This window comes from Aotus nancymaae, unplaced genomic scaffold, assembly GCF_030222135.1.
Source record: "Aotus nancymaae isolate 86718 unplaced genomic scaffold, 86718_ANA_hifiasm-v0.15.2.pri h1tg000008l, whole genome shotgun sequence".
In the NCBI taxonomy this organism is placed as follows: domain Eukaryota; kingdom Metazoa; phylum Chordata; class Mammalia; order Primates; family Aotidae; genus Aotus; species Aotus nancymaae.
Window position 1 is genome coordinate 45,151,298 of NW_026988419.1, and position 72,089 is coordinate 45,223,386.

The window sequence follows — 72,089 nt, forward strand, 5'->3', positions numbered from 1 at the left end:
AACAGAATAACACTAAAATAATTCAGACTCTTTAGAACAATATCTAAGGAGAATTGTGAAGAAATAAAGATTTTTGTACAATTTCAATGGATAAAATTCAAAACCATTGTTAAGTTCAATGAAAACAACTCCATAGCTTAGTAGTTTGAAGAAATTTTTATCTATTGGGGAGGTACTACTCCAAATGATTCTTATGTATCAATTTTAACTATTTAAGTTATCCTGCCATATTTTAATGAATATTCTGTCATTAAATAATAAGTGGTTGGTGATATTGCCATTTGTAAAATTCAGTTGGTTTTATCTGTCTTCCAAGTACAGCTTTTATATTTTATTGGACTTAGCTATATTTTACAATATTTATTAGCTAAAATCCCAGCTAGTCGAAAAGCTCTGGAATTTGCATTCAAACAAACATACATTATGTCCTACATAATTTATTAAGCTAATTCAGTGATATAACTGTTGATTATTATAACACTTGTGAAACTGAAGTTTTCATATATTTGCCAACTCAGAATTAGTAGACAGGTTCTGTGTTTGCTTACAGAGATATAAAATAGCCCTATAGGTTTGCAATGGAATGATGATTATCTCCAGCTATATAAATACCAAATTTAGTATTTCTGTAGTGTAAATCCATTCACTATGGCCAATTCTAAGCTATCAATGAGTCATCACTGAACTCAGAATTGCGAAGGAATTTGATCAATGGAGATAGTCAGTGGTGTGCTGAAGCCACCACCATTCAGCTTTTGACAACTGATTGTTAATTTTTCAGGAATCTGGTGAGCCAGTACAAAGTTACACAGTATTTTTTTCTTACAACAATAACAAATCCAAGAACATAGATAAAAGTTAAATGTAGTAAAATAATTATGAAATGATGGTTTTTGAGTATGTACTTCAATTTTAGTATAATTTATTTAATTGTAAGATTATGTAATTTATTTTAAAAATAATAGTTGTGTTTAACTGGCTTACAAAATTTCTTAAAGTTTGACAGTCAGCACACCACTGGCTATTGCCATTGATCAGGAAGCTTCCTCATCCTTTCCTTCCCTTCCATAAACATACTGTGATTAGCTTGAAATTTGCCTGGAGTATCTCCTCAGATAATCAGCTGAACCAATAATGACCTCTTCATTTTGCTATTCCCAGTATTCATAATTGATTTTAATAATGTTTGAGTAACCAGGATGTGCTGATGTTGTACGAAACCAGCAGTCACACATATAACTAATTAGAGTTACTAGATGATTTAGACAGCTGCTTTTCCTGAATAATCAGCTCATTAGAGATTGATACTTTGCCAAAAGATGGTTTAAAAAGGTATGTCTTGGAGCTACCATTTTGGTTAATATATAACTCATTATGTACATTTAGGTCAATTGAATGACTTCATCTTGATCAGAGACAAACAAACAGAAACCCAATACTTTAGTTCATAGGTAAAAGTCAATCATCCATAGAGGGATAGAATCTGTCTTTATGCTGTAGTTTATTTATTTAATTTGATTTTTGGAATTCTCTAAATGATAAAATCTCTCAAAGCGGTTTGGCTAATAATCCGCTGTCTCAGCTAAATAACGTGTCAGAGTCTATGAGTTATAATGTAGCATTAAGGAGTGTAATGACAGTTATTCTCCAGAGGATGTTTCAAAATCACAATGAAGTAACAAGCAATTTGTAGAGGATCCTTCCCTGACAGTTGCCAAAGTATTAGCATTCCATCTGCCAGACAGTGGGATTAGCATATCCCTAGTGAAGTTGTTAAGGCAGCTTTACAAAGACTAAATCAGTACTTTGTAAAATCTTTAGGAAGCCATGTTGAAGACTGCATGAACATATTTCTTTAGATGTATGCTAGCCTTTCCCCCTCTTTGACTATTTGTTATCATTTGTTTGAGCTTCTGCTAAATGATAAATGACAGAGTTAGAAACTAGAACATTTTTCTCCACTTGAACAATTGAAAGCAATACTGTATTATATTTGTCCTTCTTAGAAATAGTCTGAGAATTGGTATTGTTATAAATAAGTTTTTTACAAAACTGAAAGCATTTTTAAAAAATAGGGGGATATGTTGTTCATGCCATTTCTGGGCTTGAATGTTTACAGTGCCTGATGCTTTCATCAATCTCCTTTGATTTACAGCTATGATCTTTGAAAGTTACTTGCAATTTGTGCTGAGAAATATACTTCCTATGTTTTGTTTGTTGTTTTATTTTTTCTGTAAATGTGTTTCTAAAATGCTTTCTAACATTTCAAACACACTTTAGGTTGAGGCAAGAAGGCCTTATCTCACTGTTAAGAAACTTTGTAAAAATTCAGGCTGATAAAATAGTCCAGGTCTACTTGTACATTGGGGAAATACTGCTCCGCCAGGTCTGCTTTGGAAATGTTAATTTGAGACAGGGAGAGAGTTCAAAGTGGTGGATTTATAAATTAATAGCCCCAGGGTAGAACTGGTAGGGTTTTGTATGTAAACAGTTTGAGATAGTTATAAGATAGGCTTATAGTTTTAATAAAGAATTACAAATACCTCATATCTTACAAAAGTTTTTTTTTATGTGCTGTGTTTTGTTTCTGTTCATCCTGTTACCTTATTAGCTCCTTCTTTTTTGTCCAAATTATTTTAGATGTTTTTGATATCCTAAAGTTATTCATATTTGTTAGCCTAAATCATGTTTCTTAAAAATAAAGAAGGTGCTGTTTTATATTTCTTTCAAGATAGATCCATCATGTATAGCCAATTGATTCAGCTTAATTCCTTTAAATAGAAGATATGCTCATTTATTTGAGTTTTGTGTTTTCAAGCAAACAGTAGCAAATTATGCTATTTAGTGTAATAGTAGCTTCAGTGACATACAAGTATATGCTGGCTTAAACAAAATAGTAGCTTATTTCTTACTTTCCCAAAGTTCTGATTCATGGATGGCTGTTTTCTAAGATAATAATTAAGAACACACACCTCTCCCATTGAACGGCTGTACTGTCATCAACATATGGCTTCTAAGATCATTTTGCCCCTCTACATCATGTCAGCTCAAAAGGAAAGTTCGTAAATGGTCCCGTGTAGGAGACATAAAAATGGTATACCTTTGCTTACATTCCTGTATTAGTCAGGGTTCTCTAGAGGAACAGAACTAGTAGAATATAGGTATCTCACGTACATATATGATACATATATCACATATATCTCACATATATATATCACATATATATATGAAGGGGAGTTTATTAAGTATTAACTTACACAATCACAAGGTCCCATATAGGATATTGCAAGCTGAGGAGAAAGGAGACCCAGTTCTTATCCCAAAAGTGAATTATCTGGAATATGATGTTAGAGGGCAGGAAGCATCCGACACGGAAAAAAATTGTAGGCTGCGAGGCTAGGCCTGGCTCTCCTTTTCATGTTTTTCTGCCTGCTTTATAATTGCTGGAAACTGAGTAGATTGTGCCCACCAGATTAAGGGTGGATCTGCCTTCTCCAGCCCACTGACTCAAATATTAATCTCTTTTGGCAACACCCACACAGACACACCCAGGATTAATACTTTGTATCCCTCAATCCAATCAAGTGGACACTCAATATTAACCATCATACATTCCATTGTCCAGATTGAGTTGTATGACCACATCTAATCAAAAAGAATGTTAGAAAAGTAGCTCAACTTTGTTCATAAATTAAAAAGGAAATGGATCTGGTGACCAGGCAGCCATCTCTACCATGATATATTATAGAATAGTATCAGGCCACTATGTCATAAAATGAAGAATTCTATCATTCTATGAAGTTTAAAACATTAATGTTGGCTACTATAGTGAAATAATGCTTCTTAATTTTGCTAGCTATAATTCTAAGAAAATGTATACATATATACTTACAATCTTTTCTTTTGTTCATATGAAAGTGAAAAACATTTTTTTACACTAACATTTATGCATTCATTTAATAATTCACTATATCGTAATATCCAGTTTCACATTTTTTCCTTTTACACCACTTCGTTTCTGATGATGAACTATGTCTTAGCTCTCTTGAGATCATTAAAGACATATATAAGGAAGTATTATAATTCTTCAGGCTTAAAATACAAAATGAATTTTCTTACTCAATGAAACCTATTTCTTTCTGTACACTGGTTTTCCCACTTTCCACTGTATCCTTAGAATACCTGGACAGGAAGGCAATGTTAATAGCAACTAATAAGTTATGTATAGTACCTTTACTAGAAAACTCTTTTCAAACATGTTGAATTGGTATATAATTTGCAGAAACTTTTTAAAAAAGATATCTTCTCATTAGATATTAATGCATCAGTACTTTAAATATAAATTGAATGCTGTTTTAAATCCTGAAGGGATTGAATATGATAATGTTACCATTTAAAATTGTTAGTCTTTTCAGTGTTTTACACTACTATGGAGTCTTTCTGCTCTTAGCACAATATACAATACTTTCAAGTAATATTAGAGAACATTTTGAAGGATAAATAAGATTATAAATGTAGTCAGAAAAATTGATTACTAAGGAGAATAGAAAGATGATATTGAGCATTTTATCTTTAGCTACTCATTTGAATGCTTATAGTGACTGAAATTTATTTCATAGATTGAGGAAAATAACTTCAAATTATCCACTCTGTTTCCATCTTCATACCATTTTCTTGAAGTAAATAAATTACAAAGGTAACTAAGGATGAAAGCTTAAAATAATCTGCCAGCCACAGGAAGAATTTTGTACATTTTTTCCTTTGATTAATTAAGCCTGTTTATAGAGGGTATGTTTTCCATGCTGAAGAGATGGTGACAGATGAATCAAATATTATGAACAAAAACCACAGTAAAGATGAGAAAAGAATGCCATCTGGCAACTTTGGTCATAACTGGTTGTGATAGGCTGAAAAATGCTCTCCAAATATATTCATGTCTTAATTTCAGGAAATGATGACCTTATATGGAAAAAAAATAAGACTTTGCAGGTGTGGTTAAATTAAGGCTCTTAAAATGGAAGTTACCCTGGATTATCTGTTACCCTGGATTATCTTAAAATGGAAGTTACCCTGGATTATCTGCCCTCAATACAATTATAATTGTCCTTATAGGAAGGAGGTGGAGTATTGACTACAGAAAAGTAGAAATAAATGTGCTTTCAGAAGGGGAGCAATTTGAAGATGCTATGCTGCTGGCTTTGAAGATAGAGGAAGGAGTCATAAGCCGATAAAAGCAGGTAGCCTAGCAAAGCAAGAAAATGGATGATTCCTTAGCGCCTCCAAGAGGACTCAGCCCTGTGACCCCTTGATTTTAGACCAGTAAAATAGATTTTGGACTTCTGACCACGAGAGTAAGAGTTAAATTTGTGGGTTTTATTTCACCACCAAGTTCGGGGTAATATGTTCCAGCAGTAATAGGAAATGAATACCCCAGTATGTGACCAAATCTATCCATGCTACACATAGGAGAGGTTGAATCAGGCTCCTTCTAACTGCAGTGGCTTATTTCCTTGCTATAGCTACTGCTTAGAGGCCCAAGAGGATGAGAAAGTAAAAGGTGAAACTATGCGTTTTGCTGTGTTTGAGAATTTAAGCAGTCAGTTGTTAGAGAATAATGGAGCTGGGGAGAAGCAGGGAATTAAAGAAGATAATCATGAATAACGAAAGATAAGACTAAATGATGTTTTCTTTCTGGGTAGGGTTTCCTACTTAGTCTCTGTTACACACAGAATCATTGTCTTTATAAAACATATAACAATTTGCCCCTAAATGTCTGTTTCTTATCTCTTTCTTACAGACACACACACATACCCAAATACACACATACCTCTGAAAAATCAGTTCTGATATCAGAACTGGGGCTTTCGTGTTTAATTTCATAAATATAAATAAGTAAATTCCCTTGATCATTCTTAGGACTCCACCCCATACCATAACAGACATGATAGTTGGGGACCATATGTGCCCACCAGTAGAATAAAATTTCAGAAATTCTGGAACTGTCAATATTAAACTCTTACACAGGATGGGCTCTCTTTATTATTTGCCAATCTGTGTTCTTACAAAAGTCAAAAACTCACAACTCCTAATGCTGTTGCTGGTCTCTAATCATTTGCAATGCCAAATATTTGAGAATTGTGTTTTGTCACTCATCATTAAAAAGCACAGCATTTGGTAGGCCTTTTTGGATTGTGAAAGTGACAGGTTGTACACATAGAAATACTGGATGACACAGAAAGCTACAAGCCTTGATTAGGCCTGGACTAGAAAAGAGGACTACAGCAGGTCAGGGCTGTCATTCAAGCAGTTCTGCTATTAGGGCCATAGGTCTGGCAGATCTGTGTTGTTGCCAGAAACCCCATATCATGAACCATAGTTACACAGAATTATTCTTCTCACTAGACTTTTGGCCGTAAGGGCATTCTTTTTAACCAGCTGAGGGAGGATGAAGAAACCCAAATTTGGTTTACATATAGGTTGGCTGGATATATGGCTGCAAACCAAAAATGGATGCAAGTTGCATTACTGTCACATTCTTGGATGGCCTTAGTAAACAGTGGAGAGAGTTACAGTATATCTGGTCATCTACTTAGTATGAAAGAAAAAGTGATCAGAGCCAAGAATAAATACAGATCACTGGGCAGTTGTCAATGGACTGGCTATTTTGGAAGAACCTGGAAGGAAAAAGAATAAAAATTAGAGACAATAAATTTTGGATAAAGACATATAAATAGATATTTAGTTGGGGACAGAGCAAGTAAAGATTTTTGTATCACACATTTACATCTATGAGAATGTATTCACTGCTGAAGGACCACTGAATAATCATCGGTCACCATGCAGCTGACATTGTGGGTCTATGAACAAACTGATGACATTGACAGAGTGATGCTACATGTGGACTAAACGGTATTGATTCCCACTGATCTACCTCCCGTTGACTCTAAAGTTGATCTAGCTCCTGATGCCTCTGAATATCCAGTCTTTCAACAACAACAACACAAATGAGCTCTAAATATGGTGTAATTCCTTGAGAAGACTAACTTCGCCACTTGGTTCATGTCAGTTACATTCATCTCTTGCCACCTTGTAAGGGCCAGGGCTTTACCCTAACAATAATAGGGTTGTTTGCTCAATGTGGATTTGCCTTTCTTGCTCACAGAGCCTCAGCCAGGACCATTATACATGGATTACAGAATGGCTCATACATAGTCCTGGGATCCCACATTACATACTATTTAACCAAACAACACATGTTACAAAAAAAGAATTGTAGAAATGAATCTGTGACCATGGGATCCCAGGGCCATTATATGTGGATTATAGAATGGCTCATACATAGTCTTGAGATTCCACATTACATACTATTTAACCAAACAACACATGTTACAAAAAAAGAATTGTAGAAATGAATCTGTGACCATGGGATCCCAGGGCCATTATATGTGGATTACAGAATGGCTCATACATAGTCCTGGGATCCCATATTACATACTATTTAACCAAACAACCCATGTCACACACACAAAAAAAGAATTATAGAAATGAGCCTGTGACCATGGGATTCACTGTTTGTATTGCACACTGCACCAGAAGCAGAATCACTGGAAAGGCCTAATGAAGAATGAGCAAAAGCACCAGTTCAGAGATAATATTCTGTAAGGATTTGAGAATTTTGCAGTGATTTGATAATCAAATTCTACTGCATAGCTTACTGTCTATATTAACATGACTATAGTATTGTGCTATCTTCATCAATTTAACTTTATAATTACTGAAAACGCTTACCCAGGATGAGAAAAATGATAAATTTCTTTTTCATTTATTCCACAAGTTTTCTCAAGGACTCATTAATTCTTCCACAGAAAAGCATCAAACAACAATTTATACTCCATGACTCTTCGGACTCTTTGCCTGATCATCCTCTCCTTGGTGTGTCTACTGCTTATAAACTATTATATCATGGTCATTACTCAATCCTAACCAAGTCCCCATGTTGAAAGAACTGTCTTAAAAGTGGCTTCACAATTTCAATGTCTAGACTCTGTGTTCTCCCCTCTGGGATGTTAATAAGATTTTGTCAAGGTAGTTCTCTTAAGTATGATAAGCAGTAAGCTCAGCTTAATATTTTCAATAGGTTGCTTTGTTGATGTTTTGAGAGCCAGAATTCAACAGATGTTTGGCTATGGAAACTCTAAATATACTTTATAATAAAATTGAGTTAAACACTACATATAAATTTTTTATACTTTCTCTAAATTTTTCTTCCTAGTCTGTGTGTTAGGTATGAAATATATATATATGAGAATGAATCTCAGGTCCCAGTGTTTGTGTAGATGTAGGTTCTGATTTTGCCAGCTTCCTTGGCAGACTCTATTTGCTCTAGGAGGTGCTACTGAGATAAAAAGCTTTGGTTATATGTTTACAATGGCACATCTAAAACAATCTGAACATATGCAGAAAATAAAAATAGACACAAATAACAGATGTCAGACACAGCTTTTCTAGGAATAGTGATAGAATGCCTGTATTAGTCACTCTCTAATGAATTTGCTGTTTAAAGATAAGTGGCTTCCTTTTGCAATGTACAACAACTTCTCAATTTGTATTTAATTTTAATAAAAATCGATGACACAGCATGGTATGAATTTGGCGCATTAACAATGAAAATTCTAGGGCAGCTTGCTCTCTTAATCTGAAATGAGGTCATTTCTGCTAGGCTTGTTCATTTATGTACTGCTGTGACTGCACTTTGTACCTCTGAGGAAGTCCTCAAAGATATGACATTTCATTCTATTGGCAGATTTTACTCAGTAGTGAGGAATGAAGAATTAATTAGTTAATGGTCCTAATCAATAGCCTTTATCTCAACATTCTTCTTTTTTTAACCTGGGCAGGGATATATTTTAATAATATTGAATAAACCAATTTTTTCATTTCATAAGGAAAGTAACCTCAATTATCATAGTTATCAAAATAGTGCATTTAAGTTCATTAAATCAGTAATTTATAAAAGGAAAAGCCAATGATTTATACATAATAAATTAGGCAAACTAAAATCAAAATAACACAAAGCAAATGTGTTTTATTTTTCTCCTTATGTTATACTACTGTATATTAAATTAAGAAAATAGAATGAAAGAAAAATTAAGGACAGAGGTATGATACTTTTTATGATAGGTTGTTATTATATTTGTCAGATTGTAGCCTAGGCCACCTCTTCTCCAGTATGGTTCCTGAATGACCAGGTTCAACATCACCTGGGAACTTGTTTGAGACAAATTCTCAGGTTCCACCCCAAATCTACTGAATTAGAAATTTTGAGGATGGGACCCAGCTAATTGATTTAACAAGCCCTCAAGATGATTCTGATATGTACTAGTCTAGGAAAACTTTAAAGTTTATGTTAAACAAGTGCTGATCAATCAATAACTATTTGGTAATGATTTCCCCAGACACTAAAAAAAAAATGTGTGTATATATTTGGAAATAAGAGAACAATGTATTAAAATATAAATGTCAATATTGCTACACTGAGTGCCCCCAGCTTCCTCATCTGAAACATATAAAATTAAATAATGTCCTAGATCTCTTCCATTTCTTAGAATCTGTAATTGCATGACTGAATAATCAAAATAAAATATTATTAGAAGCATAATTTATTTAAAAAGTCTATGTAGAATTTAACATGAAATGCTGAATTTTCATGTGGGAAGAGGTTGAACCAGGGATTTATAAAAGAGTATAATTTGAGTACATTTATTGAAAAGAGGCTCATTCTTGGTGGAAAACCCATTGCAGAAGCAAGGAGCAGATGACCGGTTTTCTTGCACAGAGTTCTGGGACACAGTGGAAGAGTAAGATGTGATTATCAGGTCCTGAAGGCTGATTGAGAAGTGTGCACTTGTTTCAGAACTCCATGGAGTTATCAAGCATACGAGTGGAAAGAAACAGTGTTTTCTTTTTCTTTTTTCCAACACTGGCTCTGATAGATATGGTGGATTGAAGAAGGAAAATGGTAAAAGTTTGCAAAACAAAGCAGGCTAGAGATAATAAAGCCCTAAGCACAGTTATTTTAATAAGAACTGAGAAGTGGAAAAGCAAAGACAGAAATAAAAGTGCTCAAGCTGTTTGATTATGAGTGTCTAGGAGACGGGAGACTTGGTCATGTCTGTGGTCCTCTTGGTTCCTACTAGTTGTTAGATTTATTTGTTATAATCTGGAAATCAAATGTACATGATTTAAAATGTTGATTGAAAGATGTAGCATATAAACCATATAAATTGTTGTTTGAATAATTTTTATGCTCATTGATTTTGAATAAAATGCATAGGCATAATTTCATGGAATATGTATTTTTATAACCATGAAAACATCTAAATGTGCCACCACTGGAGTCAGATTATAGGAATTTAACTCCTAGCTTGGTCACTAAGCAGCTATATAATCCTGGGAAAATTATTTCATCTTTCTTAGCCTCATTTAGATTTCCCAACTTTTTAACATAGTGATAATGTCTATATTATGGGGCTACGGTGAGGATTACATAAGAAAATCAATTTAAAAGTTAGCAAAGAGCCTGCTACATAATAAACATGCATAAAGTGTATGGTATTGATAAATAGACATCCAAATAAAAGGTAATTAACAGATTCTTAATAGGTTAATGAAAAAGAATCAAATATTTCAGATATAAAGCATTGCATGAAACATTACTGATATCTGTAATTTATTTAGGAACTTTAAAAGATATATTTTCATGAGTAATGTTCTGTAGATATATGAACATTTATGAAATATATTTTGCAAAAATTAACTTACTTTTAGGTAATAAATATTTTAAAATGTTTATAATCTTTTAGTTATAATTTTTCTTTTTCTGAGATGGCTTAACTTTTCTGAAAATATGTGCTAAGGCATCGATCGGGTTCAGGACTTGTTACTCCAAAACAATGGCGTCTTGACATATTTCAGAATGTTTTAAGCAGAAGGAATCTGAGAAAGTGGCAGAAGCAGGGAGGTCTCTGTGACCTTCTGCTACCCTTCTCCCCAGGCCAGTCGTCATCAAACCTAGGAAGGATTTTCTGGATCCTCTCCTGAAGCAAATCGTAAGACCCCCATCTGAGAGATGCCTTCTCTATACCCAGAAGAAACGAGCATCCTTATCTGAAGAGACACAGAGATGCCTAGAAGAATCTGAACATACTGCCTTTGCTAAGTTGCCCCAGTTTAATGCCATTAAATCACACTGTTTTTGCCCTATCATAGTTCTCCATGACTCTTTATTCTTCATCCAACCCACTATAAAAGCACTAGATTTAACTGTTTCTTTGGGTCTTTTCTTATGAAGGCTCCCATGTCAAGTAAAACTTATAGTAAATAAATTCAGATATTTTTCTCTTGTTAATCTGTCTTTTGTTATGTGTCCTCAGCGAGTAGCCTAAGATGGGAAGAAGACAGATATTTTTCCTCCCTTATAGCATCATATTTATTTATTTATTATTTATTATTTTTTTTTTGAGACGGAGTTTCGCTCTTGTTACCCAGGCTGGAGTGCAATGGCGCGATCTCGGCTCACCGCAACCTCCGCCTCCTGGGTTCAGGCAATTCTCCTGTCTCAGCCTCCTGAGTAGCTGGGATTACAGGCACGCGCCACCATGCCCAGATAATTTTTTGTATTTTTAGTAGAGACGGGGTTTCACCGTGTTGACCGAGATGGTCTCGATCCTTGACCTCATGATCCACCTGCCTCGGCCTCCCAAAGTGCTGGGATTACAGGCGTGAGCCACCGCGCCCAGCGCAGCATCATATATATTTAAATAATGACTTGTATCATTAAAAATCTTTAGTTGGATTTATTTCCATGTTCATACTAACACTGAGTTTTATTTACAATTAGTAAATGTTTATCTATGTAGATTTAAATATGTTTCAAATACGCTTGTGATATTTTAATATTTTATTCTTAAATATTAGGCATCAATTCATGAATTCACATCATTTATTTCAATAAATAGATTAATTCTTGATTTTCTTTCCATTAATACACTTTTTTTTAATGAAGAGGGAACAGAGGATAGCTGTTGTGGACTTCCTCAATGACAGTCGTGTCACTCTACTAACATAATCTTTATTTCTCCAGAAAAGAGATTGTTCTTCGTGTCTTGCTAGTACATTGTCTGCTGGTGATTTTTTCCGGTCTTATAGAATAAATCGGTCTGTACATGCTCACTTTTCTGAGCCTTCTGTCTGCTTTCTTAATGCTCTGCTTAAGCAGTTCTAACATAACTACCTCATTTACTTGGTGTTTCCAAGTTTCCAGGAATAATGATTGAAACATATTAGACCTATCTCCAGCATTCTTAAGGCATTATTAAATTCTAAATGATGAGTGAGTGGCCCTATGTCAACAATTTTCTATGGGCCTTTCCTTCATCTTCTCTGATCCCACATTGTCAAGATCCATTGCCTAGCATGCTCTACAGATTTCTGCCAGTACACATTAGCCAATACCTAGAAGTCTTTTAGGTATAATTTTCCTCCCATACCAGGAACTATGCTTTACCTGAGCTGCGCTGAGACTTGATTCTCTTTGTTGGGCTAGAAGCAGTGAGCAGCAGTGGAGACACCTTACAGGAGGCCAAGAATCATTTTGCGGGGCATTAACTTCAGGTGAGTCCTTTTCATAATATGTAAGTAGTGTGAGGCTGTGTTTCTCCAGCAAGGAGAATGAAATCTTCTCATCCTGCTTAGAGTGTTTAGGGATATTTAGGGGTTTAAACACCTCTCACATCTCTACCCAAGTATTCTGGCCTGAGGGTCTCATTTATTTGTTAACCCAGTTTTGGCTTTAACACAGGAGGAGCCCTGCTATGGTTGTAAAGTAAGCTTCCTTTGTGGTCTGCACTTGTTACAATTAGATTGTGGTTTTCAACACACTCCTGTCTCTAGCTACAGTTGATAAGGGTCTCCTAAAGTGCCACCAAGGACACTTTCTGAGCTTCACACTGTAAGTCATTTTGTTTGCTAATCCAAGTTTGTTAACTTCCCTTCTTTGGGGCTTCTATGGTGTTAACAGTCACCAAACAGCATAAAAATATGCATAATTAGCATTCTTTCAAGCACTAGAGCTATTACATAGACCAATGCTAGCTTCTACAAGTCTTCTAGATTTTCTAATCTGATCCATGTGAGTAATTGCATTGTACGGGATGCTATGGATAATTATTAACCCAGTTACTAACAGCAAGGAGGGCCTTGTTGACATTTGCACAGCAAGAGATCTAACTTCAGAATCTCATCCTTCACCAACTCTCTTTAGCTGAGTTCCCTAGGTGCATACTTCAAGAAAAAGGATTTGATTGCAAATTAACTGCAGGAAGAATCAGTAAAGAAGTGGGAAGTAAGACAGGAAACAAAATTGATAAAAGGTGCTTTAACTAGCCAGGTTATTTCCTTAAGACTGGGCACTAAGGCTCAGTCTTAAGGAAAACCCCTGGTACATGGCCAAGTTATCTGATCTAAACTTTGAAAAACCTGGGACATTTATCCTTCAATTCATTTCTATAAATTGAATGAGTGACAACCACTAAGGGTTTAATCGTGGTCATTTCTAGCCTTGCTCAGGGCGTGAGTTGAGAAAAAGCTCTCAGGCAGAGACATCTTTGACATCTATGGGAATGAAATTCCTTTCTATAGCTCAGGATGCTATATAAGCTTCAATCATCTGAGCTTTCTTTGAGTCTCATGTTTTGTGGGACACCAGTGCGAATGCATGTAATTAAAAGAGTTTTTCTCATGTTAATCTGTCTTATATCAATTTAATTCATAGGCCAGTCAAAGAACCTATGAGAGACATTTTCCCTCCCTTATACACACACAGAGAATATTGTTTGCATAGAATACGGAGTGATAATTCTATGAAGTTTTCTAAACATGTTTCATGTTTGGTTTGGTTTGGTTTCATCTACAAAGTAGGAATAAGATTACCTAACTCTTACTCTTGATGTTAAAATTTAATTATTTTTTCATATGTGAAGTAGTTAGAACAGCTCCCGGCACTATCAAGTGTTTATAAATATTAACAATTATTAGTATTATTATATTTCTACTATTATTTTTAGAAGATTAGAAGTATGATCAGCCACTTACTACAGAGTGAGAAGCAGAGGCATATGCCTCATCAGAACACCATACCCAGTGATAGTCAGGAAAACAATTAAACTAAAAACCTCCTGACCATTCTCTTTTTTGGGGGAACAGTGTGAGTGATAGGAAAAGGAGATCACTGTTATGTAAGTACACATATTATATAAATATATAATACTATATATAATTTATATAAATATATAATTTATACATATAAATTATATATAAAATTATGTAATATGTAAATATTTTTGTTTTAAATTTGATTTTATTCTTTTATCAGAATGAATGGTTTTACCTTTATCATCCAAAAATAAAAAAGATAACCTATTGGTACTGAAAATTACTGCTCTAAGAGGGTGATCATCAGTTTTTCTTGTGAGAGTTTTAAAAAAACTCTAAGAACCAGGTTACCTCTCCTGCAGATTCTGATTTATAAATTCTGGATTATGGCTTAGAGCATGTGGCTGAGACAATTAATAAAGGTAATGTCAACCTAATTGATAAGAGTAACAGTGTGATGCATAAAATTATTGCCAATGATTTGGGTCAAAGAAAAATTCTAAGCTTCCTTGCCCCCTAAAATTAGCTTGCATGTAAAATCAGAACTCTCCTATTTTCCATGAATCACAAATATAACCAACTACTTCATAGAAACTACCCAAAATTAAACAAATTCACAAACTTTTACAATTCATGCTCCTTGAGGAAAGGAGAACATTTCATATGTTACTGAAGCTCTTTTATTACTGAATAAAATAGCTTGAAGTATTAAACTGGTCACTTTAAAACTAGTAATGAATGATTTTACAATGCTCTGGCTCTCACAGCTTAATGTAAGAGAAATAAATTAGTTACAAATTTAACTAAATGCTGCTATTTGCATAGTATTTGCAAAGATTTGCCTTAGTAAATTAAGGAAAAAAACAGTGGTTTTTACCATTAGCGTATAGTAGTAAAAAGAACAACATGAGATGGTTCAAAAGTTCAGTCTGAATAAACAGTTAAGATGTTTGAATCTTAGTTGACTTTTAGCCAAACCACCCAAACCTTTCAAGTTTCCAAACTTTGACTGGAATTCTTATAAGAACAGTCTGTGTTAGGATACTCTTGGCAGTTTTTAATCTTGATTCTTTTGGACTAGGAAAAAGAGGAAAAATAAATAAATAGTAAAGGCACAGTTTTATTTTAGTTTCATAATTTTGATATGTTTTTTCTTACCAAGTAAAATTCAAAAAAAAAAGAAAAGAAAAGAATTGTAAATTAAAAGCGTACACCCACATGCAGTAGTCAGGAAATATTCTGGCTCTACGTACTCTAAGTTGTTTGTGACTTTTTACCCCACCAGCACATCTAGAAGCAGTGATCTCCTTTTCCCACCATTCACACACCCTCCAAAAGAAAAAAGAATCAGGAAGTTTTTAGTTTAATTATTTTCCTGAATATCACTGGGTATGGTGTTCTGATGAGGAGTGTGCCTCTGCTTCTGACTGTGAAGTAAGTCCCTGATCATACTTCCAATCTTCTAAAAAATAATATACATCATAATGACAATAATAATTGTCATTATTTATAAGTACTTGCTAGTACCAAGAGCTGTTATAAGTGCTTTATATATTAAAATTGGTTAAATTTTAACATCAACCTTAAGAGTTAGGTACTATTTTTATTCCTATTTTGTAGATGAAACTGAACTAAACCAAACATGAGATTCGTTGGAAAACCTCATCGAGTATCGCTCCACATTCTAGCCATTTCAAACTGTTTGCATGCCCCTGAAAGTATACATTTTTTGGTGTTTTGTCCATTAGCATTGCAAATGATATTCTCCTTGCCTATGTAGGAGAGGGAAAAATGTCTTCTGTCCGCTCTTTTAGGTTCTTTGACTGGCCTATGAATTAAAATGACATTAAGACAGATTAACAGGAGAAAAACTATTTTAATTACCTGCACATGCACTGGAATCCCACAAAATATGAGACTCAAAGAGAGATCAGACGATTGAAGCTTATATAGCATCCTGAGGTATAGAAAGGAATCGAGGCTCAAGGCTTCTAGGAGATGGTGCAAACAAGTTATGGGAAATTGAAGAGAGGAAACGTGAGGTGAATAAAGTGGTCTTGTTAGGCAGACACAAGACTCCCAGGAAAAAAAATATACAATTTCAGAGCTACCTCTCTGTCTGTAGCTTTTCAGAATAACCTGCTCAAATATGACTAAGTGCATGTGGAGATGGCATTCTGGTCTCCTATAGCCATGTTTTGGGTAGGTGTGTCCTGAGTCCCAACAGTTTCAGTGCCTTCTTATCGTCCCTGAGCACCTGACTAAATCCACGTCAGGCATCGTTTTGTTCATTTCATGTTCCTCCTCAGATTCATTCAGATGTTTATTCTTTGTTACCTGAGAGTTTTTTGGAGATGCTTCTATCTTAATATTTTTTTTTCTGATGGTCTGTGAGCTTTCACGGAAGAGATTTCAACCTGTATCTCTATATTCCTCTGCTCTAGAATAAGACTGTCCAACAGAATGTTTTACGATAAGGAAAATGTTCTATATCTGTGCTGCCCAGTAAACTAGTCCCTAGCCATATGGAGTTCCTGGGCTCTTCAAATGTAGCTAGTATATCTGCAGAACTGAATTTTTAGTTTTGGTTAGTTTGAGATTAATTTAAATAGCTATGTGTGGCTACTGTATTGGATGGTACAGATTTAGAATATAGCTGACACTCTTTACAGGTACACAAACAGTGATGAATGAATACGTGAATAAATAAGTTAATAAATTGAAATGAATATAAGTCATCTGGGTACATAAATATAGGGAAAACTAGAAGTAGGGAGGTAGTAAGAAAGCTACCTCAGGTTTCTGTCCATTTATACCACTCACACTCATTCCTAAACACCCATCTTGTGGTAGAAGTGATAATAAAAATAAATGCTAAGTTAATCTAGTGTTAGCAATAAAATTTTGGAACCACCATTCCCAGATTATTTGATTCTATTAAAAGTTATTTCAGGTCAGGAGAAAAAGGCTTCTTTTATTTTCAACATCAGTGTTCGTGTCTGCATGTTTTTATAAATAATTTACATTAGAATTTCAGATAATTGCTTCAGTTCCTTTTTCACAGCATACTTTCAATACATTTTGTATATATACAATATGATTCATTCTTTATTTTTAGAAATGATATCCTCAACATAAGCAACTCTAAAATGTTCTAGGTAATCAAGCTTTTAAAAAAGTAGAATCTTATATGGTATCCTTATTAACATAAAATTATTATTATTATAGTTACATTACTTTTAATCACCACTATCTGTTTACATGTTTACAGAAAAATAATGCATACAGAAACAAATCTTCAACATTACAATTTTCCAAACATACTCTATTCCTTGTTTTTAGTTGTGCTAATAATTGCTTCTTTTTTTAGGTAATAAGAATCATAATGGGAGTATTAAAAGGCCTACATTTGAACTGTATCAAAGATAAAATGTTAATATATAGAAATTTTAATTATACAAATTGAATACACTTATTTTCAGCTTTCATCACCCCATAGCCCTGTGTATACCAATTTTCCATGTTCTATTCAGTTTATAGTACTTACCTAGTTTATGTTGCACCTTTATTCATGTTATATTTGCTACAAATTATTAACCACAAGCTAATTTCAAGTCATCAAGTATAAAGCATGAAAAATAAGCCTTTAGAAATTGTGAAGTTGTTTCAAGACATAACACTGGTGTTTTGTGACGTTTTACGTAATGTATTTATACCTTTATTTCTGAGGGTTTCTTGCCATTTGACTAAATCACATTTCTAAATATCCCTGGAAGCCTCCTTCAACACCCTTGTTTGTAGTTTATGGATAACTTTATCGCCATTGACCTATAATTCTGTGCCTCTCCAGCAAATCACTCACACAGCCTCACAACTGGAATTCTCATTACTTGATACTGCTTTACTGCTGCTGACAATGTAAGCTCGGAATATATTGTGTGTCCACAATCTGCTGTCTTTTCAACCATCTTGGTTTTCCTAGTGCATTTTTACTTCATTGAGCCTCCAGTTTTGTGTTTCCTTTTATTTCCACAGCCCACTCCTGTTCTTTATTTTATTCTCTCATCTGTTCCTATTCCACTGACATACTTTATCTTTTTCAGTGTTTCAACTTATTTTTCTTTACAATTACCTGGGAATTGTCTTGCTTTCTGTGCTCATGCCCAGAGTAATACACGCATTGGAGAAAAATTCAGGAAACATGCACACTTATAAAAATACAAAATAATCTCCTCTAACTTTAATATCTTCTTCAATGTTTTCTTGATATCCTTTTCTATTTTCTTTTTTCTTTTCTTTTCTTTCTTTCATTTTTTTTTTTTTTTTTTGAGACAAAACCTCACTCTGCCACAAGGCTGGAGTGCAGTGGCATGATCTCGGCTCACTGGCTCACTGCAACCTCCGCCTCCTGGTTCAAGCGATTCTCCTGCCTCAGCCTCCCAAGTAGCTGGGGCTACAGGCATGCACAACCATGCCCAGTTAATTTTTGTATTTTTAGTAAAGACAGGGTTTCACCATGTTGGCCAGAATGGTCTCAATCTCTTGCCCTCGTATCCACCTGCCTTGGCCTCCCAAAGTGCTGGGATTACAGGTGTGAGTCACTGTGCCCAGCCTCCTTTTCTGTTTTCTTAGTCAGCTCTTTTCCCCATTCTCCTTAGTGAACATTTGAAACTTTCTTCATTCTCTTAAAACCTTTAACTCTCCTTCAGAGTGTTTAGTCAGTGGTTTCTACAACCAAGAAAAAATAGGACTTGCTCAATGTATTAGGCAGTTCTTGCATTGTTAGAAAGAAATACCAGAAACTGGGTAATTTACAAAGAAAAGAGGTTTAATTGGGTCATGGTTCTGCAAGTTCTATATAAAGCATGATGCTGGCGTCTCTTTGGCTTCTGGGGAGGCCTCGGGAAACTTATAATCATTGCAGATGATATGGGGGAACAGACATACCAAATGGTGAAAGCAAGAGTGAGAGAGAACTAGCAGGGGGAAACACTTCTAAACAGCTAGATCTTACAAGAACTTACCATCATGAGGACAGCGCCTAAAGGATGGTGCTAAGTCATTCATGAGAAATCCACCCCCACAATCCAATCACCTCACACCAGGCACTACCTTCAGTACTGAGGATTACAATTCAACATGAGATTTGGTCAGGGACATGTATCTAAACTATGGCACTCAACTTCCTGATATTACTTCACAAGTATCTCTATAATCATCCCTTTTTCCTTCCTTCTATTAAAATGGCAAAAGTATTCTTCACTTTGAAGTCTGGTACATCTTCTACTTATGATCTATATTCTATGTTGCCTAGCTTTCTCAAAAGAGAGTTTAAACTCTAAAAAGAGTTTATTCTCTCTTTTTCATCTTCAGTCTCTCTCTCTTTTCCCCACCCCTCCTTCTTTCATGAAAAACAAAAACAAAAACAAAAAAACCCTTCAATTCCTTAAGGTATGATATTGTTTGAGACCATCCTTCCTCTTTCAACTATCATTTACTTTCCCAAGTCAATAGATTTTAGGCCACACCTCTCCTGATTCGGTGTTATATATCTAAAAGTCAGTTAGCAACTCTATATCATATATTCCTCAAATTCAACACATTCAAGGATGAATTTAAGATATTTCTCATCTTAGGGGAAAACACCAGATGTTAGGTATTTGCTAAATTAGAAACCAGAGGCCCATCCTTGCAATCTCTTTTTCATTTATTTGCTCATTCAATCTATCATCTCGAACATGCCAATTCTAGCATTTAAATACCACTAGCACCTTTTTAGTTTAGTCTTTCATCAACTTTCTCTTGAGTTATTACAAGAATACTTTGTTTAGGCCTCCTCCAATCTAGTTAATGCATTTAAAACTCACCGCTTCTTTCTTTTTCAGCAAAACTTCAGTGATCCTCTTTCTTTAGGATGCAGCTTAAAAGCTTTAAATTATTCCCAATTTTGTATAGAATTTGGCCCAAGCTTTGTGTCACACCTTTCACCCACTGTCTTAACTCGTTCCTTTCAATAACTTGGATTTATCTGATACCACTATCCTGTCTTTGATCTTGCTTTGAACATGCTATTTTGGTTGCTTTTCCTAGCTAATACATACCTTTATTTTAAATTGTACCTTGGATGTCCCTTTTCCCAAGAAGTTTTCCTTGCCCATTTACCCTTGTAAGCTATGGTTGTGTTTCACATATCTGCTTCTACTATGCACTATACTAGCCCCATTAAAGCAGTCATAGCATTGTATAATTAGTGCCTTTTGAGAATTTTCTCCACTAATCTGTAAACTCTGCAAGAGCATGAACTATGTTTATCTCATTCACAATCATAGCTCCAGAGCCAGTACATGTTAGGCACAGAGTAATTATTTGTTAGAATTAAATAAAAATGACGGACGGAAGAAAAATGTGAGACTGAAGGCTACCCATATAAAAAAGGCATAAAGATATGAATAAAAATCTGTGTCCCACTCCCTTCCCCTCCAGAATAAAAAATAAATTGATTCGGTTATCTAGGAAGCTGATTAGGAAGTGTAAGGTTATGAAAAGTGTACATTTTCTTTAGAATATTGTTTATATTATCTACTAACCTTTGTTGACTGGCAAACATTGAAAGGTTTTTGTACCATTTTAAGATCAATAAGTGTTCAGATACTGTCAAAGCTTGGCAGAGTAGATTTATAAGTGTTTGGGTTACAAAGAGATAACACAATCAGTTTCCTTTGTCTCAAGCTTAAATTGTGGTCCAAGGATATTCTCAAAGTTCACCTCCGTGGAGAAAAACAAAAGACATTTCATTACAAGCAAGGTTATGTAATATTTTCATCCACCAGATGGGATAAATGTTTTCAATTCATCTTTCTTACCATACCCTAACATTACAAGGTATGAACACATGATTCACTTCCACCTTTGGTTGTTTTATTGATGGATGAAGAGGCATAGCGCTCAGCACGGAAGCAAACTTGGTTTGATGCATTTTTCAAACTTTTCTCTTTTATTTTATTAGCAAAACATTATCTTTCTTTCACATCGGTAAAGATTCAGACTACTTAATTGAAAACTACTGAGTCTAATATGATTAAGCCAAAGTGTATGGTAAAGCAAACATGCGCACACACACACCAACGTAAAACACAAAAACAGAAGTATGTATTTTTACTTTCATCTCCCTCTACTCTTATTTCTGAGAATACATATATCAGTCAATATTACATTCTGTTATTTCTCCTTTATTCCCTTCTTCCCCTTTATTTTTCTGTCTTCTGGATATTTTAAATCATTTTTAAGGTTATATATGCTATTTCATGACAGAGAGGTGATAGTAGGGATAGTATGCAATATCAGAGCCAGTCAGAAACATTGCCCACTGATTTTTTGGGGGGAATAGAAACAATCAGCCTCAGAGATGATGCCTGTTACCAAAGTGGTGGCAACATGGAACCAACCTTCTTTCCCCAAAGGTTACAGCCATCTCTTTTTTATTTTCTTTCTTTCCTCAAATGCCACTCATCAATGAGATCTTCTGTGTTCACTCTACATACAATATGGTCTATTGTAAAGATAAGAGCAACTTAATATATTAATGCACTAAATTAGGTATGAGATGCTAAATTAGATGGTAAATATAAAGTATATCAATTTTATATTTCCTGTAGGTGGTTATATGTTCCCCCTAAAATAATAATTGACTAATATTAATAATAATTATGATGATTATTGCTCTTGTTTCTACCAGTTACTGAGCACTCACCATGTACTAGTCATTGTGACAAACATGTTAAACACAACTTCTTATTTCACCCTCAACAAGCTTTAAGTGTTAAGTGTGATTATCATTATTTTTGTGTAGAAAGTGATCTTAAGAAACTGTAAAATTTGTAGCTGAACCAGAATTAGAACTCTAACACTATTTTTTTTTCTCTTTCTCAGACTAAGTAGAAGAAAAACTTAATGTTTAAAACATTACTGTAATTCATGTCTAATGCAAACAGTATTATAAACATTAATATTACAAAAATCTGACAACATTTTAGCAGTTAAATTTTTTCAAGATAAATCTAATCCAATCCTAGAAATTTTAGGACTGTAATGAGCTTATTACTGCTTTTTCCTTAGAGCTGTGTTTAACATTGTGTCATTGGTCAAAGCTGCCTTTATTAAGAAGTCAAAGAGAAATCATTTATAATTATTCTTATTTACTAACCTCAGAGAACTTTAAGATAAAATTGCATTCTTTGGAAGGGTAGAGACCATTTTCTTTTATTTTTATTTTTATTTTTAAATTTTTTTTCTGAGACAAAGTCTCACTTTGTCTCCCAGGCTGTAGTGTAATGGAGTGATCGCTGCTCATTGCAACCTCTGCCTCCCAGGCTCAAGCAATTCTCCTGCCTCCGCCTCCAGAGTAGCTGGGATTACAGGTGCCCACTACCATGCCCGGCTAATTTTTGTGTTTTTTTTTTTTTTTTTAAGTAGAGACAGGTTTCACTATGATAGCCAAGAGATCATTTGAACTCTTGACTTCAAACGATCCACCAGTCTCAGCCTCCCAAAATGCTGAGATTACAGGAGACAATTTCCAAGACTGCTTTTATTACAAAAAATTCATTATCTGCACTAAGTTTTGTAAAGTTACAAAAAGCTCTGAGCTTGGTCTTGGAAGAACTTACTTCATGTCTCCCTTATCTTATCAGGGAAATCTCTTAACTATTCTGAGCCTCAGTGTCCCCTCTATCAAAGAAGAAAAGTATAACCAAGACTATCTTCCAGAGTGGGTATGAAAAGTTCAAGTGAAGTGAGGTTTTTCAAAGCTCAAAATAAGGATAAGCTGTCATTATTTATATAATTAATGTGTTTTGCAGATCACAGTTTAATGTGAGATATACTTTAGTTTGTATAATCTTAAGCCACTTCATGGAGTTTTAATTGTGTTGTTACTTCCTGCTTTGCTGGTAACCTTGTTCCACACAACCTCTGAGAACTTGAAAGGCATAGAACTGGTTAGTTCTTGCAAAGTTACTCTGTACAGTTCCTTCAAGTACCACCATTGCTACCAAGTTTTGACCTGCCCTAGAAACAAAATTCCTCAAATCAGAAAATAAAAAAAGATTGGTAGAACCTAAATGCAAAGAAACAGTCAATATTAGGTGTCTGAGATTTACAAACATAGTTGTGATTCTATAGCAAAGGGATATTTTGAAAGATACTATTAAAAAACAAAAAGTCAAGTCTTTAAGTTCCTCTTAATGTCTCAACATTAAACCTTAACTCAAAAGATTAAGAGAACTCTGAGCATGATATAAGGAAAATCCCTTCAGCCTTAAGAGTTTGTAGAATTGGAATAACAGAGATAAGACATAGAGATAATATCCCAAGTTCCAATTTTCCCTTTTCTTGTAGTAGATTAGAAACATCGACATAGATGTGAGAAATCCTGAGAATGTAAAATGTATTGCTTTGACATAACTGGGGAGAAGATGCAGGCCTCTAGGAGAAGTCTAAGAACAATAACAGATAGTTTTCTATGTGTTCTTGTATGTTAACAACAACCCTATAAGGTAGAGGTAGCATTATTTTGCAAATAAAGAAACTGGTGAACAGTGACTTAGAATGGCTTCCCCATAATAACACATATAGTCATCCTAGAGTTGGGATTTGAAATTGGAGGCCACTCTCTAAACATAAAAATACACGGGCTTTCCAGAGGAAGTGTGATGAAGCCTCTCTTAGGTAGATAGCATGAGATTATCAAAATGGTAATGAATTTAGGTGACATTTCAGAACTGAAATAGATGTAAACCAGTTTACCAACTAAAAGGGTAGAAAAGGGTGGAGGAATTATTGTGATGCTGAGTTTCAATGTGATCTTGCTTCATCATGCTAAGGTTATTGCTCTAGTACCACAGTGTCTTTGCAGTTATACTCTAGATTCCACACATCTAAGTTGAAGAATGTATGCTGTAGGAGTTGATTACATGACCCCATTGCAATGAGTTGCTAAGAGTCATTAAAGAATGGCTTGCAAAACCTGGTGACAGTAGGACTAAAGGCAGAATGCCATATACATGACCCCTTCATAGATAAAACTCAACAAATCCTAAAGTGTTTTTTTTTCCCAGTTCTAACTGCAGATTATAAATGCTAGGACAGTTTTTAAAAAATATGTATGCCTAGCACCAAAAACAATCCATGAAAGAAAGAATTGTTAAGCTGGACTTCATTAAAATTAAAAATGTATAGTCTGCCAAAAGTACTGTCAAGAGAATGAAAAGACAAGCCACACAGGGAAAATATATTTGCAAAAGGCTTATCTGATAAAGGACTGTTATCCAAAATATACAGAGAACTCTGAAACTCAACAAGAAGAAAACAACTCATTTAAATGTGTGCCAAATCCTTAACAGATACCTCACCAAATAATGTATGCAAGTGACAAAAAGGCATATGAAAAGATGTTCCACATCATATGTCATCAAGAAAATTCAAATCAAAGCAACAACCAGATACAACTACACCTTTATTAGAATGGCCAAAATCCAAAACACAATGAAAATCCTGGGGAAGGATGTGGACCAACCAGAACTTTTATTCATTGCTGGTAGGAATGCAAAATAACACAGCTACTTAAGAAAGCAGTTTGGCAATTTCTTATGCAACTATACATATTTTTACCATATGATCCAGCAATTATACTCCTTGGTATTTACCCAAAGAAGTTGAAATCTCATGTCCATACAAAAACTTGCACATGAATGTTTATAGTAACTTATTTATAACTGCCAAAACTTGGAAGCAACCAAGATGTCCTTCAAAAGGTGAATCGACAAATAAAATGTGGAACATCAAAACAATGAAATTTATTCAGTATTAAAAAGGAAAGAGCTATCATGCCATGAAAAGACATAGAAGAAACCTAAATGCCTATTAGTAAGTGAAAGAAGTCAACCCAAAAAGACTTATACCACATGATTCCAAATGTATAACATCTTGGAAAAGGAGAAACATGAAGATGGTAAAATGATGAGTGGTTGCCAGGGTTTAGGAAGGAGGAAAGAATGAATAAGCAGTGAACAGAGGATTGTCAGGGCAGTGAAAATATACTGTAATGGTGGGTATATTTGTCCAAACCCATAAAATGTCAGAGCTAAACATGAGCCCTCCTTTGAAACATAGACTTTGGGTGACAATGATGTGTCAGTGCAAGTTCATCAATTCTAAGTGTATCACTCTGGTGGAGGCTGCTGATAATGAGTGAAGCTTTACATGTGTTGGGAGAGAGAGTATATGGGAAGTCTCCGTACATTCATCTCAACTTTGCCATGCACCCAAAACTTCTTTAAATAAAGTCCTTAAAAAAATATTCAGACCCCACCATGGACAAACTGATCAGAATAATGGATCCTAGCTGTAGGTATTTTTAGGTCTCTTCTGGTGACTCTAATGTAGGGTCAGGGTTGTATATTGGAAACAGGGTGGCACCTCTTTTGACGATTCCTACTTTGTTTTGAGAATGTCAGTTTGATTTTTCTCCATGGAGTATGAGGCTGGGTAGAGCAGCACAATTGTTTTTTTCAAATGTAACATGTCCTTATATGCTCTCCCACTAGCACCGCTGACAGTCTTCCCCTCACTCTCCTCATTCCCCTACAGGGGTGGTGTGTAGGACTGCATGATCTGCTCATTTGGCTGGATTCTAAAATCATAGCATCTGTTTGGACAGAAATTTTGTCAGCTCTGGGTAATAAAGTCTAACTTTGGAAGAAATGTGTATTTTATTTAACTATTGACCACAAATAAAAAATAAATTTTTGTTGGCAACTTCCTTAAATAACCTCTTTAAATAGAACAGCTTGACTGGCCACTGGCCAGTCTTATGTGATCTTTTAAAATTATTTTTTATAAACAGGAAAAAGACAGCAAGAGATTTTAGTAAATGAAACCAAAACTGTCACAACATGATAATTCAGTACCAACATTTTCAGGAAAAAATGCATTCTTTTTCCTAAAACTTTTACTCTTACACGTGATTTTCATAATATTTATATATTTTAAAACTTTTCCATCCTGAATTATAGGCGACGGGGGAGATGGAGACAGCAACCCACCACGGCATGTATGGACCTTTGCAACAATCCTGCAGAATGCAGGGTGTGCACAGGTACCCCCGAGCCCAAAGTACAATTAAAAAAGAAAAGAAAAGAAAAGAAAAAAACCTTTTCCATCCTGAATTATAAACACACTACATATTTCTACCCTGGGGTATTATTTAAGAAAGTCTCTTATTAATATTTAAAATCTACAAACTATAACATGCTACTACTGAAACAGTATGACCTGCAAGTGCATGATATTACATTTATGAAATGGTTAAATATCTTCATTTATAATAATACTACTTTTTTTTACTGTGGAGAATTTGACTTTTTTTCTATGATATAGTACCTACATATGTGACACCTTTAGAGATTGTGATGATATGTTGAATTTGACTACAGAATTGCTAAAGTGTATTTCAATTCTAAAACTGAGTAGCCCAGTAGAACACTGAAGTGGTGTGAGTATAACAACATTCAAGAAGGTAGATGGTTGGAGATTTTAAGTATTACTCAGCAGTGTAGCGATTCTATCTTTCTGGGTTTGGATTTATAAGTTCTTACATCAAAACCAAATTAGATGGGTATTTGAAAACGCAATTCTGATATTTTAATGTAGTTGTTTCAACATAATAAAAGCAAATTTAAAACTCTCCTTTTAAATATATACTGTTTTCAGTGCTATAGTTCATGATGCAAAAAGGATTTTTTATTTTGTAATAAGACTCAAAAATCCTTTAATTAATGAGCTTTCCTCATGTACCCAAGTGTTTATTTTTAGATAATTAATTGGTTGACAGAGATACTTGAGGAAACGTGAGATTTACATTTGAAATATTAGATACTGCCAATTGAATATTAATGCAAAACAGGCTTCATTAATTACAATAAAAAACACGTGGAAAACCAAATTTGATTTACAAGCATTAATTCCTCACAGCTTTGAAGAACATTGTCTTATGCAAAAAAGAGGCATACCTGTGTACCACTTTAAGATAAATGTTAAGTACCAATTTATTGAGAGACTACTCTGCTAGTATTATATTACATGTCATGGTGATTCGTAGAAAGACAGCCTCACTGCCCAGATGGTTACAGTTCAGTAAAAAGCCAAAAATAAAATAACCATGTTATATCTAGAATATTAAAACAAAACAAAGCAAAATTTTTTTAAAACACTATAAAGAATGTAGAAAATGCTATTAATTTATTATGGAAGCATTTTGTGACATACACATTTGAATGCTGGCCCAATAACAGTTCCTGGCTCCCCTCTGCTTCAACCCTCTGTCAGTCTTCCTTTTTGAATTGTATTATTTGACAGCTAGGGGAGCTGCCTATATAATGAAATTAAAACTAAATCATGGTCATTTTCTCTGCTTGTTAGTGTTTGCTTTAAGAACGATTATGTGACTTAATTCTGAGCAACGATGTTTGAGGGAGAGTGTACTAGTAGATCCTGAAGGATGTTCTTCGTTTAAGAAAAATTCACAAAAGAGGGATGCACCTTATTTTATTTTATCGTATTTTTTAATTTCTGTATTAAGTTTGGGGGATACATGTGCAAGTAACAACCTTAAAATAAAAGTTAAAAAAATGAAAATAGGTAAACCTGTGTCATGGGGGTTGTTGTACAGGTTATATCATCACCCAGCTATAAAGTCTAGTACCCATTAGTTATTTTTCCTGATCCTCTCCCTCCTCCCACCTTTCACCTTCCAAAAAGCCCAGTGTGTGTTGTTCCTCTCTGTGTCCATGTGTTCTCATCATTTAGCTCATACATATAAATGAGAACATGTGGTATTTAGTTTTCTATTCCTGTGTTAGTTTCCTAAGGACAATGGCCTCCAGCTCCATATACGTCCCTGCAAAGGAAATGACTGATTCTTTTTTGTGGCTGCATAGTATTCCACAGTGTATATGTGCCACATTTTCTTTATCTAGTCTACCATTGATGGGCATTTGGGTTGATTCCATGTCTTTGCTATTGTGAATACTGCTGCATGTGTTTTTAAAATAGAATGATTTCTATTCCTTTGGGTATATGCTCAGTAATAGGATTGCTGGGTTGAATGGTATTTCTGTCTTTAGGTTTTTGAGGAATCATCACACTGTCTTCCACAATGGCTGAACTAATTTACACTCCCACCAACAGCAGTGTATACATGTGCCTTTTTTTCCACAGCCTTGTCTGCATCTGTTATTTTTTGACGTGTAAGTAATATCCATTCTGACTGATGTGAGATATTATTTCATCGTGTTTTTTATTTGCATTTGTCTAATGATCAGCAATTATTGAGATTTTTTTTAACGTGATTTTCTCCTTCTCTCTTTTGGGCATTTAACTTGTGCAACTAAGATGCCTGGAAATTTGTCGGCATTATGTCACATGCGGTTACCAACTTGAGGATAAAAACAACATACTGAGGCGAACAGAGCAAAAAGATGAAGAAACTAGAGCTTTTCTGGAAATCATTGACCCAATCCTGTAACCGTGTTGCTTCTAGACTTCTTGTTACATGAGATAATAAAAATGGTAATAATGGTAATGATAATGACAATAATTTATCTTTCTGTTAAGCACTTGTCAATTGGAGATTTTGTGTTTCAATATTAGAATCATGTGTTCCAATGCTGGGGCAATGTGACAATATGCCCTCATATTCTCATTACTTTGAAATCCAGAAAGCCATTTGAACATATTGGGTAAGGAAAAGTCTGATAATCCCAGAAGGCTAACAACGTAATTTTGGTGAACACAAATTTGACCTACTTACAACTTTAGAGTGCTGGTTAGTTCTTTGAGGTTTTGCTATAACTCCTACCTCATAAGTGAATTCTCTTTATAATTGACCCCTAGGTGTTTTAGGTCAACAATTACTCTGCCTTCTGCATTTTAGCAGCTGAGAAACCTGCTTAGGTAGAGCTGCTATGATTTCCATTTTCACTGGCCATGTCACATAACAGGTTAATGCTATCAACTCTGCTGTTACGGCTGTCTTGTGGTGGGTCATTTCCATTAACAGGCTATTGCCTTGTCATTCACTCTGCAAACTCATTGCTTTCCCTCTCTTCCATTTCCTGGCAGGTCCATACTCTCACAGTGTATTTTGAAATGTTTGTGACATTCCTTTCCCCAGATATCTGGTTATGTTTCTCCTGGCTTTTTAAGTTTTATAGGACCTTAGGGATGAGATGGTTTCTGGGAAGGTAAAAGTTAATGTGTCTAAGAGGAATTGTCCTGCAAGCTGGCCTCCTGACGAAAGAGACTGGCCTCCTGTAAAACTCCATGGAAACCATTTATAGCTAAGAGCTTAAGGCAGTCAATTTTTATCAACAAAAAGGCTTATACAGAATCCCCATGATCACATCAGAGGATGGACTGGTGGACTCCATCCATCAATGCTGACTGGTAGAGTAGGGCTGTTGCTGAGTGTTTGCCATGTCTTACTGGTTTCAGATGCCAGCAACCCAGTTACCGATCCCAACAAGGAAATGGCTGGTGCTCATTAATTAGTCAGCTCAAGCTTAAGAATTAGGCTTTATTTTGATAGTCTGATGTCCAACTTGTTAGTTCCCTGTGTGCTCACCCAAAATGCAATGAACAACAGAAGACTTACATACTTAATACTGTTCCTTCTCTGTGAGTTTCTCCTAATCAATATTACTCCTCCAATCCTCTTTTGTGTGTTCTTGGTCACTTGCTTTTGATTTCTTGATGTGTCCCAAACTGCTCACTCATTTGTAGAATTGGCTCCAGAATAGACAGAGTTCAATTTGAAGGAAAATTATCTGATGATCCTTTTCAGAAACCCTGTAAATGTCTTTCCTCGTTAACAGTGGCCTACTTTGTCCTTTGGTTGTACTGATGTTAAAAGCCATCTGCATCAGAGTGCAATAAGCCCATCCCTCTTGGTGCTTATTATGTTCACAAGACAAGAGGAAGCAACTTGAGTAGAAGGAGTGGTGCAGGTTGACCTCGAATTGCTCCTGCTTCTGTATCTTTTGTGCTGGTTGGTATGTAGCCATCTCACCCTACCCTGGCAGCTCAGGATTTCCCTGATTCTTTTTCCCTGACCTGGCTTATTATATTCCTTTCTTTCCAAATCTCTTATACCAAAAGAGAGTTCTAATTATCCTCTCAAAATCCTATGTTCTGTTTATGACTAACTAGATTGGAAATTAGATTATAAATAGTCCAGGTGTCTGTTACCAAAGGTCTGATGGGTATCTCTAAGGTACAATGGCTCTTGGATTACAACACTGATTAATAAATAATCTGATCCCTCTGTTTTTCTCAGCATACCTGCGGTGTTGTCTGAGGGACACTCTGCAAAGCCACGGTCCAAAGGTGAAATTTGTTACTGCGGGCAACTTCAGCAGCAGAGTAATCTTGCTGCAGCAGGTAATAAGGTAGGGCAGAGGAAGGACCCTAACACAGGAAATGTATGGCTTTCTAGGTTGCCTAGGAATGGCCGTGACACCCATAGCAACTGAAGCTCCCAGGAGTCCTCATTAGTTGAAACACTTCAATGCTTAAAAAATGTAAAAGCTTGTGTGGTAAACATGTACTGAACTAGGAGCAGAATGCCATTAGCTGAGGTTGGGAGTATAAGCAGGGTCAAAGAACATTCGGTACCTGTAGATCAAGATGAAATATCCAAATTGTAACTAAAGTAAAGTCAAAGCCATTAGAAAAGTTTTGCTGTTTGGTTTCATTGGATTTGACTCATTTCCTACAGAGTGTCCAATTTTATTTGCTTAAAATTGGTGAACTAGAGGATTTTTTTTTTTTGAATGATGAACTAGTTAGGGAGGAATTGATAGTGCAAAATAGAGGGGGAGATCATTGTAATTGTAAAGGACCAAACCCTTAAACATGAGATGAATGAATTGCAAGTAGATGTAGAAGCATTTGCCTTTGGTAAGAGGAAGCATATCTTCCCCATAGAGACAGGAAGAAAAAAGAGTAGGTGGGTAAAGATAGAAGTTTATTTTTGGAATTAGCCATAAGAAGTTGAGGGATTTCCCACCTGATTACTTTAATTTTCCAAATGGTATGTGTAAGAAAGATAACAGAATTGAAGGACATCACTGAGTTTTGGGATTATAATTTCACAAAAATGCCAGTCTGCCTGGTTGTATTATTATTTTCTTAATCAATGCTCACCTGTGTGCAGAAATAGCGAAGGTGATATAAACACACATGCAGAGTTTGGTTTTTACAGACAAGTAATGAGAGAGATGAGCAAATAAATCAAATGGAAAATAGAAACAATGGAATATAACATGGAAAGGAAGGGAAATAGTTACAAGATGGATCTCCTGATTCGTAAAAAGTTAGTGAACTATATTGTCTGGAAGTTTCGGTGAAGTGAAAGAAACATTTCTTATGAGTATTTTTGAGTAGATAAGTTGGAATGATAGCAAATCATAGTTGAAAAGTTAGACAAAAAAAGTATGATTCTGGAAGTGGCAAGTATAACAAGTGATTAAATTTATTTCTGAGAAATTAAGTGAATTCACGAGGCAGAAATGACAGTTATTTAATGTAAAGTTTCCATCCTCTATGTTATCATTCACAAATCCTCTAAGGCAGGGTCCAGCCATATTATCTGTTGAGTTTCCTTTCTTCATTTCTGTTTCAAGATTTCCTGAGCCTGGTGTGGTGATTCATGCCTGTAATCCCAGCACCTTGGGAGACTGACTCAAGAGAACTAATTGAGCACATGAGTTTGAGACCAACTTGGCCAATGTGCGAGACATCATCTCTACAAAAATTAAGAAATATTAGCTGGGCATAGTGGCATTTGCCTGTAGTCCTAGCTACTTGGGAGGTTGAGATGAGAGGATCCCTTGAGCCCAGGGGTCTGAGTTTGCAGTAAGCTATGATCATGCCATTATACTCCAGCCTGGATGACAGCACAAGGCACTGTCTCAAAAAAGAAAAGAAAAGAAAAGAAAAGAAAAGAAAAGAAAGGTTTCCTGAAAAGCAGTCCTCACTTCTCCCCAAGAAAGTCTCTGAACTTCTTTGAAGAAAGAAGTTTCTTCAGAGAAACTGCTTTGTTGAAAATGTGCCTTGACAATAGCCAGCCATGATTCATTTTTTCATATCTGGCTTGAATGAAAGACACTTACTAAATTAAAATATTCATTGTGTAGACTATTTTCAATAGCATATTACATGTAACTTAGTGTTCCAGGTTACATTTCTAAAATGGAATTCCCCCAAGTTTTTAAAACCAAAAGTATATACATATAATGCCATTTTGCATGACTCAATTTATACACTTGAAGATATTTTGCTTATTAAAGTAAGAAATAAGTAAAATATCTTCAAGAAGATGTTTAAAACAAAAAATTATTGTTCTACCCAACAAGAATAAAAGCATAGGATACATTAAAATTTTAAAGTACATATTGAGAAAAAAAGTTATCTATAAACTTCTGATATTGTATGAAATATCACACATACAGATGCAACACACATAAACTTAAGTGTAAGTAGCAAAAATATAAAAATAGCTATGAAAGTGGTCCATTAAGATATGTGCTATAAATTCATAAATCTGTAAGTTTTTCAAAAACACCATTTGAGTAATTTCTTTATACAACTCTGGTTGTTTATTCCAACTGACCAGTTGATGTCTATGATATGTAGGATAAACTGCAACCTGATTGCAAATGCATTAATAAACAACTTAAACCCAGTTAATGGGTACACTTTTATGCATTTCTTTTTAATTTGTAGGCAGATATCTAGGCCTCTTTGAACCTAACAATGAATAAAATACATGAGGACTAGTTATTTGTCATGGATTGATACAAAGACAAAACTGTTCTACAAAACTATTTTGAAAAGTCAGTATCACGACTCCAGAGGCTAAATACTGTATTTCAATTGTAATTATTTTATCTTATTTTATTTGAGACAGAGTCTCACTCTGTCACCAGGCTGGAGTGCAGTGGCACGATCTTGGCTCACTGCAACCTCCACTTCCCGAGTTCAAGCAATACTCTGCCTCAGCCTCCCAAGTAGCTGGGAGTACAGGTGCGTACCACCACACCCAGCTCATTTTTGTATTTTTAGTAGAGACAGAGTTTCACCATGTTGACCAGGATGGTCTTGATCTGTTGACTTCATGATCCGCCTGCCTCAGCTTCCCAAAGTGCTCAGATTACAGTCATAAGCCACTGCACCTGGCCAATTATAATTATTTTTAAATGATGTGACATTCATTTAATAACTCTATAGTAATAGTCCATCTGAAAAACCCATGATATGTATCACAATTTATATGTTTATCCAACTTTAGTTATATGCAAAGGCTTCATATACATAAAAAAGCTATTCTCATAATACTGGAGGAATACCCTTTATTAGTTTCCAATTTCTACTCTCCCATACTACAACAAACTTTATGCCTTAAAACAACAAATATTTATTACCTTACAGTTGTGGGAGTTCAGAAGTCTGAGATGATTCTTACATAGCTAACATCAAGAAGTATGCAGAGCTGCATTACTTCCCAAGGCTCCAGGAGAGAATTAGTTTCCTTGTGTTTTCAGCTTTCAGAAGCTGTCTGTATTCCTTATATCATGGTCCCTTTCTCCATTCTCAATGTGCATCACCTCAACCTCTGCTTCCATAAGGACATCTTTTTCTACTATGCTCCCCTTGCCTCCTTTATTTAAGAACCCTTGTGGTTACATTGGACATACCTGGATAATCCTTGATAACCCCCACAATCTCAAAATTCTTAATTAAGTCACATCTTCAAAATCTTTTTTAGTATGTAAAGCAGCATATTCACAGGTTCTGAAGACTAAGGTGTGCTTATTTTGGAAGCCATTATTCAGTGCACCACACACCCGTGCAAGAGAGCATGGTGATATGCTTCAGAATTTAATATGCTTATAGAATGATTCATGATTAATGACTATCATTAGCCGCCTGGATTGTAATTAGTGAAAATTGTTAATTCTTCTCGTGGTGTTATAAACCTTATTTAACCTGACTGTAATCCATCTGCATTGCTAAAAAAAAATTCAACTCAGCTAACTCCATTTTGAATGTAAAATATTATGATTTTTCACATTAATGTTCTCAACATTTATTAAGTTGGATGACTACATTGTATGTTAGGCATTTGGTAAGGAATGTAGATACAAAGATGAATAAAAAGTGATCTCCATCAAAGATAAACAAGAAGAAACTGAGGGGCAGATAATGTAAATTATTACAATGTAAAGAAAAAATAGTTTGAAGGAACAGAAAAAGAAAGCAACTTGATATGAAATACTGGTAAAGACTTCACAGATAAATTAGTAACTGGTTTTGATTTTTTTAAATAGTAAGGATTTTCACTAGTGGTAATACAGAGGGGAGAGATAAAATGCATTCTACGAAATGAGAGCAATTTGCAGAAAGATGTAGGGCAGAGAGCATGTGGTTGAAACAATATTTGCAGCCAGACTAAAGTAAAGCCTTGAAGATGTAAATGGCTCGATCTATGGCTTAAAGGACAGGTTACGATCTCATTTTGAAAAATTTTGATTCCATGCCAAAGAATTGGAGCTCAGCTCCACCATAAAGTGAAGCCACTTAAGAATTCTAAAATAGGGTGTGAGTTCTTAAACATGTGATTTGTTTTGAGCGTCTACTGTATTTCAGGCACTGTTCTAGGTGCTAGGGATATAGCATAGACTCTATACTCTAAGGGCCAGTTAGCAGTCCATTCATATGCTCTAGTCTTCTAACTTGATCACTACTTGGTTTTGATGTCTTAATACTCCCAATATAAAAATATTACATATATAATGAATATATACGGACCTATATATACACACATACATATTTATTCTACTGAGTAAGATGAGGGCGCTTTTCATTTTTATGTGTATCTGAGATGAAGATTTTTTAATTTCCCAGTGGAATTTTCCTTTTCCTTCATCCAGAAGGCAGCAGCACAGCCCCCGTGTAAGAAGGTATACTGGCTTTTTCCCAGAATGTCTTCATAAGGCAGTTTTTTAAAAGTGAAAGCCGGGATTGTATCACATTTCTAGTCAGCTTAGAAAAAAATTCTTAGTAAAAGTTGCCCACTTAGAAATACATGAATTCCTTCAGATCAGGGACTGTCTGGTCTTACAGTAATTCATGCTCATTTCTTTGTCTGGGTGGTGCCTGATGGAAAATTAAATTCCCCTCCCTTCCAGACTCCATGACAACTTTCTTGTGGCTCAGTGCTCCACATGGACTTCCTGAGACACTTAGCCTATTGATATATATTTTTCCTTTTTTGCTCCAGTTCACCTTCACTTGTATTAAACCACCATACAAAGCCATTTGGATATAAATGTATCATAAAATTCATCAGGCTTTTCTCCTTTCTTGGCTTGATTGATGTAAAATCATGGATCAGGGCACGACTTTTCCTATCAGTTCTCATCATGCTCGCATTCTTCACAAGCTTATAAATAAGACTGAAGAGATTCTCGATGACAATACTGAAAGTCTTCATTTGCTTTCATGTAAGTCAACAACTAAACCACTTATAAACATAGATGCCTTTAAACTTCGCTTTCAGAGTTCCTCCTGGCTTCCCTTTGCACACTGTACCTCAATTATTTAGGCCATTCAAACTCCTGTCCAATGTGTCATTGAAATGTTTCTACCTTTTCCTGTCTCACATAGAGCTCAGTAGTAGTAGCCTCCAGTGTCTATTGTTGACATCTTTATGTCCACAAGTACCCCTTGTTTAACTCCCACTTATAAATAAGAACATGCGGTATTTGGTGTTCTGTTCTTGTGTTAATTTTCTTAGGATAATGGCCTCCAGCTGCATACATGTCTCTGCAGAGGACATGATTTCATTTTCTATGGCTGCATAGTATTCCATGTTGTATTGTACATGACTTCATTCTTTTTTATGGCTGCATGGAATTCCATGACGTATATAAACCACACTTTCTTTATCCAATCCACTGTTCATAGGCACCTAGGCTGATTCTATGTCCTTGCTATTGTGCATATTGCTGCAATGATACATGCAATGAAGCATGTATCTTTTTGGTGGAACAATTTATTTTCTTTTGGATGTAAATCCAGTAATGAAATTGCTGGGTCAAATGATAGTTCTATTTTAAGTTCTTTGAGAAATCTCCAAACTGCTTTCCACAGTGGCCAAACTAATTTACATTCCCATCAACAATAAATAAGCATTCTCTTTTTTCCACAGACTCACCAGCCTCGGTTGTTTTTTGACTTTTTAATAATTAGCATTCTGACTCATGTGAGATGGTATCTCACTGTAAGTTTGATTTTATTTCTCTGATCATGAGTGATGTGGAGCATTTTTTTCTATGGCTGTCTTCTTCTGAGAAGTATTAGTTCATCTCTTTTACCCATTTTTAAATAGGGCTATTTGTTTTTTGCTTTTTCAATTATTTGTTTATTATATGTAAACTTTCATGTTTTACTGTCTTTGTTGGTCACATTTTGTTTCCTCTTATAGCCATATTTTTCTAAAGGAAGTTTATTATGCAAGGAAAAATTTCTAAATATATTAGAAACATTTTAAGGTGCTTATTAATTAATGAAAATGATAATTTAGAATAATTAAATTTAGAAATAATGTTTATAATATTTATTAATATCCTAAATGTAAAAGACCCACATTTCTACATATATTTATATATCTTACATAAATGTATGGCATGTGCTTTCTATTTAGAGTTAGAAAGACACTTTGCTAGGATTCACTAGACCATTTTAAAGTCAGCCAAAACATTATTATAGTTGTCAAATGTAAGCATTTCTTGTGAAATGCAGAATAGATTTAATGCTTATTCATTAATTAGCTAAAATTATTGTTCTATTTTCTTATTATGCAAATGTACTCCAGGTAAAAATATATCATAATTCTGCAGACAAGTGTATCTAAATTATGTACAATACTTAATTTTTCCATACAATGTACAAGCAGTGGATTAAGAAAAAGAACAAAATAAGCTTTTTAATATGTTTTATTCAGTGACTATATCAAAATTATGTCCCATTTTTTCCCACACTTGCTTAAGCTGTTAACAAAAGCATAAAATTACAGTTGCCAAATCTGTCCAGTCTGTAAATTAAATTAATTATTTTCTCTATCATTTCAGATCTTTGTTTCAATTTTAATAAGTTAGAATAGTTTGTCTGGCCAAAAAATTTCCAGTGAAGTTCGCTTTATTTTGTTAATATGACAGATTGTATTAACCAATTTTTAAATGGTACAATCAGCCTTGCATTCCTAGAATTAATCATACTTAATCATCCTATATTTATTATGGACTTAACTTGCAATATTTCGTTTAGGATTTTTATGTCTATTTTCAAGGGAGATCCTGGGCTCTTTTTTATTTTACTTTATTGTCTTCTGTGTGTGTGTGTGTGTGTGTGTGTGTGTGTGTGTGCGTGCGCGTGCATGTGAGCATGTGTGTGTACGCTGACTTTAGTGCTGATATTGGGTAATGCTAGCCTTGTATAATAAATTCAGAGTTTTGCTACCTTCTCTGTTTTTTAAAAAAGACTGTGTAAACTGGGGTTAATTCTTTAAATGATGGGTAGATTTGTCCAGTGAAATTACCTACATTTGAAGTTTTCTTTATTGCGTAAACTTTTTAATTATCAAGTCAATATCCTTAATAGTTATGAGACTATTCTGACTATTTCATTATGGGTGAGTTTTGGGAGTCTGCAATTTTTGAGAAATTGGTTCATGTCTCTTAAGTTGTCAAATTCATTTGTATAGAACTGTTTGTAGTAATCCCTTACTATCCTTTTAATATCTGTGAGGTCCATAGTAGTAATCTCTCTTTTTATCCTAGACATTGGCAATGTGTGTTGTTCTCTTGCTTCTTTGTCTTGCTAGAATGCTATTGTTTTCAAATAACCAGTATTTTATTTCAGTTATTTCTTCTATTGTTTTTCTGTTTTTATTGATTTTAGTTGTTATTGGTATTATTTATTTTCTTGTGTTGCTTTAGTTTGATTTCTTTTGATCTTTTCTTTTCTTTTTAGAAGTCAAAACACAAAAGCTTTGAAATCATATTGGAATCTGAGAAAAAAAGGAAAAGAAATCAGTAATATTGATCTTGTCTTTAATTAAAATGTAGATCTTGCTTACACCATAGAGTTTGGGATTTTTCTCAATCGTTTCAGATCTTTGACTGTTTCAATTTTAGTAAGTTAGAATAGTTTATCTGGGCAAAGAATTTCCAATGAAGTTTGCTTTATTTTGTTAACATGACAGATTATGTTGACGAATATTTGAATGGTAAAATCAGCCTTGCATTCCTGGAATTAATCTTAATCATGCTATATTTTAAATTAATTTTGATTTTTAAATGTTACATTAACAGTATTATTTATGTTAATTATTCAGTTTTTAGTGATCTTTAGACTTTGTCCTGAGTTATATGCTTCACTAACATAGTCCTGGTACTGTTCCTGCTTAAATCTGTTCCCTTTTACTAAGAAATATATAGGACTCTGTGTCTGTAACACTTTTAAAGACTCCATAATGATGGCATATTAGGGAACTATGTTGTAATTATTCCATGAGACCATGGTCTTAAATTGAATTCCCTAGTAAGCAGCCTCTGAGGAGTGGCTTTATGGGGAACTGATTTATTTAAAAATTATTCTCATAAAGATATACAATATTTGCTTGTCAATAAATAAATACATAGTTTAAAACTTTTTTCCCAAGGGCTTTTAGTAAAAGCAGGTAGGAAGAGGAAGGGGGAGAAGAAGCAGCCAAGAAAGATTTCAATTTCAGATAAAATGTCAGGAGGTTGGCTTCAATCAGACCCTGCAGGGGAGCCTAGGAGTGTAAATTAGTTCTCAAATATATCCCTATTTGAAGGAAAGAAGCTGACTTTCCAAGTTGGATGTGGGGGATTGGAGATAAAATTCCCAGCCACAGTCACTCTCTCTCCCTTGGAGGGCAAAACAGCTCCATCAGCTTGTGGCTAGTGTTGAGAAAAAGCGTCAAGATGCTGACCTAGCCATAGGAGGCAAAAGAGCCACACAGCAGCAGAAGTGACATTAAATAAGTGGTAAAAATCAACAAATTTGACAGTGTTGGCTATACCTATGATGTAAGTATATCAATTACAAGCACAAAAGGACTTTCAGGTATCTAGATACTTACTAAAACACAGACTAAAATGACTATTTGAATATTTCTTATTGGCTGTATTTACACACACAGAGACAAACACACACACCCTCTTTCTCTCTCCAGTAGATACATACACACATCTGTGTATGCACATTCTCTCTCTTCATCACCAAGGCATACATGTGTATATGCACATTCTCTCTGTATCACCAAGGATTGGCTGTTAGGTACCAAAAATTTCATAGCTTTGGAAGGAATGATAAGCTATGAATAATGTAGATAAAGAAGATACTAGAAAGGTAGCTAGATAAGATATTAGGAAGAGTGTCTGTATTTGCCTTGACACATTTTTAAATGTATAGGTCAAAATTCTCTTTGTGTTATATTTGAACTTTTCAACTCCTGTAACACTTAAAATAATTTTGATTTATTTTTAACTCAAATACTTGTAGGTAGATGTCTATATTTTATCACCACAAATTAAAAACAATTTTATAGTGCATTTAAGTGAATCCACTTATTTCATATGTATACATATGCACTATAATAGAAAGTTACATATTAATTTGTGTTTGCATAAATATACATTACATAAGATATCTAAAATCTATACTCACAAACTTTTGAATTTATATGTAAATTTAATCATTGTTGTAGCTCTATATGTCCATTTATAACTGTGTCTTGACATTCATCAACATCTACATAAAATATGTAAAAAAGCTCCTGAACAGTTAAAAATGTTACTTTGCATTTTTCTTTGAATTAATATTTCCACTCTTCATGCCAATATAAATTTATACTAATAAATATTTTAGTATACTTGTATTTTTAAAATTATTTCTGCAGACCATTTTTGAAAGAAACATAGTATATAAAGCAATTGAGTATCTTCAAATTGAATATCTTAAAATTTATTCTCTTTAATTTATTTATGTCCTTTTACTATCAGGGATATGCTTACTAGTTTGAAGATCTAATGTTATAATATTCTTTTAAAATATAATTCCATAATTAAATTTAAATTGATTATATTGATATATCAGTAATATTTATAATGTATTGGCATTATAAATATAAATTTACTATAAGGACTTAAATATGAAGCTTATATATTAAAAATTCTCTTGGTTGTGTTATAAAATTGTGTTTGCTTTGTCTCTTTACATTTCTAGAAAACTCTATCTTCATAATTAGTGAAAATATTTAACTATTTGATTCTGAATCCTTTATTTAAAAATAAAATCTTAAAAATGTATGACAACATAAAATAAAATATAAATTACTCATAATTAATAAATTTAAACAAGAAAATAATGTGCATGTCTACTCCTCCTTTTCGGCAAACCAGCCTTTCACCATCCCAGAGATATAGATTGTATCATTTAAAAGAAAAGGGGAGAAATGGGTATACCTATATACCTTATACCTATAACACAGATGATACATTTACTTTTTAAAAAATCCCCTGCTAAAATACATTATTGTTATTTTCTTTGCAAACTAGATGTCTTCTTAAAATGTTGTCTTCATCTCTTAAGTCAGTTGAATAATTTGTAATTGTTGCATGTTCTAATAGTTTTCCCCTAAAATATAAATATTTTCAACAATAATGATAATTAAGATTTTCAGTGTATAAAAAGTTACCAAATTTTCAAATAATTGTGTTGACTGTGGTTCTAAATTAAATTTATATTGAAGAATACACTCAAAATTCAACTCTATTAGGAAAAATCCTAAATATTTTCCAAATGCTTAATATTGCACTTAGCAAAATAGTTAATATGCTAAGATATAGGACATATATGAAGGCTGCTCTTTCTTTAATAGGTTTGATGCTTTGTTAATGAGATGAATGAACAATTTAATAAATTTAAGCGATGATTTAAAAAAATAAATATATGTATAGGGATTATCTCATTTAATCAAAACATAATTTATTTTTATTATTTCTGGGAAAGTATTCTAGTGCTTAGAATTCACAAAGTTTAACAATAGAAAAAATTGTAATATGCTTATCTTATCATATTTTTACCTCTAAGCATTTCACAAACAAAACAAAAAATTTCTCAGATCAAATGAGTCACATTAGCAAAATGTACCAAGAAGAATGCAATGAAGTAAATTAACACAAACAATTAACTTTCAAGTGTTGAGACATTATTAGAATGCTATTAACTTCCCTGGATATAATTTAGGTGTCAAAGAAAAACACATCTTAAACTGATAGATACTAAAATAGTTTAGTCAATTTTGCTTCAAGAGAAAGCACAAATGGCTTTTCCTTTGGAAAAACAAAACAGATGTCATTATATTGGTTTCTTCAAGAACTTATAAAATTATACAAAGTCAATTTTTAGGATTTTATTTAGAAACAAACACCATAGTGGTCTAAATAATTTAAAAAGAGGGGATAGTATTTGGAGGTAACAAATTTTTGTTTCATTTGATAGTAATTTTCTGAAAAAGTTACTGTCATACTTCTCTTAATTAGAAGGTATTTTTATGTAGATTATTAAATCAGACAGCCTATGAACTCTTGTGAGATGCTACAATGAATTATGAGGGGAACGACAGATATGCAGAGTGGATAGCAGAGGAAAATTTCAGAAAAAAATATTGAGGGAGAAAGATGCTATTGCCTTAGTCATTCTGTTGGAATTAATAGAACTAAAGGGTATGTATTGTCAAAACAAATGAACGGAATTACAGGATGAAACAAGATCGCATTGGCAATACTTGATGACATTCAGCATGTACCTATTCCATGGAAAACTTTTTCTAGATACATACTAGAGAAATTCATACAAAGAAACTTAAAGTAAGTATATGCCTAAGGATATTCATAGTAGCATTATTTATGTGAATGAGAAGTTGAGTATAACCGGAGATTCATATATACAAGGAAGAAAGTAAAATATTGTACAGGTGTATGTGGCATGTTATGCACCAGTTAGAAACTATAAATTTATGTAGAAGAGAGGCAATTTAAAAATAAAAATACATATGTACAACATAAGTGCTTTAGCAACTTATTTATTCAAATTAAACACACATACACACCATTACCACCACCACCAGCAGCAACCACACTATGTGTGTTTTTCACAGATTTGTGGCTACTCAAAGACAAATACCAGATGCTTTACAGTGGATGCACACTGGAGAAGGGAAATGGGAGAGAGTTTTATGATGGCATAAGGAAAAAGGCTATGTATCTATAAACATACTATAAATATGGATAATTCTGAGGTAGGAGGCAGGCAGGCCACAACTCTGGACCAGATTGAAGACTGGCCAAAGACTAGAAGAGTCACCAAAGTCACCTCTCCATGAGACATGCCCAACAGTGCCATGACAGCTTACCATTGCCTTGGCAAAAGCAAGAAGTTACCAGTCCTTGCCAAGGCAACACCCAGAAGTTACTGCTCATTTTCTAGTTTGCCCTTTAATTAGGATATCATTAAAAGTGAGTATAAATGTGACTACAGAACTGCTCCTGAGTCCCTTTTCTCCACATACTGCTTATGGGATAGCCCTGCTCCAGAGGAGCAGTCACAGAGCTGCAGGCTGCCGCCACCTCAATAAGGCTGTCTTCTTCCACCAGCAACTCACTCTTGAATTCATTCCTAGGTGAAGCCAAGAACCTGCCCTGTATCAAGTCTATGTGTATATGAGTGTACATAAGCATATATAAGTGGCCCTTCTGCCTGAGACTCTCACAGAAGAGTGGCCCCTGTGTTGTGTATGTACCCTGGTATTAAGGGAATTAAGCCACTTCTATGCCTTGTGGACTCCCATCTATACTGCAGAGGATTGCAGAATCCTGTCCATAACCCGTAATCAGACTCCATAAACAATATTTGATACTTAAGCAAACAAGGTGATAACTATTCCATTCCTTTATAAAACACTCATCTTTAATTTTTCCTCACTATTATTCTTAGTACATCAAATTGAGGTTAATAAAATAATTTAAACTTGCTCATGGAGGGTGTAAATGCACAATTACTCTGTATGTAAACACCTGCAGTACTGTTTTAATGTGCTGACAGTGTCTAATGAAAGTAGCATGTATCTGCTAATGTTTTAAAAATCACTCTAAATTGAGGCTTAATTTTTAATTTTTAAAAACATTGATTAGAGGCTTAAGGACTTCTTAAAACCAAAAGAGACACAAATACTCTTCATTTCACAGAAGAGGCTTCTGAGGTTAGCGAAACTTCATTGTTTTGACAATTATTAGATAGCAAATTAGGGGCAGTATGAGATTAAAGCCAAATTATTCTATTGCTTTCTTCATGGATATTTCTACTATAGTATGTTTTATGTTCAGATGTATAGCATATATTTTGCATGTTAATGTTCAAATTATCTTTATACCAGTTGTTACAATTCAGACATGGAGGGAATTACAATTCAGACATATAAGGTCATGTAAATGAATGAACAGAAGCAATGAAAATGTGCAGGTGTGTATTCTGTTAACAGACATGCAAACTGGAAAGCAATTCTTCTGCCTAGAGAGACATCCTCTACTCAGCCCAGCTGGCTTCTGCCATTGGTAGTGCATGCCCAAAGTGACCAGATTTGCTGCTGTTGTTATTTGAATGTGTATTTTTAAAGTTTTCTTTGAAATCACAATTGAACAAGATGAAGGCCAGACAAAACCCACATGGAAGATGGATTTGGTCTGCAGGCTGCCAATTTTTAATTGCAACTTAATCTATTGTTCAATCATAGGGAATAATATCAACATCAGTTATTGAATTTCACAACAACAATATACTCACCATCACAGTCTTCAGTGCAAGAATCTATGGAAATAAAATAAAATAAAATGCACTAATAAAAGAGTCAAGATAAATAGATGATTATAAAAATTGACTTACCACAAATAAAGCACATTCATTTAAGGTCTCCAAACACTACTGTATGTGAAATGTTTAATGCAAACAAAAGTGGAGATAATTAATCTTATGACAAATAACCTGAAAAAATAAACTTGAATGATCAATGCAACCATATTAACTCTGATAATCCATTAATCATACACATGTAATGTAGATAAATTTCCTAGCTCTTGATATAATTAAGTACCTCTTCAATTTCTTCTTTAATAATTCGGTGTTGATTGACTGGTAATTTCTATCAGAATTAGCTATTGATTATCATGATGCAATGATGTCTCTGACAAATAATTATTTTTTAGATGTGGTTGCTCTATTGTATAAAAGTTAATATTCAGTTGAAATGACAAACATAAAATCACTTCTTATTTTTTATCTAGTCAATTCATCTGCCAATGAAATCTAGTTTTCTTGGGTTTTTAATTATACTTAGAAAGTAATTTTAGAATTATTATATTAGCTTTATATATCAACATAAGTTTTGTACTTAAAAAATGGCTTTACACTACTGCCTTCTCCCAAAAGAAAATCATAATTGGTGATATGTATTATATAAAAATGGAATCTGTTTTCAAATAATTTTGGGACATGTTACATTCTAAAGGTTTATTTTGCAACCTAGTGTGCCAAAGACTCTGAAGTTTTCTAGCAATGAATTTTTATCCTTATCTTATTTAACATACTATTTCTCCAGTTTATATAAGTGGATCATTTTTCCCTTGATTTTAAGGAAAACAATTTAAAGAATGCTAACTTGGAAGGAAAGAAGTTGCTAGGGGAGGGATAGCATTAGGAGAAATACCTAATATAGATGAAGGGGTGATGGATGCAGCAAATCACCATGGCATGAGTATGCCTATGAAACAAACCTGCATGTTCTGCACATGTACCCCAGAACTTAAAGCATAATAATAAATAAATAAATGAGAAGTTGCCCATGGTCATACAATTGCCTTAAATTAAATTTAAAAATACCTGTCAGATTTTCTGATTCCTACAATGTGGCAGCAGAGATGTTAGCCCAAATTATATAAATTTCCTCAGATGAATATTAAAATATTTAGAAGTTATTGAACTTTTATTATAGATTAAAGGGTGCTTGTGCAGGCTTGTTGCATGAGCTAATTGCATGACACTGAGGCTTGGGGTCCCAGTTACCCTGTCACCGAGGCTGTAAGCATAGCACCCAATAGGTGGTTCTTCAGCCCACACCCACTCCCTCCCTTCTTTATTTAGAAGTCCCCACTGTCTGTTGTTCACATCTTAATGTTCATGTGTATTCAATGTTTAGCTCCCATTTATAAGTGAGAACATGTGGTATTTGGTTTTCTGTGCATTAGATTGCTTAGGGTAATTATCTCCAGCTGCATCCATGTTGCTGTGAAGGACACAATTTCATTTTTTAATGGCTGCATAGTATTCTAAGGTGCACATGTACCATATTTTCTTTATCCAATCCACTGTTGATGAGTACATAGGCTGATTTCACGTCTTTGCCATTGTGAGTAGTATGGCAATGAGCATGCGAGTGCATGTGTCTTTTTAATAGAGTGAGTTATTTTCCCTTGGGCATATTCCCAGTAGTGGAATTGCTAGGTTGAATAGTAATTCTATTACAGTTCTTTGAGAAATCTCCAAACTCCTTCCCACAGTGGTTGAAGTAGTTTGCATTCCACCAACAATGTATAAGTATTTCCTTTTCTCTGCAGCATCACCAGCATCTGTTATTTGCTTTGTTATTAATCAACATTCTGACTTTTGTGAGATGGTATCTCATTGTGGTTTTGATTTGCATTAAAAGAAAATATCTTAATTATGCTAAATCTTCTTTATTAAAAGCCAGCAAATTTGTAATATTCACCAATTTACCTATTTTAATTCATCAAAAAATTCGCAAGTGCTAAAGATGAAATTTTTATAAAGTTAACATTATCAAGGGAAATGAATTGTGAATCAGTGAGACATGAAAGTTGACCTGTAAATTTTCAAACATAATTAGATTGGTTTATTAGTACAGATAATGGTAAAATTAAATAGTGAAAATGTCTGTTCATGTCATCCTACTAGATGGCTAGAGAACCATCTAGCCCTTTAAAAGGGGCACTAATCTAACTGATGAGGACTTTGCCCCTATGTTCTAATCACCTTCCAAAATTTCTACCTTCAAATTATTGTATTGGGGATTATGTTTCAACATGTCAATTTTGGGGGGAATACGAACATCCAGATCATAGCAAGCACATTATCAAGTAGCTACTGTTTCCTCCATCCTGTTGAGAAATTCTGGGAGATATAATAGGGAGATGGAGGAGAATATCTCAGACTTAACCGCAACTGAGGGAAAAGGTGACTGGTATTGTCATTGGTTTATATTTATTTCAGTCATTCTGATTGGTGTATGTTTGCATGTCATTGTCCTTTCCTTATTCTCTATATTTTTTGTCCTTCTCATTTTGATTTTTTATATGTATTTGGAGTTCTGTAGATATTTGGATCTCTCTTTCTCTTCCTGTTTAGATATGTGTGTAGCCAGTATTTCTCCTAGTCTATGTATTGACTTTTCACACTTAATGTCTTCTAATTCATGGAAGTGTTACATTGTTAATATAGTTGAATTTGTCAATATTTTCCTTTATGTTTAGTACTTTTTTGGTCCTGTTTAAAAACTCTTTGTCTAATCAAGACCATTTGTGAAAAAGACAATTCTTTTCCTTTTAGGTTCTTCCACTTAGTAATATGCATTTAAGATTTCTCCATATTTTTTCAGGGCATGATAGCTCATTTTCTATTAGTGCTGAAAAATATTTCATTGTCTAGTTGTACTGCAGTTTATTTGTCCATTCACCTACTGGAGGACATCTTGGTTGCTGCCAAGTTTTGGCAATTATGAATGAAGCTGCTATAAACATTTGTGCGCAATGTTTTGTGTGGAAATAAGATTTCAAACATTTTCTATAAATACAAAGGAGCACAACTGATGGATCACACAGTAAGAATAAGTTTAGTTTTGTAAAATTGTCTTCCAAAGTTGCTGCAGCATTTTTTATTTTTACCAGCAAAGTTGCTGCTGTTTCACATTTTCCTCAGGTTATATAATGCATGACTCCAACTATATGGCATTCAGGTAAAGGCAGAATTTGAAGAGTAAAAAGAGCAGAGGTTTCAAGGGATTGTGGAGAGCAAGGGATGAATAGGTGACGCATAGAGAATTGTTAGGGTGGTGAAAATACCCTGTATTGGTAGATATATATTACTATGAATTTGTCTAAACACATAGAATGTACAACACCAAGTGTGAACTTTAACAATGTGCCAATGTAGGTTCACTAATTGTAAGTGTAGGGGCATGAAGTATATGGGAACTCTCTGTACCTTCCATTCAATTTTGTGGTGAACCTACAACTGTTCTAAAACACATTAATACATAAATGTATATTTTATACATATATAAATATGTATACAATATAATTGTAATTTGTATATTTGTATATAATTTGTATATTTGTATATAAGTTGTATAATTTGTATATTTGTATATAATTATCTGTATAATTTGTATATAATCTATTTGTATTTAAATATAATTATAATTTGTACATTTCTATGTAATTTGTATATTTATATATAATTATAATTTGTCTAATCAGTATAATTTGTATATAATAATTATGTATATATATTTTAAATATAGATATAATTTGTTTATTTGAATAATAATAATCTACATATTGTACACAAATATACAAATATAATTATAATTTGTATATTTGTATAATAATCTATTCAGTGAGCAAATAATGGGATATATATGTATGCAATTAAAACATAATTATATTTGTATATTTGTATAATAATATACAATTATATTTGTATAATAATATATATTATATATTATATATATTGTATTATGTTATAATATAATATAAATTGTATATAATATATAATATATTAATATATATTATATATATACATATATGTATATATATACACAATTATATCTATATAATTGTATATGTATTAAATATATAATATGTATTAAATATATAATTATATATATAATTATATATGTACAATTACATAATTGTAACACATTATAATTATATTTGTATATTTATATGAAATATTTATAATATTTCATTGTCTAGTTGTACTACAGTGTATTTGCCTATTTGTATAATATGCAAATATAATTATAATGGGTTATAATTACATACATATGTATCCCATTATTTGCTCACTGAATAGTAGCAATTTGTCACAAATCATGTGATCATATTGTGGGTGCACTCTTAAATCTTTTATTTTATTTTGTATCATTGAATCAATAGCACACTGTTTAATTACCATATAATTATAATAAGTCTCAATAACTAGTGATGTGTTTTTCTTCTATTACATGATGGCTGGAGGTAATTTGGAGACACTATTGGTCAGATTATTGATCAGATTCTTCTCATTTTCTGAGAGTTTTTTTTTCTTTGAGATGGAGTCTCACTTTGTTGCCCAGGCTGGAGTGCAGTGGCACAATCTCAGCTCACTGCAACCTCCACCTCCAGGGTTCAAGCAATTCTCTGCGTCAGCCTCCCAAGTAGCTGGATTTACAGTCACCCACCACTACGCCTGGCTTGTTTTTGTATTTTTAATAGAGATGGGGTTTCACCATCTTGGCCAGGCTGGTCTTGAACTTCTGACCTCATGATCCACCTGCTTCAGCCTCCCAAAGTGCTGGGATTCCAGGTGTGAGTCACCACATCTGGCTTTTTGTTTAGTTTCATTTTTGTTCTTTTTTTCCCCTTTAGTAAATATTTATTGAATTTTTCCAAATGCTTGTATTACATATATTGAGATGGTTGAATAATATTTTTCTGTTAATATTGTGAATAATGTTGATTGATTTCAGAAATTGAATCCTTCTCTGCATTGCTGGATTAAAATTACACTGGAATGGTATTTCTATTCTTCTACATCTCTTTTAAATTTTATTTTCTGTTATTTCTTTACCTCCTTGAGGTTAGTGCTTAAATAATTGTATTTTCATATATCACTGGATTCAATTTTCTACTCTTTTGCTTAGGATTTTTGCATCTATATTCATGAGAAGGATTACTCTGCTTTAATATTTATTGTTACATCCTTGTCAGATTTCGGCATCAGTTTATATCTTTATTAGTAGTTCAAGAAATTTAATCTATTTTATTATTTTAAAGAGCCAAAGCCTGACTTTTAAATTTTCTTCATTGTGCATTTTTAAAATAATTTATATCTTTAGCTTTTTTCCTTTTACAGCCCATAAATTTTAATTTGCTAGTCCTTTTCTAGCTTCTTGAGTTAGAAAATTATATATATATATTTTCTAATTTATACATTTAAAGCTACAAACTTGTTCTGAACCATATGTTAGCTGCAACATACAAGTTTGATATATCTTGTCTTCATTAAAATTAAAATGGCTTTTAATTGATACATGAGAGTTATACATAGTATATATTTATAAGGTACATGTTATATTTTGATACATGCATACAATGTACAAAAATCATATTAGGGTAATTGGGTTATACGTTATCTCAAACATTTATCATTTCTTTTTGTTGGAAACATTCAAATCCTTTCCTCATAACCATTTTAAAATATGCTGTAAATTGTTGTTAACTGTAGTTGCCCTATTGGGCTACTCAACACTATCACTTATTTCTTCTATCTAAGTGTATTTTTAGCCAATCTTCATTTGAATTTTTATTGTGATATTTTCTTTTGTCTGTGAATAAGCATGTTGCATAATTTTTTGATAGATGGGATACATTTTTGTTATTTTATTATTACTTTTAACTTAATTCTACTCTGGTAAGAGAACATAATCTAAATAACTTCAATGTTTTAAAGTTTTTTGAGGTTTCTGCATGTCTCAACATCTGGCCACTTTTGGTAAATTACCCCTTAGCATTTGAAAATAAGGTAAGTTCTGAGGTTGTTGGGGATAGTATTTTACATAGGAAATTTGATGATTATGTTTTTTAGATCTTCTAACCTTCTATAGGATAGAAGATTGTTTATTTAGTTCTTATCTACCAATCGTAACAGTCATATAGAGGTTTGTTAATGCCTTCCAGTTTTATTGTTAATTGCCTATCCCTTCTAATTCTGATGATTTTTGTTTTAAGTGTTTTGAAGTTTCTTTGTTTAATATAAGCAGATTTAGACTGGTATAGTCTTTTTCTATTAACTTCTTTATCACAATATAATTTTTTAATTTACAGCAATTCTTTACATGAAGCACACTTTTTTTTCCAATATTAGTAAAGCTACCCACACATTTATTGTCTTCGCCTCAATTTTGCCAGTATATCTTTTATTTCTTCATTTTCAACCTTTCTGTGACCTTATCTTTAACATATGTCTCTTCTAGGTGGAAGTAGGTAGCACAGAAGGTTTTATTTGTTTGTTTGTTTGTTTTCACCATCCTGCCCCCTGTAGCTATGTAAAGCTCCATTGGGATTTCTCAGTCTCTGTAGCACTCTTCCTCAGTCAATCCTAAAATTCAAGACTCTTGGCAAGATCCAGGATTAATAAGTTTACCCAGAAATATCAGAAGAGACTCAGATCAACTTCTGAAAGACTAAAATTTTACTTCTGATAATGACTTCTTTAGATCTCTATCTGTATACACAGTAAATAATTTGACTTTTCAGGTGGTTTGCAGCAGAATTGTTATCCTGTGAAGTGCTCAATCTACCTAAAAACAGAATTCAGGATGATTTTTAAAAGATATTTCTAAATGTTGTATAAAATGATATCAATAAAGCAGTTTAAACTTAGGAACTTTATATTAGGCTAGCAGAATAATTTTTGATGAAAAAGACTTATATGCAATGGTAAGTTAATGATTACCAGTCACTGGATTTCAAAGAAAATAAGAAATAATTGAATTATAAGTGATCTATGTTTCTATAGTCACATAATATCTGTTACCTTTTAATGAAAATACTATAATTGTTGTTGACATATTCATAAAAAAAATTTTCATGTTTATTTCAGTTGTTAATACAATATTTTGTTTCTGAATAAAATCCTTGAAAAAGCCAAGCAGAAATTACATGGCATGTTTCTTTATACTCTGTAAAATTAAAATGAAAAAAATCTATTTGATCTTTTTCAGTAGCATGAACCAGAAAGCCTGATCTTCATTATTGGCTGATGCTTCTCATACTCTGCTGTTTCCATAGGTGAAGTATTGCTCCATGAGTTGCTCCATGAACAATGGACAGCCCTCAGATATCACTAAAGCAAAATGCAAGCCTTCAATTCCACAGTCATCAATAGCTGGTATGGACATGTTGAAACATCTTCACACCCTTATAAGTCTAAAAAGTTATTTTGTTCAGACAATGTTTATTCATTTTTAGTTAAATTTAGAGTTTTATTTTGTGGAGCTTATGGTCTTTAGGAACAAGTGATTTTCTCTGCATCTAGGCAAAATGCCTTCAATTGACCCAAGCCCTCTCTTCACTCCAGGCAAAACTGCATATTCTGCTTTCATTTTCTTTTATTATTTTTCAAATTGACAGACAAAATTCTATGTATTCACCATGTACAACCTGATGTTTTGAAGCATATATAAGAATGATTAAATTTAGGTAATTAACATATACATTGCCTCACAGGAGTATTTCTATGGTGAGAACACTTTATGTCCACTCTCTTAGCATGTTTCAAGGATACAATACATTTTAAATATAGTCACCATGTTGTATATAGATCTCTTAGAAATTCCTCACAGCTAACTGAAATTTTGTATTCTTTGACTAAAATCTCTAGTAAACTTAGGAAGTTTTGATTTATTTGAAAATTGTGATTATTCATGTTAAACTTGTTATTCTTTGGGTTTTTGGGTTTTTTTTGAGAGAGAGTCTGCCTCTGTTACCCAGGCTGGAGTGCAGTGATACAATTTCAGCTCACTGCAACCTCCGTCTTTCTGGGTTCAAGCGATTGTCCCTGCCTCAGCCTCCTGAGTAGCTGGGATTACAGGTACACACCACCACACCTGGCTAATTTTTGTATTTTTAATAGAGACAAGGTTTCATCATGTTAGTCAGGCTGGTCTTGAACTTCTGACCTCAAGGGATCTGCCCACCTCAGCTCCCAACATGCTGGGATTACAGGTGTGAGACACTTAACCTGGCCTTGTTTGGGTATTTTTTTCAGATGTTTACTCTCATTCTCATATTTTATTTTGTAACCAAAACTGGAAAAATGTATGATTTTGTTTTAAATATGTTATTATTATCATTAGTAAGGATATACAACTATTATAGATTTTTTAAAAAGAGCATCAATCAAAGTGAATAGATCTTTCATGTAATGAGTTGCATTCACAGCTGTGTTTGCTTGAGAGGTAAAGAAAGACAAAACTAATGCGTGTGAAAATCAAGGATCTAGCTCAGACATGGTTTGTTAAGCCTGGGTTGTAACATATTCTAAAACTTATGGTTATCTGATAGCAGCAGAAGACAGACAAATTCCTAGGCAGACAGGGCAGGTTCCCAGTGAAACCTGATCTTCAAACCAAAGACAATTGAAAGTGTGAAAACCGAGCTATCAATTCTGGGTAGAATCCATGATTGGAGTGGGAACTTCCTCATGCCTTTTAGCCCATCAAATGGTGATTTTTCCAGGCCTGCCTGTGGACAAATCAATACAAACTCCCCCATTCCAAGCTCATAAAACTCTGGAGCCAGCCACACTTTGGGTTACCCACTTTTGGCCCCCCTCTCACAGAGAGGGCTACCCACATTAAGTCCCTTCGTGTTGTCAAAATCTTTTCTTTCACTCAGTAAAATTCTTCTCCACCTTGCTCACTCTCCAGTGTCTGCATAACTTCATTCTTCTTGATCGTGAAACAAAAACCCAGAGCCCACCAAATGTCAGGTGTGAAAGGAGCTGTAACACTGTAACCCTCCCTCCCACTCACCAAGCAATGGGGAGAGAAAGCTGCTGGGTACCCCATGCCACCCCTTCATTTGCCATGCTGTGGGCGGAGGGATTGAATGTGAGCTGTAACACACAACCCTGTTTGCTGTGCTGTGGGTGATGGGAAAAAATAAGAGCTGTAACAGCCTTTCGGGGCTCAGATCTCAAGACTCACTGGGTGAGAGCTTTATCACCCCTTGGATCTCTGCAATTGCTGGCATCTCTGAATTTTTGGGCACCACCATGTTCCCCTCATCCAGACACCAGTGCCTGAGGCTGAAGCAGGTCACGGCATACCTGGCCCAGCTACAGACTGAACCCAGAACCATGATGGGTGTCGAATCCAGGCTGGTAGCACAAGCTGAGTGCAGCCTGCTAGACCAAGTGAATGGAAAGAGCCCAGTGGCAAGCCCAGAGCTGAGCAAAGCCCAGGCAGAGGCGCTACTGGCTGCAGAGTTTTCTGGCTGGTGAAGCAGCACTGAAAGAATCCTGTGTCATTTTGACACAGATGTAGAACTAATAAAACTAAGAAGGAAGAGTATTTCTTTCCATTCACACAAAAATGTATTTCTCTTTTTCTTGTTGTATTCAACATCTAATGGTTTTTAAACACATTTCATTTATAATAGAGCTCTCATAACATTTATTATATGTTCTGATAAATAATATGACCAAAATGGCGTTAAATGATGATCACATTTCCTGTTTAAGTCAAATCATTTTCAAATATTAGACTAAACTTGAAACTTTTTTTTTTGTTGTTATTTTTAGTAGGGACTGGGTCTCTCCATGCTACCTGGCCTGGTCACAAACTCCTGAGCTCAAGCAATCCACCTGCTTTGGCCTCCCAAAGTGCTGGGATTACAGGCATGAGCCACAATGCCTTGCCAGAAACATTTAAAAATAATTTAAAATATATATGTAGCAAAATAATGCATGCAATTGTTTATCGAATCTAAGTAATTAGTGTCATAGTTTATTTCTAATAATATGAGATAAAGTCATTTACAAAATGATATTTAAAGACTTTTTAATAGAAATTACTGTCTATATATATCATATAATCAGTATGATATTTATGAGAGGAATATTTATCAGACTGGATTCTTTTTTGAAAAACTGAAATAAGAAATCCAGTTTGGTCAGTGGAAATACAAGACCACTCATTGCACTATTGATAATAATAATAAACCACAAGAAAAACCACCAAATATCTGCCAATAGCTGAATGACCAAATTATACTGTATGCCTTACCCTATAACTGTAAAATGAAAAAATGTGCATATATATACATGTATGTGTATGTATCAGGATGTATATATATATATGTATGTGTGTATATATGTGTGTGTATATATACATCCTGAAGAACAAGACCCATGGGCTTTGGTCGAGGGTACAGTGAGGAAGTCTGCCCATGACACATGACACAGACTTCCTCAATGTGCTCATTCCATGTCAGTATTACATATATGTTACACATATATGTAAAAAACCCATTTTTACATATATATATGTGTAAAATACTGACATGGAGTGAGCGAAAATCCAGATTTTTAAGATAGATAAATAGGCAGTTACAGAAAGTTTGGAAGATATGCATCATTTTATTTTTTAGCCAGTGATTATTGCCAGGAACAGTAGGATAGGAGACAGGTTTAGTAAAATTTTGTTTTAACTCTACATACCTGTACTGTTTAAATCACTTTTTTTTATTTTTAGCAAATAATAAAATAATAACTGCATATAAAAACCATTAAAAATTAAGAATAGCATGTCAAGCATAGACAGCAATAAACACACTCGTAGATGTTCAAAACTGAAATGTCTGTGTCAGGAAATACAAAAGCCTTGCTTTCTATAACTTTTTTATTTTTTATTTTTGTACTTTGGGCTCTGGGGCACACGTGCGCATCCTGCATCCTGCAGTATTGTTGAATAGGTATATACATGCCACGGTGGTTTGCTGTCTCCATTCTCTCCCCACCCCACGTCACCTACATCAGGCATTTCTCTGGGTGTTATCCCTCCCTATCCTCCCCCGCCCCTGCCCCGTCCCTCCCCTCCCCTCCCCTCCCCTTCACCTTCCCACCTATCCCAGTGAGTGTTGTTCTCTTCCCTGTGTCCAAGTGTTCTCATTGTTAATCACTCGCCTATGAGTGAAAATATGTGGTGTTTGGTTTTCTGTTTTTATGTCAGTTTGATGAGAATGATGATTTCTTTAAAGTATACATTTCAAAATGAAGTCCTTTTTTTTCTTGGTTTTTTGTTTTGTTTTGTTTTTGTTTTTGTTTTTTTGAGATGGAGTTTTGCTCTTGTTGCCCAGGCTGGAGTGCTGTGGCACGATCTTAGCTCACTACAACCTCGTGCCTCGGCCTCCCAGAGTGCTGGGATTACAGGTGTGAGCCACCTCGCCCAGCCTCAAAATGAAGTCCTGATAGGAGATCGCACTAAATGGAAACCTTGACTTACAGATTCTTGCTGAGTCACTTAGTCTTCATTTGTAGATGCAAAAGATCAATTTTTTTAAATCTTAAGCAAAGGGGCAGAAAGTGACACAAACAAGTTTACTCTTTCAAATTAACCAAATCAGATCATTACTAGCAGCTGTTAGAGGAGCTAATGAACTTGGGGGTAGGGGAGGATAGGAGATTAAGAAGAGAGACAAGAAGGTTACTGAAATAGTGCAGGTGAGAAATGATTAAAACCTGAAAATTGAGAATAGGTACAGGTGATGAGTACAGTGTTTGAATTTTTGTTGTTCTTGTTTGGTTTTGTTTTTCGATGACTGTGGATAGTAAATGTTCATATATTGAGCAGATTTTTGGATATGTGTACGAACTGCAAGTGAAGTTCAAGACTGAAAAAGAAATATTTAAGCACTTTCCAGACCATACATAGAAACTAAAGCCATTTATACAATGAGTGATGTCAGCCTGGGAGCACATTAATGAGAGAAGAAAAGTGAAACCAGAAAAAAACATTTGGAAATACAAATTAACTTTGCTAGCCTGAGGCAATAATGCTCCATGAAATGGAACAGTGAGAGTAAAAACAGGAAGGGTATTAGGGAATGGAAGTATCACAAGAGCTAAGAATGAGTCAGTAGTACACAAAACAACATTCCAGAAATAATTAAAAATTAATAGGGATATAAAACAATTTTATTAGAGTATTAGTCACATTGTATATCATGATTTTATATTTTTATGACTTTGATTTAAATGAAAGAATATAATTACTAATTAAAACCTTGACATTTACCTCAGTAAATTTTCACCAGAAATCTACATTTTAACAAAATAGATGGCAAGAGGTATCATCAATTGCTAGATGATTGTACACATACCATTGGAATACCTACATGTGCTATGCTTTCTAAGTGTGTTAGGGTAAGTGGGCACTTAGATTTTCTACTAGTTTAACCAAAAGGTAAAATTTCCCAGAGGATAGTGTTTAGAATTAACGAGACCAACTAATTAAATTTAATTAGGTCAACCCACATGAGATAATTAGCATAATTAATTTTGATTTTAAACTGTCCCAAGAGGAGGCAGTATTTGCACACTTGAGAAAAGAACTTCAATGAGGGAAAGAAGGAAGGAAATAGAAGAAATAGACTTTAAATGTAGAAAAGTGACATGAAGTAATTTGACATTTTATATATCAATTAATATATAATTATACACCTTATATGTTAATAATATATATTGTGTACAGTAATATATATTACTACCATATGTACTATATATAATTTATAAAAAATAATTATATATAAATTATTTTTATATATTGACATTTTAGATATAAGGACTTGTTTTATTAGAATATATAACTATCTATCTAAGTATAATCAGAGAAACTTTCCCTCAAGTTCCATCTTAGGAGGACTGTTGCATTTACTTTCTGTTTAAAAATGACCTGAGCATTTTACTTTGTTAAATGAATTGGGATAACAACTAAAAATGTAAATTGGAATATATTTGTTAGAGTAAAGATCTTTAGTTCAGAGTATTTGAATTAATTTTGAAAAAACATTCAACTCATCTTGACTCAGAAGCTAATATAAAATAACTACACTCTATTGAGACAGTATTGTATGCCTGTGATTAAGAGAAAGTCCTACATGTTTTTACATGTTAATAATCTTGATGTTAGGATGTGTTTTATAACTGGTGGATTTTTTTTTTTCTTCTGGTATAAAATACTGGTGACAGAAAAATGATAGTGCCATAGATTAGATAAAATATGGTAGTTAGTAAGGCAACTCCCACACTAAGATTATACTTCAAGGGTATAAACTAATTGTATCATAATTTCTTATAATATTTTTCATTTAAAATGTACATAAATATCCCAGCACTTTGGGAGGCCGAGGCGGGTGGATCACGAGGTCAAGAGATCAAGACCATCCTGGTCAACATGGTGAAACCCCGTCTCTACTAAAAATACGAAAAATTAGCTGGGCATGGTGGTGCATGCCTGTAATCCCAACTACTCAGGAGGCTGAGGCAGGAGAATTACCTGAACCCAGGAGGTGGAGGTTGCGGTGAGCCGAGATCGCACCATTGCACTCCAGCCTGGGTAACAAGAGCGAAACTCCGTCTCAAAAAAAAAAAAAAAAAAAAAAAAGTACATAAATATAATAAATACAAATCACTAAACAACTTAAAGTATACAACCATGTAACAATGATCCAAGTCAAAGAAACTTTTAGCGATCCCTTCCATTTCTTCTAAGTGTAACACTTATTTTGACTTCTATGACACCCTCTTTTTTTTTTTTTTATTATTTTATCACCATATATGTTTTCTAGAAAATGTAACCTAGTTTCACCTGTTTATAAAGTTTAAAAAATGAAATTCTAGGGCTGGCCGCTGTGGCTCACGCCTGTAATCCCAGCACTTTGGGAGGCCGAGGTGGGTGGATCACGAGGTCAAGAGATTGAGACCATCCTGGTCAACATGGTGAAACCTCGTCTCTACTAAAAATACAAAAAATTGGCAGGGCATAGTGGCGCGTGCCTGTAATCCCAGCTACTCAGGAGGCTGAGGCAAGAGAATTGCCTGAATCCAGGAGGCGGAGGTTGCGGTGAGCCGAGATCGCTCCATTGTACTCCAGTCTGGGTAACAAGAGCAAAACTCCCTCTCAAAAAAAAAAAAAAAAAAAAAAAAAAAAAAATGAAATTCTACTAAATGTATTGTTTTTACTTGCTTCTTGTTTGCATTCTTGCTTCTTCTTCTTTATTTATTTTTTATTCATTAAAAAAATTTATTTTCGTATTTCCTTTCATATCTTTACGGGGAACAGGTGGTGTTTAATTACATGAGTAACTTCTTTAGTGGTGATTTGTGAGATCTCGGTGCACCCATCACCCAAGCAGTATACACTGCACACAATTTGTAGTGTTTTATCCCTCCCTTTCCCACCCATTCCCTCTAAGTCTCCAAAGTTCATTGTGTCATTCTTATGTCTTTGCATCCTCGTAGCTTAGCTCCCACTTATAAGTAAAATCATACAATGCTTGGTTTTTTATTCTTAAGTTACTTCATTTAGAATAATAGTCTCCAACCTTATCCAGGTCATGGCAAATGTCATTAAATCATTCCTTTTTATGGCTGGGTAGTGTTCTATCATATTGACAGTTTCTTTATCCACTCTGTGATTGATGGGCATTTGGGTTAGTTCTACATTTTTGTAATTGCGAATTGTGATGCTATAAACATGTGTATGCAAGATTCTTTTTCATGTAATGACTTCTTTTCCTTTGGGTAGATACCCAGTAGCAAGGTTGCTGGATCAAATGGTAGTTCTCCTTTTTGTTATTTAAGGAATCTCCACATTGTTTTCCATAGTGGTTGTATTAATTTATATTCCCACCAGCATTGTAGAAATGTTCCCTGTTCACTGCATCCATGCCAACATCTAACATTTTATTTTATTTTTATTATGGCCATTATTGCAGGAGTAAGATGGTATCACTTTGTGGTTTTGATTTGCATTTCCCCGATAATTAGTGACGTTGAACGTTTTTTTATATGTTTGTTGGCCATTTGTATATCTTCTTTTGAGAATTGTCTGTTCATGCCCTTATCCCAATTTTTGATGGAATTGTTTGTTTTTTTCTTGCTAATTTGTCTGAGTTCATTGCAGATTCTGGATATTAGTCCTTTGTCAGATGTATAGACTGTGAAGATTTTCTCTCATTCTGTAGGTTGTTGGTTTACACTGCCGATAGCTTCTTTTGCCATACAAATCTCTTCAGTTTAATTCAGTCCCAACTATTTATCTTTGTTTTTATTGTATTAGCTTTTGGGTTCTTGGTCATGAAATCCTTACCTAAGCCAATGCCTAGAAGGGTTTTCTTGATGCTACCTTCTAGAACTGTTATAGTTCAGTTCTTAGATTTAGGTCCTTGATCCACCTTGAGTTGATTTTTGTATGAGGTGAGAGATGAGGATCCAGTTTCATTCTCCTACATGTGGCTGCCAATTATCCCAGCACCATTTGTTGAATAGGGTGTCCTTTCCTCAAGTTATGTTTTTGTTTGCTTTGTCAAAGATCAGTTGACTCTAAGTATTTGGGTTTATTTCTGGGTTCTCTAGTCTGTTCTGCACCTATTTTGATACAAATACCATGCTGTTTTGGTGATTATGGATGTATGATATAGTTTGAAATCAGTTAATATGATGCCTCCAGTTTTGTTCCTTTTGACTAGTCTTACTTTGGCTCTGTGGGCTCTTTTTTGGTTCTTAATACAATGTTGTGTTTGTGAGATTGAATGGTCTTTGAGTGTACAATACAAATAACTTTTTAGAGAATAAGTGATCACTCTGATGGCTTATCACTCCCAAAATCTCTACCGTGTGTTTCTATAAGAAGGACATCATTCAATGTGACCATAAAACACCCATCCCAATGAGAAATACAGCATTTATCCATCACTGACTTCTAATCCTCAGAGGCTTTTAAATTTTTGCCAATTGTTTGCAAATGTCTTTTATAACAAAATAACCCAGTTAAGGTTGTTTTAGTTGTCAGGTATTCAGCCTTCTGTAGTTTGGAAAGATTACCTAATGTTTCCTTATGGTTAGATTCAGGTTATACACCTTGGCAGAAATAACACAGAAGAGATGTTATGATCTCATTGCATCTATTGGAAAAAGAACCATTTTTATTTGTTTCATTTCTCTTTTTGTTTTAAGTGAGAGCAAGTTTATTATGAAAGTAAAGGAATAAAGAAAGTCTACTCCATAGGCAGAGCATCAAATTTGTTTCATTTATGATTATATTTGATCACTTGAATAAGTTGGTGTCTAACAGTTTTCTCTTTCTTTCTCCCTTATAAATTAATAAATATTTTGTGGGTAGGTACTTTTAAACTATGTACTTACACTGTTTCAATATCTTCATGAATATGTTTATGTTAGTATGGTCTCCTGGATTCCTTTTTTATCCAATGTGTTATAATTCATCATTATTATTACAAATTTTGATGCTCAAATTGTACTAATTTTTTAAGTGGGACCCTGTTCAAGCTGACTTCTGTGTCTTTTTTTCATGTTTCCAACTTTCTTTGAGAACCTCCTTTAATTCTGACACAACAATGCATTGTAGCCTTTTTTTATAATCTTCCTGCCCCAGACCCAGAATCAACCAATTTCCCAAGGATCCAATATCTAGGTGCCAGATGTGTGCATGCTCCTAGGTCCTCACAGTAGACAGAACTAGGGAATACATGTATGTTTACACACACAAGCACATATACAAAGAGCTTCCTAGATAGATTGAAGGAGAGAGAAGCTCTTCAAAGTTCTTTTGAGTTTTTTTCCTTTCCGTATGTGTAACTTCCTTTTTGGCAGTAAGAAACTACTTCCCATAACCTTATTATTTACTTTTTTAAAATAATCATCCCTCCCTTTTCTATCACCTCACTGTGCTTAGCACCCAACACCAGATCACATCAGTAGGGAAGCCTTCCTGACCCAGCTCAGGCTCTTATTCCCCCCACCAGCTGTTCCTTCTTGCCAAGGTAGTACAGAGAGTTCTCACTTACCCCACATAGTTTTCTTTATTATTAATGTCGAATAGTATATTTGTTACAATGAATGCACCAATATTAATACATTGTTAGATAATGAATTCCATACTTCATTTAGACTTCCTTAGTTTCTACCTAATGTCCCTTTCTTTACCTAACATTCCAGGATCCAATCTAGAACATGACATTGTGTGTGTGTGTGTTTGTGTGTGTGTGTATTACACTTTAAGTTCTAGGGTACATGTGCAGATTGTGCAGGTTTGTTACATAGGTATACACATGCCATAGTGATTGCTGTACCCCATCAACCTGTCATCTACATTAGGTATTTCTCCTAATGCTATCCCTTCTCTAGCCCCCTAACCCCTGACAGGCCCTGATGCATGATGTTCCCTTCCCTGTGTCCATGTGTTCTCATTGTTCAACTCCCACTTATGAGTGAGAACATGTGGTGTTTGTTTCCTGTTCTTGTGTTACTTTGCTGAGAATGATGGTTTCCAGCTTCATCCATCTCCCTGCAAACAACATGAACTTATCCATTTTTATGGCTGTATAGTATTCCACAGTGTATATGTGCCACATTTTCTTTATCCAGTCTATCATTGATGGGCATTTGAGTTGGTTCCAAGCCTTTGCTATTGTGAACAGTGCTGCAACGAGCATTCGTATGCATGTGTCTTTATAGTAGAATGATTTATAATCCTTTGGGTATATACCCAGTAACAGGATTGCTGGGTCAAATGGTATTTCTCATTCTAGATCCTTGAGAAATCGCCACACTGTCTTCCACAATGGTTAAACTAATTCGCACTCCCACCAACAGTGTAAAAGCATTCCCATTTCTCCACATCCTCTCTAGCATCTGTTGTTTCCTGACTTTTTAATTGTCACCATTCTAAATGATATGAGATGGCATCTCATTGTGGTTTTGATTTGCATTTCTCTAATGACCAGTGATGATGAGCTTTTTTTATATATGATTGTTGACTGCATAAATGTCTTCTTTTGAGAAGTGTCTGTTCATATCCTTTGCCCACTTTTTGATGGGGTTATTTTTCTCTTATAAATTTGTTTAAGTTCTTTGTAGAGTCTGGATATTAGCCCTTTGTCATATAAACAGATTGCAAAAATTTCTCCCATTCTGTAGGTTGCCTCCTCACTCTGATGATAGTTTCTTTTGTGGTGCAGAAACTCTATAGTTTAATTATATCTCATTTGTCAATTTTGGCTTTTGTTGCCGTTGCTTTTAGTGTTTCAGTCATGTAGTTCTTGCCCATGCCTATGTCTTGAATGGTATTACCTAGGTTTTCTTCTGGGGTTTTTATAGTTGCACGTCTTATGTTTAAGTCTTTAATCCATCCTGAGTTAACATTTGTATAAGGTGTAAGGAAGGGATCCAGTTTCAGCTTTCTGCATATGGCTAGCCAGTCTTCCCAACATCATTTATTAAAAAGGGAATCCATCATTCTTGGCAAACTGACACAAGAACAGAAAACCAAACACCGTATGATATCACTCATAGATGGCTGTTGAACAATTAGAACACGTGGACACAGAGAGAGGAGCATCACACACTGTGGTCAGTAGTGGGAGCTAGGGGAGGGACAGCGGGGGTGGGGAGGGATAATGAGGGGAGAAATACCAGATATAGGTGATAGGGGGATGAAGGCAGCAAACCACCTTGCCATGTATGTACATATGCAAAAGTCCTGCATGATCTGCACATGTACCCCAGAACCTAAATTACAATTAAAAAAAAAAAAGGGAATCCTTTCCCCGTTGCTTGTTTTTGTCAGGTTTGCCAAAGATAAGATGATTGTAGATATGCGGCATTATTTCTGAGGGCTCTATCCTGTTTCATTGGTTTATATATCTGTTTTGGTACCAGAATCATGCTGCTTTTGTTACTGTAGACTTGTAGTATAATTTGAGGTCAGGTCATGACATTACATTTAGTATCCATGTCTCCTTAGGATCCTATTGGCTGTGAAAGTCTTTTTTTTTTTTTTTTTAGGATTTCCTTACTTTTGATGTCTTACATGGTTTTTAGGTGTACTGGTCAGATATTTTGTAAATTATCCCTAAAATGTAATTTTAATGATTTTTTTTCATAATTAGATTGAGGTTGTACATGGTGAGGTGAAAGATCACAGAAAAGCAAACACTGCATGTTCTCACTCACAAATGGGAGTTGAACAATGAGAACACATGGACACTGGGAGGGGAACATCATGCACCAGGGCCTGTCAGTGGGTGGGGGAACTAAGGGAGGGTCAGCAGGGGGTGGGGGTATTGGGGAGGGATAACATTAGGAGAAATACCTAACATAGATGATACGGGGATGGATGCAGCAAACCACTGTGGCACGTGTATACCTATGTAACAAACCTGCATGTTCCGCACATGTACCCCAGAACTTAAAGCATTAAAAAACAAAATACTCTACCTTCTGATATATATATTGGCAATTTTAATAAAGTATATAGAAGCATGAAGAAGTGTAGTCATTTTTTTTTTCAAATTCACTAGGAATTCTTATTTTAATCTTCATCTACAAGGATAAATTGGAGTTTGGTCATGTAAATAAGAGAATTGAGTCATAGAATTCTACCTTAACGTCTCTCATACTTTTTAAAATCTACCTTTTCTCTCTTAGTCCAAGTGTTCATCATTTAGAATACCGCTATACTATTATAAATCTTAACCCATGACTTGGCTTTGTGAATTTCCACTTTAATATCTGTTCTGCTGGAAGGTTTACAACGTGCAGTTATCAGAGAGAGGTAATTGTTATAACAGGTTACATCTCTTATGGGACCATCAGTCCCCTACATTTTCACCTATGTTGTAGTTTGTTCTAAACTATTTTTCAGTAGTAAAACAACTAATTATGATTCTTGTTTGTGCTTCAAACTCAACTATTTTTAGTACATATTCTTCCTAGACTTTCAGAAATGATTGATACAAATTTCATCTTTTCAAAGTTCTTTCTATTTTAAGTTTCATTCAAAAGTCTTTTCATGGGTATTTGGAAAAAGAAAGATCAAACAAAATTAGTTGTGATGCCATTAAAGCAAAATTATATGTACTTGAAAATTACTGAATTTTTAAATTATATTCTGATGAACTTCACCCATTAACTGTATATATTGATGTGGAATTATTAAAATAGTTTGACAAATTTAAGGAGGAAAGAAAGAAAATAAGACAAAAGAGAAAAATTATTCAAAAACTGAGAGGGAAAAAGTAGTGATCGAGTAACTAGCATTTCTACCCACAACTCTTTTCAAGGTGCTTATTATCAATGTAGTTCTAATAATTTAAAAAAATACTACTATGGAAATAGGCAAATTGAGACATAAATGATTCCAGATCTTAAAACAGTTCATGTGGTAAGGGATCCCAATCCAATTCAACTTTGGTTACTACTAATATGTTATTTTTATCAAGTGCATGGATCTCAAAAGGAGTATAACCCAAAATATTTTCTAATTCATTATTGATCTCTTTCAAGCAGGCCCTCTTGGCTCTACATTGCATCAGTGTAAATCCTATTTTCCTATCCTCTTGTCTCAAATGCATAGAGGACTAGCATACCTAACATAAATTCCCCCCAAAAAACAAAGAAATATCCAAAAGCTGTAAGGCTAAAGCTATTCAGTATTTTGCTCACTCTTCAAAGAAACAGAAGAAATGAAGTTCATGACAACTGATGAAAAAGAATGTGTAATGAGGAAGTAATTTGCCTCAATGAAAACATCTGATTTATTTTATTTGCAGCTTTTTATCTGGAAGAATGTGACCCTGAAGAAGTTGTGCCTCTTAAAGACATATAAATCAGTACCAATATTCAAAATTCATAGATGGGACTGACCTATGAATTGGTCCTTTCTCAGGTAATATTTAGATCACTACACCTGTCAAAGGAAGACCACGTAGTTTTTGATTCTGTGATTATTTATAAGAACTTACAGCTTTTTAACTAAACCGACTTGTTTCCATGGCAACAGGAATTGTCTGTTGAAGTCTGACCTTTCGTTTGCATAGTTTAGTTTTGACAGCTATGTGTGCACTGTTTTAGAAAGCACATATAACCTAGAGAATCTTAAAAAATATATACAAAGTAAAAAGCAGTTGAAAATGCTAAGCTTTAAAAATACAGTTAAGGTTGTGTATTTTATTTTATTTTAAATTTTATTTGAATTTATTTTAATTTTAAAATACAATTAAAGGAATAACATGCTTTTGATAGGTTTATTTTTTTTCCTTTTTACTTTCTTTTTTTAATTGTACTTTAGGTTCTAGGGTACACGTGCAGATTATGCAGGATTGTTGCATTGGTACATACATGGCAAGGTAGTTTGCTGCCTCCATCCTCCCTTCACCTATATCTGGCATTTTTCCCCATGTGATCCCTCCCTAACCTCCCCACCCGATGCTGTCCCTGCACTATCCTCCCCACAACAGACCCCAGTGTGTGATACTCCCCTCCGAGTGTCCACGTGCTCTCATTGTTCAACACTAGCATATGAGTGAGAACATGCAGCGTTGGATTTTCTGTTCTTGTGTCAGTTTGCAGAGAATGGTGGTTTCCATATTCATCCATGTCCCTACAAAGGACATGAACTCATAGTTTTTAATGTATTTTTTAATATGACTTATTTTAAGCCAGTATTACCTTATTATGGTTGAAAGCAAGAGCTGAAACAAGATAGAGAACCATTTTTATTAAAATTACAGGCAAATATTTTTACATAAGTAAATATTAGAAGGAAGACAAATACTTGTATAAGGAAACAGTATATAATGGACACTTATTAATAATAATCAGATGGAGAAACATTCCATGCTCATGGCTAGGAAGAATCAATATCGTGAAAATGGCCATACCACCCAAAGTAATTTATAGATTCAATGCTGTTCCCATCAAGCTACCAATGACCTTCTTCACAGAACTGGAAAAAAACCACTTTAAACTTCATATAGAACCACAAGAGAGCCCGCATAGCCAACACAATCCTAAGCAAAAAGAACAAAGCTGGAGGCATCATGCTACCTGATTTCAAACTATACTACAAGGCTATAATAATCAAAAAAGCATAGAACTGGTACCAAAACAGAGATATAGATCAATGGAACAGAACAGAGGCCTTGGAGGCAATGCCACGCATCTACAACCATCTAATCTTTGACAAACCTGACAAAAACCAGCAATGGGGAAAGGATTCCCTGCTTAATAAATGATATTGGGAAAACTGGCTAGCAGTGTGCAGAAAACAGAAACTGGACCCCTTCCTGACACCTTATACTAAAATTAACTCCAGATGGATTAAAGACTTAAACATAAGACCTAATACCATGAAAATCCTAGAAGAAAACCTAGGCAACACCATTCAAGACATAGACATAGGCAAGGACTTCATGACTATAACACCAAAAGCATTGGCAACAAAAGCCAAAATAGACAAATGGGACCTAATTAAACTTAAGAGCTTCTGTACAGCAAAAGAAACAATCATTAGAGTAAACTGGAAACCAACAGAATGAGAAAAAATTTTTGCAATCTACCCATCTGACAAAGGACTAATATCCAGAATCTACAAAGAACTAAAACAGATTTACAAGAAAAAACAAACAAACAAACCCATTCAAAAGTGGGCAAGGGATATGAACAGACACTTTTCAAAAGAAGACATATATGAGGCCAACAAACATATGAAAAAATGCTCATTATCACTGATTATTAGGGAAACGCAAATCAAAACCACATTGAGATACCACCTCATGCCAGTTAGAATGGTGATCATTAAAAAATCTGGAGACAACAGATGATGGAGAGGATGTGGAGAAATAGGAACACTTTTACACTGTTGGTGGGAGTGTAAACTAGTTCAACCATTGTGGAAGATAGTGTGGTGATTCCTCAGGGACCTAGAAATAGAAATCCAGCAATCCCATTACTGGGTATATACCCAAAGAATTATAAATCGTTCTATTATAAAGACACATGCACAGGTATGTTCATAGCAGCACTGTTTACAATAGCAAAGACCTGGAACCAACCCAAATGCCCGTTGATGATAGACTGGACAAGGAAAACGTGGCACACATACACCATGGAATACTATGCAGCCATAAAAAAGGATGAGTTTGTGTCCTTTGTAGGGACATGGATAATCTGGAAACCATCATTCTCAGCAAACTGACACAAGAACAGAAAATCAAACACTGCATGTTCTCAGTCATAGGCGGGTGTTGAACAATGAGAACACATGGACACAAGGAGGGGAGCATCACACACTGAGTTCTGTTGCGGGGGGCAAGGGAGGGAAAACCGGGGGGGTTGGGGAGGTTGGGGAGGGATAATATGGGAGAAATGCCAGATGTAGGTGACTGGGGGATGGAAGCAGCAAACCACATTGCCATGTGTGTACTTATGCAACAATCCTGCATGATCTGCACATGCACCCTAGAACCTAAAGTACAATTTAAAAAAAATAAAAAAAAATAATAATAATAATTGAAATGGCCAGGCGTGGGGGCTCACTTCTGTAATCCCAGAACTTTGGCAGGCCGAGGTGGGCAGATCACATGAGATCAGGAGTTAGAGAGCAGCCTGGCCAACATGGTGAAACCCCATCTCTACCAAAAAATACAAAAATCTGCTGGGCGTGGTGGCACACGCCTGTAGTCCCAGCTACTTAGGAGGTTGAGGTGGGAGAATTGCTTGAATGTGAGAGGCGGAGGGTGCAGTGAGCCAAGATCAGGCCATTGCACTCCAGCATGGGTGACAGAAGGAAACTCTGTCTCTATATAAATAAATAAAGTTCTTTTTAGTTTGTATATTTATGAAAAAAAATCAATGACTAAGTCTTTAACAGTGTGATAGTAAATGAGAGAAATCAATTTATTAAAATTTGATAGATTAGAATTTTACCTGAGTTAATTTCAGAGAACAGGTAATTATACAATTTTCATTAGAATTTTATGTTCAGTTAATGCTGCTTACTGTCAAGTGTAGCTGACTACAAATCATAAAGATATTTTAGAAAATTAATTTCATTTGCTATGGTTAACTTCCATAGAATTTATGATAGAAAATATGAAGCCATTTCAACATAAAGAAAAATGTTTCGTGAGGAAAAAAATTTAGACATCTGAGATGACCACCTCAAACACAAGGGCAAAGAACTAGAATAAAATTCAGTAATGAATCAAGTGTAGAATAAATGAGTATCTAAAGTTAGTTTGAACGAACGACCTTGAAGAGGCTCAAAGAACAATGACAATGTAATTTCATTTCTTTTAATAAACAACTTTTAAAGTCCTACATTATATAAAATATAAAAATGTTACATTAACCACCACTTCATTTTAATAATTTGACATTTTTTCATGTTTAAGATAAAATTTAGACACCATATTGACATATTTCTTTTTCTTCCCAAGTCTATTTCTGATTGTATGACTTAAGTAACTACAATTATGTAGCAACTTTCAGAAAGCTGAAAAATATAGAAAATGAAATAGGGTTATGGGTTGAATTTCTGCAGTCGCAAGACACACTTTGATATTTTTTCCATGAAGTGAATATAGCTTATATTTTTTAACCTTTAGATTCAGCTTTCTTTCTTTTAAGCTTGATAACTTTTTGAAAGAATTAGATTATTCTGTTATAGGTCTGATAACTGGCATCACAGAAAAGGTGCTAGCTAATGAGTTATTTTAGTGAGGACTTGGCTAAAATGCATGATGACAATAAGCTAAATGGGAAAATAATATGTAGTCCAACTCAGATAAATTTATCTGAGCCCCTTTTGGCTCAGATACATTTGGAGTGGGCGATAGGAAATTTCTTTACCAAAATATTTTAATAAGAAAGAATGGAAAGAAAATCCCATTAGAGCGCCAAGCATTTAGAGATTATATTTAATACTCTTAAAACTCCTTCGAAAGGAATTAGAACTCCTTGGAGAAATGCCTGATTCACATGAACATAAAACATTGTTTTTTTGTGCCTGAAAATAAAGAGATATTCAAACAATGGGGGAGACATATCAAAAAGATACAGGAGTCAGCTCAAGCAAGCAACCGCTGGCCAAATAAGGGACATTTTGCGAATCAAGTAGGCTGCAGGGAACAGATTCAACTTGCAGAGAGCTGGGCGTGGGAAATATTTTGGACAAGCTTCCCTCAAACTGAGGTGTCTCATGTTGTGTTTGCCTTGAGTTAACTCTGTATTTCTGGAGAAGCTACTCTGAGGTAGCTGAAATTTTTTTATGGGCATATGGAGAACAAAGAAGTAACATTTATTCAAGAAAATATTCTAAATTTGGTGAGAATAGTAAGGATCTGTGGCATTTGAACCACAATCTACCTTCACCCCCACCTCCACCTCTCACCCATCCCTCATATGCTCCATCATGAAAAAAAAAAGTATTCCAAGAGCTCTAATATAGGAATGTGAAGCCCAGGAAGTTGGGGATGCTCTCTCTCATTCAGATTCCAGATGGGGCTTTGGTTTCAACTTGGAGGAGGAGTGAACATGCTATAGAATTTCTCATTCCACCCTCAGCCATTTCTATTTTGGGCAGGTGTGGTTGAGCGGACTCTTGCTTCACCTAGCCTTTACTCACAAGGGTGAAGCTTTACCCTAGATGCAACAGACCAAGAATACTATACTCAGTTCTCTTATACCATACCTACAAGCTCACTCATAGGGCATAGGTTACATTCCAGGAGAGGCAAGTCAAGAAGACCAGAGCCCCTTCCAATCTACACTCTTGAAGCACAGCTGTCACTCCAGGAAATGTAGGCTACTGTCCCTGTCCCCAGTTCTTGTGTAGTAGTGCAGAGGTTGTACTATGGGGAGAGGCAAGCTGGAGAGGTCATCCTCAAGGATGAAGAGCTCCACAGCTCTACATGAGGAAACTAATTTTATTTGGAACAAATTATGGAGGATTTCATGCATAAGGATTCTGCTAAAAGCAATGGAGTTTTTGGTTAAGTGCAACTAAGAAGACATGTTTATAACTTGATGATACAATTATTAATAAGCAAAAGTGCTGAGCATCAGAATTTTATCAGAGAGAACCAGAGAATGAGTGAGCCAAGGAGGTCTATCCTGTGATCATGGCCAACAGGGTTGGAAGGGCTGATGATAAGCTCTAAACTGCACTTTGTCAGGAGTAATCAGGGCATATTCAGGAGTAATCAGAATAATCAGGAGTAATTAGAATGTAGAGAATATTTGAAAGCATTCCTTAACCACATTAAGATCCATCAAAAAAGGGCAGAAGTCTCAGTGGCACTAGAGCTTACACACAACCTCTGACCAACTTCTGGCTAAACAATAAGCTATTTTGACATAGGAGCAACTCCTAGAAAACTAAGCTTAAGAATAAAATTACATGTATCCTTGGGAGGCCGAGGCGGGTGGATCACGAGGTCAAGAGATCGAGACCATCCTGGTCGACATGGTGAAACCCCGTCTCTACTAATACAAAAAATTAGCTGGGCACGGTGGCGCGTGCCTGTAATCCCAGCTACTCAGGAGGCTGAGGCAGGAGAATTGCCTGAACCCAGGAGGCGGAGGTTGCGGTGAGCCGAGATCGCGCCATTGCACTCCAGCCTGGGTATCAAGAGCGAAACTCCGTCTCAAAAAAAAAAAAAAAAAAAAATTACATGTATCCATGGCAAACTGGAAGATTGTATGTATGGCCAAGGCTATGCCCTCTCAGGAGTGAATGGAGAAGTAAAGTCTAAGCTATTCATACTTGTGTGAACATGTGTCAAAAACAAACTCCTTTAACCCTAACAGCAGCCTCCGCACCTCAAACACATTTAATGGTAAAGATTCAAAATCTAACAGGTAAAGGGGGGTTAAGCACAACTCCTGAGTAATAAATGGCCTATGCTAATCCAGAGACAATGCCTACATAACTAGGCTGAAATAGTAAAATAAGAAAAACTCAGAGTGAGTACATCAAAAGTCACACAGTCGTACGGAGAAATAGACTCTGCAAAAATAGTCTTGCCATTAAACACATAAAATATTATGTAAATGTTTAGCGGCAACTAAATATTATTAAGCAAATAAATATGGCCAATCAAAAAACTACAACATAACCTGGGGTGAATGGGATCAGCAACGTGGGGTGCTACCATATAGTATCTAAAAAGTTCCATTTGTGACAAAATGTTTGAGGTGCACAGAAACAGAGAAAATCATAACCATACACACAAGAAAGCAGATAATAGAAACTTACTTGGAAGTGGTCTAGATGCTGAAGTTATCAAAGACTTTAAATCAGCCACTATAAATATATTCAAAGAACTAAAAGACTCTGTCTAAAAAAATTTGAAGAAAATATGGCAATAATGTTCCCAGAATAGAAAATATAAATAAATGGAGAGAAATTACTTTTTAAAAGAACCACATGGAAAATTTTATAGTTGAAAATGCAGTAATCAAAATTAAACATTCATAAGATTGGCTTAACAGTAGATTGAGTTGGCAAAGGAAAGAATCAGTATACTTGATGTAGACCAACACAGCTTATATAATCTGAAGAAGAAAGAGAAAAGAAAAATAAGAATAAATGAAGCAAGCCAGAGAAATGTAAGGTACCAAAAAGCACCCCAATCTAGGTATAATGGAAAAACCATAAAGAAGAGAAAGAAAGTGGCAGAAAAATATTCCAA